We start from the raw sequence: 72,089 nt of genomic DNA, 5'->3' as shown, positions 1-72,089 counted from the left end.
GCTTGCATGCACTTTGTGTATAAATGCTCTAAAATTGAAGATTGGAAGTGTGGATTTCTAAGTTCTATAGAAGACTTCCGTAGAAATTCGTCGTGACCAAAAATCCACACAAACACCCTTCACAAGTTCACTCTAATTGGAGTTCCACCACTCAAATTCAAGGGTGAGAATAGTATAGAAGATTTCTTGGTGATTCACTGTTGAATTAAAGCTGGAATCACGTGAAGAGCAACTTGAAGTTGGGAGAATTCATCAAAGGTATGTTCATAAGAAACCCTCTTTTGATTTTTTATCAAAGCATGCTTTTGGAACTCAAATTTAATGTAATTAGAATACTTATTGATTCTGTTTGCTTCCGTTGCATGCTTGTATATCCTATCAATTGGTATCAGAGAGTGATTTAAGCACTAAGTTAGCGTTAATTTGAGTTCGGGGTATGTTTTTCATAAATTGTATGAAAATGATGAACTGATATAATTTTTCTGAGTTTTGGCATTGTTTTCTCTTCAATTATGTTGTAACTCTTGTAATTGGCTCTTTTTTATGGGCCTTAATGTGTTTTTAAGTGTCTGTAATTCATTTGGAGTCATTAGAGTTGCAACTAGGATGTAATTGAAGAAAGAAGTGAAGAAGGTCGAGCAGCAGGAAATGGAAATTCAAATCACTGCCACAAACTCAATGCTCAATGTAATACTCGATGACATTCTCGATGGAATTTCATGAAATACTCGATGCACGATGCCATACTCGATGGTATTCGATGCGTTTACTCGATGATATTTTATGAAATACTCGATGCACGATGCCATAATCGATTGTACTTGATGCAACTCGATGGTGTTTTGTGAAATACTCGATGCTTGATGCCATACTCAATGGTACTCGATGCAACACGATGGCATTTTGTGAAATACTCGATGCTAGATGCATACTCTATGCTTGATGGTACTCGATGGTTTTTGCCCGGGTCTGCCCATTTTGAGCATTAGAGGTCTAGTTCGAGATGTTCGAGTCTGTTTCAAGGTGGTTCGAGCGATCTAAAAGCGTTTTGGAGTCGGGTTTTGCTAATTTGTATAATAATTAGGTTTTTGTTTGCTTGATAATACCAAAACTAAAACCATATTTGTTTATGTTTAATTATTTATGCATGTGATGTATGTCATAATTAAATAAATCTTGTATGTGCATAAAGATTTAAAATCCCACCATAAGAAGCATGTTGCATGCATTGAAAGTATGTTATAAAATGTTATAATATATAGTATGCATGTATAGGGTTTCAAATGTTTTAATGTAAATATTATATTAAATATTGAATGCCTTTGATGTATGTTATGGATGCTTAGCATGTCTAAAATTTTTGTAAAGTGTTATAGAATTGGGTTAGACGTTTAAAATCCATAACAAATATAAGTTGCATGCTCACGTAGGTTAACCACCTATTATAATAAGTTAAAATAGGTCGATATCTTGTAAAATGTGGTTACAAACTCAACCTATATATAATCCTGTCTAAGGTTGGAGGTACTTAAGTTGACGATCTACGGAACACCTCCTACTTGGAGATTATGGCCAAATAATTGAGCGTTGTTAATCAATTTTATGAGCAATATGTGAACGGTGTGAGGTAATAAAATGGTTTATCACCTAAGACATTGTAGGTTAAATTCCTTTTATAAATGTTATACTTGGATAAATCACATAGACTTAGGGTTGTTTAATTAGTCGAAATACTGAGTATATATACTCAAACAAATAGTAGAACACTTCAGTGGAAGTTTAATAACTTATATGATAAAGTTATTTGAACACTTTAGTGGGAGATTAACAACATATACGATGTGTTATTTTAAGCCCTCACGTCCCTAAGAGTTCACAATCGAGATTTATGTGGTACTTCATGTCACCCTGGGAGTGACCTCCATTCGGAAAGTATTTGCATAAATCAAGATTCAGGTGAATAAGGGGAAGTCGTTCAAATAAAAAATTAAATATATGATATATTGATTTTTACTTTCACATCCCTAAAAAGTTCACACCATGAGATTCATATGACGTTTTGTATCACCCTGGGAATGACCTCCATTTGGAAAGTATTTGTATGAGTCGAGAGCAAGGTGAAAGGGGAAGCAGTTCATAGTAAGTGAGTGAAGGATATGTGTCAACGTGTCCTACAGTCTCTTCTGTTAGTTTGGACCGTGAGATTTCTATGTTGCGCTTGCTGGTTTGCTTTAGGCGGCCCTTGCTAGTCATTTAAACAACGGCTATCCCCTCGGAGGGTTGTAACATAAGATTCGGAACAACTCAAACTCCAAAAATGGATAAGATTTCTTAGGTCCATTCCCGACATTAACTCTCCATTTCAGTAGCATCATTGGGGCCAACCTCTGATGTCTAAAAACGGAGGGTTACACTTACAAAATTACTAAAGTGTTAAGTAATTTCTAACCAAAGCGGTAACTAAATGACTACAGGAATAATAGTTATTTTGGAGATAATGTTTCGTCAAAATTATTTTTTTTAGTGAAGGAATATTTGACTATTCCATGGTAGCACTTATTCTGACTCACTATAGTATCGTTGCAAATAAATAATGGTTACGGGTACATTATTTATTTATTTATTTTTGCTAAAACTTGATTTTGGATTTAGTTGCAATTTAACTAATTGGAATTTGTTTAAAATTTTCAGCATGTCAAATTCTTCTAAAATACTCGCTTCGGAATTAGTTAATGGTAAAATCAATTCAACATACAAATTACTAGCAAACGATGATTCAAAACAAGTTTTAACAAAGAATTGTCCTCTATCTCCCAACTCATCTAAAGGTTTGAACTATATAGATGAGAATGCTGAAATCGAACAACAAAGTAAATATGATTTACTTGTCATCGAAACATGTTTAGTGGAAAATGATAACACCTGTATAATAGATTCAGGTGCTGCTAATCATATCTGTACTTTCTCTCAGGAAACAAGTTCCTGGAGACAATTTATAGAAAGCGAAGCAAGCTTTAAGGTAGGGATTGGGGTGGTTGTTTCAGCTAAAGTAGTGGGAGATATGAAGTTATTTATAGGAGATAAATACATTTTACTGGAAAAAATGTATTTTATATTCCCTCTATGAAAATGAATCTAATATCTATCTTTTGTTTGCTGGAACAAACTTATAAAGTTTCTTTCGATAATGATAAAGTGTTTATTACTTCTAAGAATGTCAAAATTTGTTCTACAAAATTGGAAAATAACTTATACTTGTTAAAGCCGACTGAGTTAAAAGTCATTTTGAACATAGAGATGTTTAAAACAACTAAGACTCAAAATAAGAAAAGGAAAGTTTCTCCAAATGCCTATCTTTGGCACTTGAGACATGGTCACATAAATCTCATCGGGATTGAGAGATTAGTTTAGAACAGCCATCTAAATCAGTTAGAAGACAGTTCACTATCGCCATGTGAATCTTGTCTTGAGGGTAAAATGACTAAAAGATCTTTTTCTAGAAAATGTCTTAGAGCCAAAGAACCCTTACAGTTGGTACATTCAGACCTTTGCGGTCCTATGAACGTAAGAGCTAGACAGGGGTATGAATATTTCATCAGCTTCGTTGATGACTATTCAAGGTATGGGCATATTTACCTAATGCATCAAAAGTCCGAAACATTTGAAAAGTTCAAAGAATATAAGGTAGTGGTTGAGAACCAATTAGGTAAAAAGCTTAAAACACTTCGATCAAATCGAGGTGGTGAGTATATGGACCTGGAATTCCAAAACTATTTGATTGAACATGGAATCCAGTCTCAACTCACAGCCCCTAGTATACCTCAACAAAATGGTGTGGTAGAAAGGAGAAACATAACCTTGTTGGACATGGTTCATTCCATGATGAGTTATGTCTAGTTACCAAATTCTTTTTGGGGACATGTAGTTGAAACTGCACTGTATATTTTGAACATGGTTCCCTTAAAAAGTGTTTTTGAAACACCTTACGAGCTCTAGAGAGAACATAAAGGAAGTTTACATCACTTCAGAATCTGGGGTTGCCCAACACACGTGTTAATGCACAATTCTAAAAAATTGGAACACCGTTCAAAAGTATGCCTATTTATAGGCTACCCTAAAGAAATGAAAGATGGTTACTTTTACGATCCTCAAGAAGATAAAATATTTACGTCGACAAATCCAACTTTCTTAGAGGAGGACCACATAAAGAAACATCAACCTCGCAGTAGGCTAGTAATAGAAGAAATGTCCAGAGAAATAATAAATGCATCAACAAGGGTTGTTGATAGAGTAGGTCTATCAATAAGAGTTATTAATGAGACTAGTTTTTCACATCCTTCTCAAAAGTTGAGAGTGCCTCAACGTAGCGGGAGAGTTGTGCAATAGCCTGACTGGTATATGGATTTAACTGAAACTCAAGTCATCATTCCAGATGATGGCTTAGAGGATCCATTAACTTTTAAACAAGCAATCGATGATGTGGATAAAGACCAATAGATTAGAGCCATGGACCTTGAAATGGAGTCTATGTACTTCAACTCTGTTTGGGATCTTATAGATCAACCTGAGGAGGTAAAACCCATCGGTTGTAAATGGATCTACAAGAGAAAATAAAACCAAGCTGGTAAGGTACAGACCTACAAAGCAAGGCTTGTGGCAAAAGGGTTTACCCAAAGAGAGGGGGTAGACTATGAAGAAATTTTCTCTTTGGTTGCCATTATAAAGTCTATTAGAATACTCTTGTCCATAGCCACATTTTATGATTATGAAATCGGCAAATGGATGTCAAGATAGCCTTCCTAAATGGCTATCTTGAAGAAAGTATCTACACGTCTCAACTAGAAGGGTTCATAGAACAAGGTCAAGAGCAAAAAGTTTACAAGCTTAATTGGTCCATTTATGGGTTGAAACAAGCATCTAGATCATGGAATATGAGATTTTACACTGTGATCAAATCTTATGGCTTTGAACAAAATTTTGACAAACCTTGTGTTTACAAGAAAATCATTAGCAAAACTTTCACTTTTCTAGTGTTGTATGTTGATGATATTCTACGCATAGGAAATGAAGTAGAATTTCTAGCTGACGTCAAGAGATGGCCTACTACGCAATTCTAAATGAAAGATTTGGGTGAAATGCAGTATGTTCTTGGTGTTGGGGTTGATGCCCTAAATCTCGTAGGGTCCTGTAGTTTGTAAACACTTGTATGAACAAACACTTTGTGATATATAATATATGATATTTTATTCACTTCAATCTAATAAATATGAGATATTTTAGTTGCATTAACCACAAACCAATAAACTAAGATCCATGGTTATTGTTGTAACTTAAGCATGTTTGTGGAGACATATAAATGGATTGTGCTTTAAGTGATAACCTAAATGGTCTGTAATATATGGATAAAGGAGGGATACCTTATCCTAGTGACACTATAGTGTGGCCCACTTTATAGGTATTACAAATGTTGTAAAGTGCTACAAATGGTCTGATCCTGTTCATTCATGTATTAGACATGCGAGCGACGATACTCTATACAAATGAGTTTGTATAAGACCAAACCACAAAATGTTTAGTCTCGTTATATAATGTCGTTCATAGTTGAGACTTTTATTTAACTAGGATGACCATAGGTAAAATGACCTTAATCCTGAGTGAGTTGTGAACTCTTGCCTATGAGAGCGGTCCTTTGATTTGCATGGGATGAGAGTGACCAGATCGCCGACTCAACAAGCCTACCATTTTGGGGATTTTTCTGATTGGGGAGTTGGGAACACAGTTACACAAGATGGAATTCACTCATTCCCCGATGTAGGGGTAAATAGATAAATTTCTCCCTTAAGGCTGATTCCGAGGCTTGAACAATATGGCGTCACACCTTCTCTTGGCCCGAGAAGGGTTTAGTCATAGTAGGATTTTGATTTATTGTTCATTAGAGGAATTAGTGGTACTTAAGGAGTTAGATGTAACTACAGGGGCAAAACGATAAATTGGCCTAGCTGTACTTACGAGAGATTTGTGAAGGGTCATCATACTGTTGATTAGTTATATCCAATGGACACAGAAATATATCTGTAGTGCGAAGAGTGCAACTGTTGGTCTTTAGTGGAGTGCCCGACATTTAACGGATGGTAGATATCGTGATTAAAGAGTTTAGTCAGTTACTCACGTACCGTTGGAGCTTTAAGCTACAGGTCTATAAGGTTCCCTTGGTAGCTCAATGGATTCAAGTTGAGAATCAGTTTTTGGGTTAATTTGAAATATTCAAATTAACAAGAGGGAATTTGATTATATATGATATGATTAAATTAATTCAATTATATATGATACAATTGACATGATGTATTTGATACATTATTTTATTGAAGGAATTAATATAAATATGATTTATATTAAATGTCATAAAAAGAGAAAAAGAACTATAGTTTATATGTTGCATATGATGCAATATTAAAACTATAGGTTATAAATATAATATGATAAGTTAGTTATTGTATTTATTTATAAATTATTAATTATGAGATAATTAGTTTTTTTTATCCAATAACTACCTTAGTGGGTGGTTTTAGACGGTTTATGGCAATTGTGGAATAGGTAGTAGATTTCAGTCCAATCTGAGACATGATCATTGGACTGCTATTAAAAGCATTCTCAAGTATCTTCAGAGAACTAGGAACTATATGCTCGTGTATAGTACTAAGGATCTGATCCTTACTGGATACACTAATTCTGATTTCCAGACCGTATAGATTCAAGAAAATCAACTTTGGGGTCAGTATTCACTCTAAATGGAGGAGCAGTAGTGTGGAGAAATATCAAGCAAAGTTATATTGCTGACTCCACAATGGAAGCTGAGTATGTAGCTGCAAGTGAAGTAGCAAAAGAAGCAGTATGGCTCAAAAAGTTCCTAACTGATTTGGAAGTGGTTCCAAATATGCACCTGCCAGCCACCCTATATTGCGATAATAATGAAGCAGTTGCAAACTCAAAGGAACCTCAAAGCCATAAACATGGAACAACATATTGAACGGAAGTACCATCTCATCAAAGAGATTGTACACAGAGGAGACGTAATCGTCACGCAGATATCCTCAGAAGACAACTAAGCTCATCCATTTATAAAGGTCCTATCGATTAAAGTGTTTGAGGTTCACTTAGTAGAACTAGGTCTACGAGATACTTATCACTAGGACAAGTGGGAGAATTTATGGGTAATTTAAATTTATGGGTATCTGATGCCCTTGTTTATTGTATTTATATCTTTTATTCTCTCATTTACTCAACATTATTTTATCCACTAGAGTTTTAGTCCAAGTGGGAGTATTATTGGGTTGTATGTCCTAAAACTTGCATTATTGGCGGGTATTTATGTTACAAGTTAGTTTCCTAGGAATTAATATATTTCTAGTCTCATGTGAAGTGTCAGATTTGCCTTCGCTTTTTTCTAGTCAAGTGAGGTAGTCCTCTCCCAGTCCCTCAACTATCATCCTTCGTAGCAGCCCTTGTAGGTAGCAATCTTAATAGCAGTAGTGAATAATGCCATGTCCTGATATTCTCACTCCTGAAAGCAAGTCAAGCCTGCACCAAGCGGGTCAAGTTAAACATATTATGTTATCAATAAAGATGTTATTCAACATTTCTTCCATAAAGTTGTTATTGAATCTATAAGTTGCACTTATACAGTCTAAATCCAATAAACTAAAATCCATGGCTATTATATAAATACTTGAACTTTATGTAGAAACATAAAAGTGGATCAGGTTCGAGAAAACAGTCAAAATGTTCTATAGTATACAAATAAGGTTGGGTGCCTTATTATGGTAACACTATTGGATGCGGCACCACTCTGTAGTTGTACAATTTATTATAAAGGTGCTACAAACAAAGTGATCCTGATTCGTTCATGTATTGACATGAGGAGTGGGGGCATCCTATGCAATGAGTTTGTGTAAGATCAGACCAAGAAATAAGTCACTTTTACTTTATAACGCTGTTTACTATTTAAGATTGACTATTTCGCTTAGATGACCTAGGTAACTCAATCTTAATATTGAGCTAACTATGAACTCCTGTTTATTTAGAATTATCCTTAGATCTGCATAGGTGAGGGTTGGCTCAACAACATTGGCTCAATAAACCTCCCAGGGGTAAAACCGGGTAGATAGTTGGGGATATAAGGTGCAATAAGGAATTCACGCCTACCTAGTTAAGGGATAGAAGAAAGTTTTTTCTCTTAAATGCTGAATCTAGGTCTTGAACAAGGGGTTCCACCCTCTCATTGGCCTAGGAGGGATCTGGTTTAATGTTCGGACCACAAACCAATTATTCATTAGAGGATCGGTGGAACTTAAGGAATAAGACGTAATATTGGGGGTAAAACAGCGTATTGACTCAGCCGTTATTAAGAATAACCTGTGAAGGGTCAACTTACTGAATATGGTTAAATCAAGTGGACACAAATATATCTACAATGAGAAGAGTGCAACTATTGAGCTATAGTGGTGTGACTTGATAGTTAACGAATATTGATTAATTTGAACTGTTTTAGCCAATTAATCTTAAATCGTTGGAGCTCAGAATCTGTAGGTCCATAAGGTCCCTCTACTAGCTCATAAAACATGAACACCTTGAATTAATAAATTGAGTGAATTTCGAATGATATCAATTTGAATTGTTCAAATTGAAATTCAATTTGAAAATGTTCAAATTGAAATTAGGGTTTTTAATTTGAATAAGTTCAAATTTGAATTAGAGTTTGTATAATTATATTTGATATAATTAACATTTAATTCATTGACATTAAATGAAATTGGAGAGTTTATAATATTTAAATATTAATTACATGAATAAGATTCATGATTAAAATTGGATGTGTGATTAATTTAATATTTGATATTGAATTATTTAATTAATTAAAAATCAAATTAATTTTCAACTTCAATTCAATTTAAGAAATTGAATTTTGATATTTTAGATTTAATTAGTTATGAATTAGTTCAATCAAATTTTTGTTAATTTTAGAATTGATTAAATTTTGAAATTGGAAAAACAAAAACTTGGTTTTTAGTGGGTTCTTCCCACATTTATACCAAGAGGTGTTCCTCCCAAATTTACACACAATGCCAGTTCTTCATCAAATTGTTGTTGACATTGAGCTGAGTTTGAGTGCTTGCATGCACTTTGGTATAAAAGCTCTAAAATTAAAGATTGGAACTGTGGATTTCTGAGTTCTTTAGAAGATTGCTGCAAAAATTCATCTTGACCAAAAACCCATACAAACACCCTTCACAAGTTCACTTTAATTGGAGTTCCACCACTCAAATTCGAGGCTGTGAATAGTAGAGAAGATCTCTTGGTGGTTCACTACTGAATTAAAGTTGGAATCACGTGAAGAGCAACTTGAAGTTGGGAGAATTCATCAAAGATATGTTCATAAGAAACTGTCTTCTAATTTTCTGTCAAAGCATGCTTTTAGAACTCAAATTAAATGTAATTAGAGTGCTTATTGATTGTGTTTGCTTCCATTACATGTTTGTATAACCTATCATTAAATTCCTCTATTTTCATCTTTTTTATCATCTTCTTCTTGACAATCTCCATCTATGATCAAATGAATATTGTAATAATCTCTTGGATCAACTTTCAACCCAGAATACCAAATCGGATTTCTTCTATCTTCAAGGTAAAAAAAAAATTTGTTCAGATTGGCATGCTAGTACAAATGGCTCATTTGTAGCCAATGTATACATTATATTCACACTAGTAAGTCCATGATCATAGATTCTAATTCCTTTACCGAGACTGTTGATATTCCACCATTTGCAGTTAAACAAAATGATTTTGTTTCCACCCATATATTGAAATTCAATAATATCATGCAATACACCAAACTACTCTTGATCATCAGTTCCTCTCACTACTATCCCACTATTTTGTGTTTTTCTTAAATCATGATCATCCTTAATAAGAAATCTAAATCCATTAACATTGTACTCTTTGTAGCATGTTACTTCTTGTGATGGACCTCGAGATAAATCTAATAACTTTTTGTACTATCATATATTAAAATGAATAGAAATTGTATAGATGAATAAATATCGTATATATTGTCTTTTCTCACTTACATGATCTTCAAACCATTCTACAAACTCTTTATCATACTTTCTTTGTGCGTTTCTAGGGTCAAGTTGTTGTAATCCTTGTATATGCTCATTAAAAAAATTAAAAAGTTACTTTAGATTCTATTTAAAAATATGTTAAAAAATTATCTATAAGAGAAATTTTACATACCTAATATATGGGAGGACATCGTCACAGTTCTTTAAAATATAGAGATGAGCTTGTCTCCGCTCTTGTATCGTTAGCCTTTTTGTTTGTTTGACTAGTTTCATAAGACGACCAACTGGTTTAAAGATAGATATTCCTTCATAAGGATTATAATCATTATTTCATTTCTTCTCTTTTGGTTGAACTTAGTTTCTATGGTGTGAAAATATCTAATGCATAACATTACACATTCATTACTGATATAACCTTCTACAATAGAAAATTCAGGATGAGCTCGATTGCGTACATAAGCTTTTAACTTACTTAAATACCTTTCAAATGGGTACATCCACCTATACTGAACTGGTCCACCAACTCTAACCTCATTTGGTAAATGGATTCATAAATGCACTACTATATCAAAAAACGACAGAGAAAACATCATTTCCATTTTACAAATAAGTTTTGCTATTTCAACTTCAAATTTAAAATGTTTTCTCTTTTTTAACCACTTTTGATCACAAGATCATTTCCGCTTTAACCACTTTTGATCACAAGATCTTTAAAAAGTCCAATTTAATCAATACATCTCAAACTTCCTTTCTAATTAACCCTTGAAGTGCATATGGAAGCAAATATTCCATAATAATATGATAGTATTGACTTTTAAGACCAGATAATTTTCTCCCTTTTAGATTGACACATCTTCCAACAATAGAAGAGAATCCATCTGGAACTTTTAATTTCTTCAAATACTCACAAAATGCATTTCTCTCATCTAATGACAATGTACAACATGAAGCTAGTAAGTATAATTTGTTTTCTTCTTGTATTGGATGCAATTCCTTTCTTATATCCATTTCTTCAAGATCAAGACGAGACTTCAAATTATCTAGTCCTCCCTTTTATTCAACAATGTATTGATTACGTTTTCACAAACATTTTTTTTAATATGCATGACATCTAAATTGTGTCGCAATAATAAAGTGCTCCAATAAGGTAGCCCAAAAAATATTCTTTTCTTTAGCCAATCTTTAGAATGTTTTCTCTTTTTTACACTCTTACCAACTACATGTTCTCCATATTGGTTCACTTTACTTGTTCAAGTATATCACTTCCAGAAAAATTCTTAGGAGGTAGGTTTTCTTCAATAAACCCATAAAACAACTCTCGTGTAGTTTTCATTCATGTTCTACGGGTAAGAAACGACGATGACTCATGTAGCAATCTTTCCACTATTTTTTAAATAAAGTGATCGAGTATCAAAATTACATGAAGGACAAGCTAAAGTACCTCTTATATTCCAACAAGATAAGTTTCCATATATTGGAAAATCATTAACTGCCCATAATAATGCAACACGCATGTTAAAATTTTGTTTTAGTGAAGCATCATAAGTTTCCACCCCTACATCCCATAAGAACTTCAGTTCATCAATTAACGGTTGTAAAAAGATGTCAATATCATTACTAGGGCCTTTAGATCCATGAATGAGTAATGATAACATGAAATAAGGCTTTTTCATACACATCCATGGTGGCAAATTATATGGGATAAGAATGACAGGCCAGACGCTACAAGAGAGACTCATATTTCCAAATGGATTAAATTCATCACTAGCCAATCCAAGTCGAACATTTTGAGGCTCTGAATCAAATAAACTATATGATTCATCAAGTGTTTTCCAAGCAATAGTGTTAGCATGATGTCTAAGAACTCCATCGTCTACTTGTCCATTCAAATGCCAAGTCATACTTGATGCAGTCTTTCTTGATATGTAATCCTTTTAATCTTGGAGTTAGAGGAAAATATCACAAAACTTTTTATGAAATCTTCTTCTTATTTATTTCACTTGGTTTCCACTTATATTCTCCACAAACTGAACATTCATCAGCATTCAGATTTATCCTTCCAATATAGTTGGCAATTATTAGAGCATGCATATATCTTCGAATAATGAAGCCCTAAATCTTGAAGGATTTTCCTTGTTTCATAGTAATTATTATGTAGATCAATACTTTTTGGAAATGCATCTTTTAATAACTCAAGCAGTAAAGTAAATGATTTATTACTCCAACTTCCAAAAGACTTTAGATGAAACAACTTCATAATAAAAGACAACTTGGAATATTTTTGACACCCAGTATAAATCTTTTTTTTTCTGCATCATTCAACAATCTATAAAACTTAGAAGCATTCTCATTAAGCTCTTCATCATAACCATGTTTATATGATTCTCCTTTACCATTCCAGTTATCCATATTAAAAACCAAAATAACCTTCAATAAAACATATATTATTTTTCAAAGTTTTTTTTAAATACAATGATAAAAGTTTTGATTAAAAAATATAGAAGATAATATATTTTTTAAGAGATTTTGGTTTCCATTGATAAAATTTTCAAAGATTTTTTAAACATCTTTAATAAACGATAATATATTTTTTTAAAAGGTTTTTAATAAATGTATTATATTTTTCAAAAAAAAATTCATAACATTTGATAAAAATAGATATGTTTCAAATATTAATTAATTATATTTGATAAATGATAATAACAATAATTCCTTTGATTAATAAACGATAATATATTTTTTTGCAAGCTATATCTCTATCAGGATTATTGCATGACAAACCGAGTGAGATCCATTCCCCTCGGAAAGGAGAAGCTGCATGCGGAAACTTCCATAAAACCGAAAGGCCCGGACCTACACGGAGGCACATAAAGACGGGGAGTGGTGACCCCTATAAGCTTTCTGTTCCTACGCACGCTCAACTTGACGACGGTGGCTCCATACCCTGAACGTTTTGATCCATGCAATAGGGTGATACCTCTGTTACAAGGATCTTGACAATGGACGATATTTTCAAAGTTTTTTTAAACTCCTTCGATAAAGGATAATATATTTTTCAATAAATATAATATATTTTCCAAAGGTTTTCAGTAACCTTCGATAAAGAATAGATATTTTTCAAAGGTTTTTACTGTCCTTTGATAAACATAATATCTTTTTCAAAGGTTTACAATAACCTTCGATAAAAAGTATATATTTTTCAAATATTTTTTAAAGACCTTCGATGAAAGATAATATATTTTTCAAAGAATTTTAATGTCATTCGATAAATATAATAATTTTTTCAAAAATTTTCAATAACCTTTGATAAAGAGTATATAATTTTCAAAGGTTTTTTGTATTCTTTGATAAACATAATATCTTTTCAAAGCTTTTCAATAACCTTCGATAAAGATAAATAATTTTCAAAGGTTTTTTTTAATGTCCTTTGATAAGATTTTCAATAGGGGTGTTCATGGGTTGGGTTTGATTGAAAGACTTTTTAAACCCAACCCAATTGTTCGTGTTATAAATTTCTTCAATCCAAATAATCCTTATTAAAAAATGAACCCAACCCAACCCAACCATGAAATATTTGGGTTGGGTTGGTTCAGGTTAATCGAGTCATTTGTTTAAAATTTTGTTCTAAAAAGAAGCACAATATAAATATGTAAAAAAATTTATTTAATTATTTTCATATATTGAATTAAGATTAACAGTTCAATTTCAATTTAAATAGTGAAAATTTTCTTTCTAAAATGCAAAAAAAACTACTTTTAAGAGTTGTTGTAGAATAAATTATTAGAAAAATATTGAAATTAAATCAAATTAAAATCGATATATGTATAAATAATTGTGTTATAAGTAATAAAAAAACATATTTTAAAGGTAATAATAAATTTTGGTTGGTTCGGGTTGGTTTGGATTATATTAGGTGAACCCTTGAACCAACCCAACTCAACCCATAAAATTTTCATTTATTTGAATTCAACCCAACCCAAACCACGTGGGTTAGGTTAGGTTGATCGGTTTTTTCGGGTCATCGAGTTTTTGAACCCCCTGGTTCTCAATAACCTTCAATAGATAATAAATATTTTTCAAAGACTTTTAAATCTCTCTGATTAATATAACATTTTTCAAAGATTTTTTTGTAACTTTTGATAAAAGATGGTCGAAATAGACCAACTTTTTTGTAGTGCTCGAACCACCTTCCGTGTCGTTGGGTTGTTGTCGCCGATGGTGAGTTCCTCCATGCATTTTCTTTTCTTTTTTCTCTCTCACTGTGTAGGTTGATGGTGTTACCGTCGTGTCTCTGTCTACGTTAACAATTTTATGTTGCAAGTAAGGTATTTGAAAAAATGTCTAAGAGGAAATTACTCTCCCCTCTCCCCAATACTTGTTTTGATGGTTATGCATTGTCTGTTTCCTTAGTGGTTGATATCTTGAAATCAAGAAGGATTAAGTGGACTTAGTACACATGAAAGAGTGCCAATTTGAGGCTTACCATGCTTGTGCTATTATAGATCCTTCTTCAAGGTGAGAAACTTAGATTGCAATGGAAGAATATACTTCCTATGCAAATATAGCAATGAGCTTGTTGTTTTATTGATTTGTGCTCTTGTGTGAACTGATAATATTGACTTGTGTTTCTTTTGCTATATCCCTTTAACTTACCAGTAGATGTTCATCTAAAAAATATTTGAGCAAACTTGTCTATCGCATTACTAAACTTGATTTTCTCTTGATAGCTTGCTATATTTTGTTATCTTTCTAAAAGATCATCTACTCTCTTATTTGTTCACTACTTATAATTTTTATAGAATGTTCGAGTTCTCCTAAAGAAAATACTAGGTATGCTGGTTTTGATTCCTGATGAACATAGACAGATAGGTTGCTTAGAATTATTTGAGAGCATGTTTGGAGATACTGGAACTTTAAGTTTAAGCCTCCCGATTCAGAACTAAACTTAAAACCTTTGTTGCCTCTCAAAGCTAAGAAAGACTCAGGACTAAATTCATAAGTAAGTCCGTAGCTTTTGGGATTATATTAAGAAGCCTTTGGTTGACAGATTGTTTTTCTTTATAATATTTTGGATTTTCTTCCATCTGTGTTCAATGGCCATTCATTCAATAAAGAAAGGAAAGTTCATATCTTTTGAACTTCATTCTACTCTTGTAACCAACGAAATGCTACTGTATTATATACATAAACACACACACCTACTTCCAATTGCAGGCAAGCTGCGTAATTAGGTCACGGCCGGTTTACATCTTTAGCATAAATTCATTTATTCTCCTTTTATATCTGTATCGTATTTTCTATATTGTCCATATATATACATATATTTGTGATAGCTCGTAGAAATACAAGTTATTATATCTTTTTACTTGGAATGATTAGGAAAAATTAGAGGAAAATGCATTAGCTTGATATGAAATGTATGTACATAATTCTACTTTGCGTTCATGCGTTCACAAAACCTAGTATCCTAAAAGTATAGAATTTAACTGTTAGGGTTGATGCTCTAAATCTCGTGGTTTTGTAGTTTGTAAACTTTATTTGTATAAATAGAATATTTATTTAATAAAATAAGTTGTTATTTTTGACATTTAGTTGTATTAACCCAAAACCAATAAACTAAGATCCAAGTTTATTTGATGAAGCTTAAACATGTATGTGGTGACATACAGGTGGATTGTGTTTAAGTAATAACCTGAACGGTCTATAGTAGATGGATAAGACTGGGTACCTTATCTTGGTGACACTACGGATACTACCCACTTCGTAATTGTTACAATTGTTATAAAGTATTACAAATGCTCTAACTCTGACCATTCATGTGGAGAAATGTGAACGGAGTATCCTATATAAATGGTTAGTTTCTCTTTATAACAATGTTACTAGAAGAGACTTATGTTTCACCAAGATGACCATAGGTGACTTGATCTTAATCCTGGGTGAGTTATAAACTCATGCCTATGAGGGCAGTCTTTTGATCTACATGTATGAGAGTGGCTAGATTCGCCAACTCAATATGTCTACCATTTTGGGGATTCGTCTGAGTAGAGAGCTAGGAACACAGCTACAAACAAGAAGGAATTCAACTCCATTCCCATTCTTAGGATAGGTAGATAAACTGCTCCCTTAAGGGCTGATTCAGGGTCTTGAACAATGTGGCCTCACACCCTCTCACTGGCCATAGAAGGGTCTAGTTATAGTGAGACTATGACTAATTGTTCATTAGATAGATCAGTGTTACTTAAGAAGTTAGATGTAACTACAGGGGTAAAATGGTAATTTTGACCTAGTTGTACTTACAAGCATTTTTTGTAGGGTCAGTGTTATTGATTGGTTATATCTAATAGACACAAAAATATATCTATAGTGCAAAGAGTGCAATTGTCAGTCTTTAGTGCAGTGACCAACAGTTAATGAATGTTGATTAATTTAATTAAAGAGTTTAATTAATTAATCTCGTGTCACTGAAACTTCAATATGCAGGTCCATAAGGTTTCCTTATTAGCTCAATAAGGATTAATAAGAATCAATTAATTTTGGATTAATTTGAACTGTTCAAATTAATTAAATGGAATCAACTATATGAGATACAATTAATATAATGTATATTGATACATTATATTCTAAAGTTTAAATGAGAGAAATAAATATATGAATATGATTCATATAAAAACTATAAGTTAAAATTAATATGAATATGATTCATATTAATATTATAAGTTATATAAGAGAATATAAATTATAGCATATATTATATGTGATATAATAAACTATAGGTTATATATTATATGAGATATAATATATAGTTTAATTATATTAAATTGGTTAATATAATTTGATTTTTTGAAATTCAAATTTATTAACTCCTTGGGAGTTATTAATTAAATAGTGGAAGATAACTCCTTCACACACTATCTCTCATATATTGAAATGTGGCAGAGGAATAGCAATTTTTTTTTTACGGGATTTACAATTTAGAGAAATCCTCTCTACAATCTCCATCTCCTCTCTCTCTGCCAAACTGTCTCAAGAAGAATCCTTCCCTTTCATCAAAATTGAAAAGCAAGCCTACGAGACTCTGTTGTGATTTTTACCTTGAGAATAAACAAGGTAACATTGTGGTGATGTCCTCATTATCGTGTTCATGACCTTTCTATGAACCAATGTTCGTGAGAGGAAGATCTTGTTTGTGATCTTGCTATTGGAGAGGGAATTCGAGAAGAAACGGTTCTTCAAGGGCAAGTTCATTTCCATCCCCTTCCTCTATGTAAAGTTCAATTGAAAATCATGCTTAGATTTATGTATGTTTATCTTATTTTCGTCTCCTCTATTTTTGTAAGTTATGAAATGAAATTCTAAGACAAGAATGCAATCGTACACTTCTATTTTGGGAATTCAATTCCTTCACTAACGTCATTAAATGTAGGATTATAATGAAAAGAAGCAAAAATAACAGAAGAAACAAAAGCTATAGCCATGGACGCATAGAAAGAGATTTGATCAACACCTAATTTGTACACACAAAACCGCGTGTTGAGCAAAAAAACACAAAGAGAGAAAACGAAAAACGCATGGGCAGTGGATATCAAATCAAAATGCAAGTTGGTAGCTAATTTGAGATATTCGTGGCAAAACCAATGATACTTCATTTTATCCTTTTCACGTTTCTCCTTAAAATTCACACCGTGGGGTCTATACTTGGCCTTGAGGCACCATGGGTATCCCCCTGCGAGTGGCATTTGTATAGATCAATATCAAGGTGAATGGAGAGAGTGTTTATAGTAAGTGGGAGCAGGACGTGTGATAACACATCCCTCGATCTCTCTCATTAGGTTGAAGTAAAGTTTTGTGCATGGCCTCTGGCACCATAGGTGTCCCCCTAAAGGATGATATTTTTACATGACACTTTATTTGATCTCCAGAAATGGATAGGGTTGCTTTAGTTTCATGTCCCAGTCGGGTTTTCCCTACGGTTGGCTCATTGGGGTAGAACTCTAGAACCTAAAATGAGGGGTTACACTTACAAGAACTGTTAAGTAAGTTAACAAATTCTGGATCGAACAATGGTGAGTGTTATTTACAATGACAAGGTGTTATTTCTGTCTAATGGATAAGAATGTCTTATTTCAGTGAATGGGCACTTGATCACCCTACGGTGACTTTTGTCCTGCCTCACTGAAACATTATTGCAACATAGATGTCACTTAGAGTACAGTAGACTATTTTGCTAAAACTTATTGGTTGTTTTAGTAGTTTATGCAAACATACTAATAATAAATAATTTGTATGTTTCAACAAATTTTTAATTTGTTATGGCTACCGCTATGTTAAACTTGCTCGCCGCTGATAAACTAACGAGCAAAAATTACATTTCATGGAAAAAAAACGATCAACACAATTTTAATTATTGATGACCTTCGTTTCGTCCTGATGGAAGACTATCCTCTCATTCCAACTACAAATGCTACTCGAAAAGTTCGAGAAGTATACGAGTGTTGGACACAGGCAAACGAAAAGGTCCGAGCGTATATCTTGGCTATTGAAATCTTGGCCAAGAAGCATGAGTCCTACTCACAGCTCATGAGATCATGAAGTCCCTAAAGGGAATATTCGGACAACCGCCCGCACAGCTTAGGAATGACACTCTCAAACACATCTTCAATGTCCGTATGCAAGAAGGGGCATCTGTTCAAGGACATGTTCTCAACATGATGGTCCACTTTAACATGGCAGAGATGAATGGGTCTGTCATCAATGAAGCCAGCCAGGTTAGCTTCCTTTTGGAATCTTTACTTGAAGGTTTCCTTCATTTCCGTAGCTATGCTATTTTGAATAGGATTGACTACAAGCTAACCACCCTCCTTAACGAGCTACATACCTTCCAGTCCTTGATGAAAAGCAAGGGACAGAAGGGTGAAACAAATGTTGCTTCATCCTCTAAGAAGTTCCACTGAGATCCAATCTCTGGGACAAAGTCTGAACCTTCTTCCTCCGGCAATAAAAACTAGAGGAAGAAGAAAGATAAGTTAACCCACCGACCGTTGCTCAAAAGAAAGCCAAGGCTGCAAAGGGAATCTGTTTCCATTGCAACCAAGATGGGCATTGGAAGAGGAACTATCCCAAATACTTGGCAAAAAAGAAAAAGGCCAAGCAAGGTAAATTTGATTTACTTGTATTAGAAACATGTTTAGTAGAGAATGATGATTCTGCTTAGATTATAGATTCTAGCGCCACTAACTACGTTTGTTCTTCATTTCAAGAAATTAGCTCCTGGTGGCAACTTTATGCTGGTGAGATGACGATGGTTGGAACTGGGCATATCATCTCGGCTGTGGCAGTGGGAGGTCTCTAGTTATCTTTACAGAATAAATTCATTTTACTAGAAAATGTGTAAAGTGTTTGCTAGAACAATCATATTGTATTAATTTTCTTGTAAAGAAAGTGTTTATTTCTAAGAATGGTGTCAATATTTGTTCAGCTGAACTGGAAAATAATTTATATGTGCTAAGGTTGTTAGCTACTGAAGCCCTCCATAACACTGAGATGTTTAAAATTGTGGTAACTCAACACAAAAGACTTAAAATTTCTCCTAAAGAAAATTCCCAACTTTGGCACCTAAGACTAGGACACATTAATCTCAATAGGATTGAGAGATTGGTGAAGAATGGACTTCTAAGCGAATTAGAAAAAAATTCTTTATATGTGTGTGAGTCATGCCTTGAAGGTAAAATGACTAAAAGACTCTTTACTGGAAAAGGTTATAGGGCCAAAGAATCTCTAGAATTGGTACACTCAGACCTCTGTGGTTCAATGAATGTAAAAACTAGGGGAGGTTATGAATATTTCATTACTTTTACTGATGATTATTCAATATATGAGTACGCCTATTTAATGCAATATAAATTTGAATCTTTTGAAAAGTTCATAGAATTCAAGGCTGAAGTTGAAAATGCATTAAATAAAACAATAAAGACATTTTGCTTTGATCGAGGTGGAGAGTTTATGGATCTGACATTCCAAAACTATTTGATATTGAAGGAAATCTAAACAGAGATCTCCATGAGAGGAAGCAAGATCTTTCCAAGCCCATTGTGCAAGAATAAATGCATTCACGAACATACAAGAATAGTTATGCATTATAAAGAAAATTACAGCATGCTATCTTAACTAAATACAACAGGAATTGAGAGACATACCTTGAAGAACTCTTCTTCTGGAAATCTCTCGCTCCCGTGAGCAATCACACAGCAATATCTCGCTCTCGTGGGCAACGTCTAGCAACCTCTTGTTGTCCTCATAGTCACAAATAGTCTGACCTTCGAACAATAACCCTTCGACACTACCACTTAGCAACCTTGGTATTCTCGGGGTGAGAATCCAGGAGGTGTGGGCTCTGTGTGAATTTGGTAGAGGGAAGGAGGAAGAAAACGATCGAACTACACGATCAAGTAAGTGGGAGAAAGGTTTTTTCTATCGCATAGACTGGGAGTATTTGATCATTTAGTAAATCTCAGTCTCGTGAGAATCGTCTAACCAATTGTCTAGCAAATCTAGCTCGATCGTTTAGGCTCTTGCTCAATCATTTACACGATCATCTAGAAAATCTTGCTCAATCGTTTAGACGATCATTTAGTCTCTCGCTAAATCGTTTACATGATCGTTTAGTTCCCCATGAGGGTTATCGTGTAGTCTCTCGTGAGGGCTATCGTGTAGTCACTCGTGAGTAAACGGTTAGTCAAAAAATTAATCAAGCAATTGTTCATAAAATGAAAAATCTTTTCATTTTATCCTTCAATTATTCAAAACTGAAATTGACCTCCCACTTACACGGTTAATGGAGAAAATAACCAACTAAAAAATTTTCTCATAATTGTTTTTATTATAAATAAATATAATAACTAACTTATCATATTATATTTATAACCTATAGTTTTAATATCACATCATACATAATATGTAAACCATAGTTCTTTTCTTCTTCATTTAATATAAATCATATTTATATCAATTTCTCCAATTAATGTATCTAATACATCAAATCAATTATATCACATATAATTGAACCAATTTAATTATATCATATATAATCAAATTCCCTCTTGTTAATTTGAATACTTCAAACTAACCCAAAAATTGATTTTCAACTTCAATCCATTGAGCTACCAAAGGGACCTCATGAACCTGTAGTTTGTGAAAGAACTCTTATCCAAGAGAACCTATGAGCGGAAGCAAGATCTTTCAAAGCCCATTGTGAAAGAATTAAAGACATTCACAAACATATAGAACACGCATCTTAGAACAAATTACAACATGCTTTAGAAATTAAAAACAAAAGGAATGAGAGATATACCTTTGAATAACTCTTCTTCTATGAGTCTCTTGCTCTCGTCAACAAGTGGACAATAACCTCTCGTTTTCGTTCAAATCACCTACCCAATCCCTAGTGATCACGAATAGTTTTCTTCTCGAACAAACACCCTTCGACACCACCACTCAGCAACCTTGGTATTCTCGGAGTGAGAATCTAGGAGGTGTAGGCTCTGTTGTGAATTTGCTAGAGGGATGGAGGAAGGCAACGATCGAACTACACGCTCAAGCAAGTGGGTGAAGGTACTGTCTATCACATAGACTAAAATGCTTGATCATTTAGTAAATCTCGAAGGTACACGATCGTTTAACTCTGGATCGTTTACACGATCATTTAGTAAATCTTGCTTAGCACGTGATCGTTTAGTAAATCACTTTACACAATCGTTTAGTAAAAGGCGTTTTACACGACCATTTAGGCTCTCGTTTAGAAGGCTATCATGTAGTCTCTCGTCAGCTAAACAATTAGTAAAGCACTTAATGAAGCGATCTCTTCACAAAATGAAAACTCTTTTCATTTTATCCTTCAGTTATGAAAACTGAACATAACCTCGCACTTTTACGGTTAATGGAGAAAATAACCAACCACAATTATCTCATAATTGTTTTAATTATAAATAAATATAATAATTAACTTATATATCATAGCTTTAATATCACATCATATGTAATATTTAAATCATATTTCTTTTATCCTTTATTCAACATAAATCATATTTATATCAAATTCCTCCAATTAATGTATCTCATATATCATATCAATTATATCACATATAATTACCAGTTTAATTATATCATATATAATTAAAATCCCTTTTGTTAATTTGAACACTTCAAACTAACCAAAAATTGATTCTCAACTTGAATCCATTGAGCTACTAAGGGGACCTTATGGACTTGTAGCTTGAAACTCCAATAGTACATTAATAACTAACTAAAATTTAATTACGAGATCCACCATTCATTAACTGCTGGGCACTCCACTAAAGATCGACAGTTGCACTCTTCTCACTACAGATATATTTCTGTGTCCATTGGATATAACCAATCAATAATACGATAACCCTTCACAGATCGCTCGTAAGTCAACTGGGCCAATTTATCGTTTTGCTCCTGTAGTTACATCTAACTCCTTAAGTGCCACTAATTCCTCTAATGAATAATAAGACATAGTTAACTATGACCAAACCCCTATCGGGTCAAGAAAGGGTGTGGCATCACGTTGTTTAAGCCCCAGAATCAGCTCTTAAAGGAGCAATCTATCTACTTACCCTTACTTTGGGGAATGAGTGAATTCCATCTTATGTAGTTGAGTTCCCAGCTCCCCAATTAGATGAATCCCCAAAGTGGTAGGTTTGAGCCAGCAATTTGGCCATTCGCACGCATACAAATCAAAGGACCGCCCTCATAGGCAGGAGTTCCCAACTCACTCAAGATTAAGGTCATGTTACCTATGGTTATCCTAGTGAAATGAAAGTCTTTGTCATGAACGGTGTTATATAACGAAACTAAACACTTCATGATCCGATCTTATATAAACTTCTTTGTATAGGACACTCCCGCTCGCATGTCTTCACATGAATGATCAGGATCAAACTATCTGTAGCACTTTACAACCCTTGTAACATCTACAAAGCGGGTCGTATCCGTAGTGTCACAAGGATAAGGTTTCCCTCCTTTATCCATATACTACAAACCATTTAGGTTATCACTTAAGGTATGATCCACTTGTATGTCTCCACATGTATGTTTAAGTCCCAACGGTAACTAGGGATCTTAGTTTATTGATTTGTGGTAAATGCAACTAAAATATCTCATATTTCATAGACAATAGTGAAGAAAATATCTCATATTATTACATCACAAGCGTTTGTTCATACAAGTGTTTACAAATTATAGGACCCTACGAGATTTAGGGCATTAACCCCAACAGTTTGAAGCTCCAACGATACGTGAATAACTGACTAAACTCTTTAGTCACGAGATCCACCATTCGTTAACTGTTAGTCACTCCACTAAAGACTGGCAACTGCACTCTTCGCACTAAAGATATATTTCTGTGTCCATATGACCAATCAACAGTGCCATGACCCTTCACAAATCGTTCGTAAATACAGCTGGACTAATTTACCGTTTTGCCCCTATAGTTACATCTAACTCCTTAAGTACCACTGATTTCTCTAATGAACAATAAGTCATAGTCCTACTATGACTGAGTCCTCTATTCCAAAGAGTGGGTGTGGCCATTATGTTTAAGACCCGGAATCAGCCCTTAAGGGAGCAATTTATCTACTTACCCCTACTTCGGGGAAGGAGTAAATTTCGTCTTGTGTAGCTAAGTTCCCAGTTCCCTAATTAAACAAATCCCCAAAAAGGTAGGCTTGTTGAGTTAACAATCTAGTCACTCTCACCCATACTAATCAAAGGACCGCCCTCATAGGTAGGAGTTCCTAACTCACTCAGGATTAAGGTCATCTCACCTATGGTCTTTTAGTGAAATGTAAGTCTCAATTATCAACGGTGTTATATAAAGAGGCTAATCATTTTGTGGTCCGGTCTTATACAAACTCTTTGTATAGGATACTCTCATTCGTATGTCTCCACATGAATGGTCAGGATCAAATCATTTGTAGCACTTTATAACACTTGTAACATCTACAAAGCGGGTCGTAGTCGTAGTGTCACCAGGATAAAGTATCCCTCCTTTATCCATTTACTATAGACCATTTAGGTTATTACTTAAGACATGATCCACTAATATGTCTCACATACATGCTTAAGTTACATGAAATAACCAAGAATCTTAGTTTATTGGATTTGAGTAAATGCAAATAAAATAATATTTATTTTATTAATAACAATGTGTACAAAATGTTTACAAACTACGAGACCATCGGGAGAATTAGGACACCAATCCCAACAAATAGAACATGGAATAGTATCCCAACTCTCAGCATTTGGTACACCTCAACAGAATGATGTATCAAAAAGGAGAAATCGAACCCTATTGGACATGGTTCGGTCTATGATGAGTTACGCTTCCTTACCTAACTTGTTTTGGGGTTATATAGTAGAGACTGCAACGTATAGTTTGAACTGTGTTCCATCCAAGAGTGTTACCAGAACACCTCTGGAGTTATGGAATGGTCGTAAATCTAGTTTACATCATTTCAGAATCTGAGGTTGCCCAACATATGTGCTTGAGGCTAATCCTAAGAAACTGAAATCTCGTTCAAAATTGTGCCTATTTGTAAACTATCCTAAAGGAACTAGAGGTGGTTACTTTTTTTACCCAAAAGAAAACAAAGTGTTTGATTCGGTAAATGCTACTTTTCTTGAAGAATACCATATAAGGGAGCACAAGTCCCGCAGTATGATTGTGTTGAATGAACTTTCCAAAGAAACTACTGAAATTTCAATAAGAGTTATTAAAGAACCCAACATCTCAACAAAAGTTGTTGAAGTTAGGTTATCTAGTAGGTAAAATTCACATCAAGTGTTGAGGGACCTCGATGCAGTGGAAGGGTTGCGAACCTACCTATCCGTTACATGGGTTTAACTAAAATCCTAGCTACGGTAGCTGACGAAAATGTTGAGGATCCATTGTCTTACAAGAAGGCAATAGAAGATGTTGACAAAGATGAGTGGATCAAGGCTATGAATCTCGAGATGGAGTCAATGTACTTCAATTCAGTATAGGATCTTGATCAACCTGATGGGGTAAAACCTATAAGTTGCAAATGGATCTATAAGAGAAAACGGGGTGCTGATGGGAAGGTGCAAACCTTCAAGACTAGATTGGTGGTAAAGGGTTATACCTAGGTTGAAGGAGTCGCATATGAGGAGACTGTCTTGCCTGTTGCCATGCTGAAGTCTATCAGAATCCTCTTGTCCATTGCCCCACATTATGACTATGAGATTTGGTAAATGGATATCAATACTACCTTTCTGAATGAAAATTTTGAGGAAATCATTTATATAGAGCATCCCGAGGGATTCATAATCTAAGGTCAAGAGCAAAAGGTTTTCAGGCTTAATCGATCCATTTATGGACTGAAGCAAGCTTCTGATCTTGGAATATAAGATTTGATACTGCGATCAAATCTTATGGCTTTGATTAAAATGTTGATGAGCCTTGTGTATACAAAAGGATCATCAACGGTTCAGTAGTTTTTTTAATGTTATATATAGATGATATCTTACTCATTGGGAATGATGTACGTCTATTGACTTAAGTTAAGAATTGATTAGCGACTCAATTCTAAATGAAAGATTTGGGAGAGGCTCAATTTGTTCTAGGAATTCAGATCTTTAGAGATCGAAAGAACAAAACGCTAGCTCTATCTTAAGCATCGTATATTGACAAGATACTTGTCAAATATTCTATGCAGAACTCCAAGAGAGGCTTACTGCCTTTCAAGCATGAAGTGATATTGTCTAAGGAATAGTGTCCTAAGACACCTCAAAAGGTTGAGGAAATGAAATGGATCCCCTATGCATCGGTTGTTGGCAGCTTGATGTAGTGATGTTATGTACTAAACCAGACATCTACTATGCAGTGGGGATAATCAGTAGATATCAGTCTTATCCAGGATTTGATCACTGGACCACCGTTTAAAATATCCTCAAGTATCCATGGAGAACGAGGGACTACATACTCGTGTATGGTTCTAAGAATCTAATCCTTATTGGATACACGGACTCTGATTTTCAGACTGATAAGAATTCTAGGAAATCCACATCAGAATCAGTGTTTGTTCTTAATGGAGGAGCAGTAGTCTGAAGAAGCACCAAGCAAGGGTGCATTGCTGACTCCACTTTGGAGGCCGAGTATGTAGTGGCTTGTGAAGCTGCTAAGGAAGCTGTTTGGCTCAGGAAATTCTTGACGGATCTGGAAGTTGTTTCAGGCATGTCAAAACCCATCACACTTTATTGTGATAATAATGGTGTTGTGGCTAATTCCAAAGAGCCTAGGAGTCACAAGCACAACAAACACATCGAGCGGAAGTATCATCTCATCTGAGAGATTGTCCATCGAGGAGACGTGATCGTCACATAGATAGCTTTGGAGCACAATGTTGTCGATCCGTTTACAAAGACCCTCACGGCTAAGATGTTTGAGGGTCACCTATAGAGTATGGGTCTATGGGATAGGTCACGTCTAGACTAGGGCAAGTGAGAGATTTTGTACTAGGTGATTTGTGCCCTAGTTTATTGCTTTGTGTACTTTGTATTACAGTTTGACTTTTACACTGTACACCCCACTAACTTTAGGTCAAGTGGGAGATTGTTGGGGTTAATGCCCTAAATCTAGGATCCTATAGTTTGTATTTGTACTGTACAAACTTTTTATTTATGTAATAAAATATTTGATGTTTTATTTCAAAATTAGTTGCATTGACCACAAACCAATAAACTAACATCCAGGGTTATCTTGTAGCTTAAACATGTATGTAGAGATATATGGGTGGATCATGTTTAAGTGATAACCTAATGGTCTGTAGTAGATAGGTAAGGATGGATACCTTATCCTGGTGACACTACAAGTATGGTCCTCTTTGTAGGTATTACAATTGTTGTAAAGTGCTACAAATGATCTGATCTTGATTATTCATGTGGGGACATGTGAGCTGGGATATTCTATACAAAGGAGTTTGTATAAGACTAGACCACAAAATGTTTAGTCTCATTATACAACGTCCTTCATAATATAAACTTACATTTCACGAGGATGACCGTAGGTAAAATGACCTGAATCTGAAGTGAGTTGTGAACTCCTGCCTATGAGGGTGGTCCTTTGATTTGTATGGGTAAGAGTGGCCAGATCGCCGACTCAACAAGCCTACCATTTTTGCTCTCTTAAGGGCTGATTCCAAGGCTTGAACAATGTGGCACCACACCCTCTCCTAGTTCAATAGGTGTTTGATCATAGTTGAACTATGATTTATTGCTCATTAGAGGGATTAGTGGTACTTAAGGAGTTAGATGTAACTATAGGAGAAACGGTAATTTTTTCCCTGTTGTACTTATGAGCAATTTGTGAAGGGTTATTGTACTATTGATTGGTTATATCCAATGGACACAGAAATATATTTGTAGTACGAAGAGTGCAGCTATCGGTCTTTAGTGGAGTGTCCGATAGTTGACGAATGCTGAATAATTTAATTAAAAAATTTAATTAATTATTCACGTACCATTGGAGCTTCAAGCTACAGGTCCATGAGGTCCCCTCGGTAGCTCATTAAGACTAAATGAGAATCATTTTTTTGGATTAATTTGAATTGTTCAAATTAATTGGGGGAGTTAATTATATATGATATAATTGTTGTAATGTATTTGATACATTATAACATAAAAATTATTTGCGACGAAATAAATATTTGAATATGATTCAATATTAATTATGTGAATTGGATTCATATTATTAAATTTAATATAAATGTGATTTATATTAAATATAATTTGTGAGAGAAAAGAAACTATTAGGTTATATTGTATAATATATTATATTGAAACTATAGGTTATATATTATATTTGATATAACATATAGTTTAATGTTTATTATTTGATAAGTTATTATTATATAATAATTATTAAACGTTTTATTAAAAAAAACTATTTTGGGAGGGAGTTGCAACTCTTTCTCCACCTTTTCTCTGTCAGACGTGAGAGTGGGGAAGTGCTCTCAATCATCCAATCAGTTGTTTTTCTTGAGAAATATCAGAGAATAGTTCTCTGTGAGCTTCAAAGTGATCAAAAAGTTTCTTACTCCCTGCTCCTCATTTATTCTCAAAATTTTTCTCCATTCTATCACCAGAATCTACACCTCCTGGATTCTCATCAGAGAATATCAAGGTCTCCAATTGGTGGTGTCCTAATTGGCCATTTTGGTTGTCGTTCGTGATTTGCACACAGACGGGGTTTTAACGTGAAGTTTTGAGATATTCAAGGGTAAGTCCTTCTGGACCTTTTCTTCTCCTCTTCTTTAAGCATGTTATTGTATATTCTCTATAAATGCATAATTTTTTGCTTTTCTGTAAAATTGGAAAATTTGGGATGATCTCGCTTTCGCTCAAGAATCCTATCGTTAAGATTCCTTCAGAAAATGCCCATCTTTGGCACCTGTGATTAGGATACAAAAATCTCAATAAGATTGATAGACTGATCAAGAATGGACTTCTTAGCGAGTTAGAAGAAATTTTTTTTACTTGTGTGTGAGTCATGCCTTAAAGGTAAAATGACTAGAAGATCTTTTACTAGAAAAGGTCACAAGGTCAAAGAACCCTTAGAACTTATACATTTAGACATTTATGGTCCGATGAATATTAAGGCAGGAGGAAAGTTTAAATATTTCATCACTTTTACTGATGATTATTCTAGATATGGGTATTTTTATTTAATACAACATAAATCTGAAGCCCTTGAAAAGTTCAAGAGGTACAAGATTGACGTTGAAAATGCATTAAATAAAATTATTAAAACATTTCGATCTGATCGAGGTGGAGAGTATTTGGATATAAAATTCCAAGACTATTTGATAGAACATGGAATTGTATCCCAACTCTTAGCACCTGGTACACCTTAGCAAAATGGTGTATCAAAAAGAATAAATTGAACCTTGTTGGACATGGTTCGATCTATGATGAATTATGCTTCCCTACAGACTCATTTTGGGGTTATGCAATACTTTGAACTATGTTCGATCCAAAAGTATTACTGGAACACCTTTGGAATTATGGAATAGTCGTAAAAGTAGTTTACGCCATTTTAAGATCTGGGGTTGCCCAATACATGTGCTCGAGACAAATCCTAAGAAATTGAATCTCATTCAAAATTATGTCTATTTGTAGGTTACCCTAAAAGAAAGAGAAGTGGTTACTTCTATGATCCTAAGGATAATAAGGTGTTTATTTCGACAAACGCTACCTTTTTAGAAGAGGACCACATAAGGGAGCATAAACCCTATAGGAAGATTGTGTTTAGTGAATTTTCCAATGAAACTACTGAACCTTTAACAAGAGTTGTTGAAAAGCCCAATACCTCAACAAGAGTTGTTGAAGTTGGATCATCTATCATGTCAAATCCACCTCAAGTTTTGAGGGAGGCTCGACGTAGTGAGAGAGTTGCAAATCCACCTATTCGTTATATGAGTTCAACAAAAACCCTAGCTATCGTAGCTGATAGAGATGTTGAGGATCCATTGTCTTACAAGAAGGCAATGGATGATTTTGACATAGATGAGTGGATCAAAGTTGTGGATCTTGAAATGGAATCAATGTACTTTAATTCGATTTGGGATCTTGTAGATCGACTTGATGGGTTTAAACCTATAGGTTGTAAATGGATCTACAAGAGAAAACAGGGTGTTGATGGGAATGTGCAAACCTTCAAGGCTAGACTTGTGGCAAAGGGTTATACCCAAGTCGAGGGAGTCGACTATGAGGAGGCTTTCTCACCTGTTGTCATGTTGAAGTTATCCAGATCATCCTGTCCATTACTCATATTATGACAATGAGATTTGGCAAATGGACGTCAAGACTGCCTTTCTGAATGGAAATCTTGAGGAGATCATTTATATGGAATAGTCATAGGGATTCACAACCAAGGTCAAGAGCAAAAGGTTTGCAAGCTTAATCGGTCCATTTATGGATTGGAGCAAGCTTCTCGATCTTGAAATATAAGATTTAATGCTACAATCAAATCTTATGGCTTTGATCAAATTGTTGATGAATCTTGTGTATACAAGATAATCATCAATAGTTCAGTAGCTTTTCTAGTGTTGTATGTAGATGATATCCTACTCATTGGAAATGATGTAGGTCTATTGACTAAAATTAAGAATTGGCTAGTGACCCAATTCCAAATGAAAGATTTGGGAGAGGCGCAGTTTGTTCTGGGCATTTAGATCTTTAGAGATCAAAAGGATAGAACGCTAGCCATGTCTCAAGCATCGTAGATTGACAAGATGTTTGTTAAGTTTTCGATGCAGAACTCCAAGAGAGGTTTACTCATTTTCAGGCATGGAGTTATATTGTCTAAGGAACAGCCTCCTAAGACACCTCAAGAAGTTGAGGAAATAAGATGATCCCTTATGCTTCGGCTGTTGGTGGCTTGATGTATGTGATGTTATATACTAGACCTGACATTTGTTATGCAGTGGGGACAGTCAGTAGATATCAGTCTAATCTAGGATTTGATCACTGGACCATTGTTAATAACATCCTCAAGTATCTACAGAGAACGAAGGACTACATGCTCATGTATGGTTCTAAGGATCTAATCCTTATAGGATATACGGACTCTAATTTTCAAACTAATAAGGATTCTAGGAAATCCACATCAGGATCAATGTTCACTCTTAACGAAGGAGCAGTAGTCTGGAGGAGCACCAATGAGGGATGCATTGCTGACTCCACTATGGAGGCTGAGTATGTAGCAGTTTGTGGAGCTGCTAAGGAAGCTATGTGGCTCAGGAAATTCCTGACAGATCTGGAAGTCGTTCCAGACATGTCCAAGTCCATCACCCTTTATTGTGATAATAGTGGTGTTATGGCTAATTCTCGAGAGTCTAGGAGTCACAAGTGCGAGAAGAACATAAAGTGAAAGTATAATCTCATTCAAGAGATTGTGCATCGAGGGGATGTGATCGTCACACAGATAGCTTCGGGACGTGATCCATTTACAAAGGCCCTCACGACTAAGGTGTTTGAGGGCCACCTATAGAGTATGGGTTTACGAGACAGGCGACACTTAATCTTGGGCAAGTGGGAGATTTTGTACTGGGTGCATATTATACCCTAGTTTATTGTTTTACTTTTATATCAGTAAGACTTTTATGATGTACACACCACTAGCTTTAAGACAAGTGGGAGATTGTTGGGGTAGATGCCCTAAATCTCGTAGATTATGTAGTTTGTAATTATAATGTACAAACATTTTATTTATTTAATAAAATATAAGATGTTTTATTCAATATTTAGTAGCATTAACCCACAAACCAATAAACTAACATCTAAGGTTATCATTTGTAGCTTAAACATGTATGTAGAGACATACAGGTGGATCGTGTTTAAGTGATAACCTAAATGGTCTGTAGTATATGGATAAGGCTGGGTACTTTATTCTTGTGACAGTACGAATACGGCCCGCTTTGTAGATGTTAGAATTATTGTAAAGTACTACAAATGATCTGATCATGATCATTCATGTAGAGACATGTGAGCAAGGGTGTTTTATATAAAAAAAAAATTGTATAAGACCGGACCACGAAATTATATAACACCGTTCATAATAGAGACATATATTTCACCAGGATGACCATAAGTGACATGACTTGAATCCTGAGTGAGTTGTGAACTCCTGCCTATGAAGGCAGTCCTTTGATTTGTATGAGTGAGAATGGACAGTTTGCCAACTCAAAAAGATTATCATTTTGGGGATTCGTCTGATTGGGGAGCTAGGAACACAGCTATGCAAGATGAAATTCACTCATTCCCTAACGTCTGGGTAAGTAGATAAATTGCTCCCTTAAGGGCTGATTCTGGGGCTTAAACAATGTGATGCCACACCCTCTCTTGACCCGATAGGGTTTGGTCATAGTTGAACTATGACTTATTGTTCATTAGAAGGATCGGTGGTACTTAAGGAGTTAGATGTAACTATAATGGCAAAACGGTAATTTTGGCCTATTTGTACTTACGAGCAATTTATGAAGGGTCATCGCATTGTTGACTGGTCATATCCAATGGACACAGAAATATATCTACAGTGTGAAGAGTGCTAACTGTCGGTCTTTAGTGGAGTGCCTGACAGTTAATGGATGTTGAATAATTTAATTAAAGAAGTTTAATTAATTATTCAAATACCTTTGGAGCTTCAATCTACAGGTCCATGAGGTCCCCTTTGTAACTCAATAGGGATTAAATGAGAATCAATTTTGGATTAATTTGAGTTGTTCAAATCAATTAAGGGAATTAATTATATGTGATATAATTACTATAATTACTATAATGTATTTGATACATTATATTACAAAGTTTATTTAAGAGGAAATAAAATTTGAATATGACTCAAATATTAATTATATGAATTGGATTCATATAATTAAATTTAATATAAATGTGATTTATATTAAATATGATTGTTGAGAGAATGAAAAACTATAGGTTATATTGTATTTGATACAATATTAAACTATAGAGTATATATTATATTTGATATAATATACAGCTTAATATATATATTATATGATAAAGTTGTTATCATATAGATATATATTATTTGTTTTATTAACATAATTTTTTTTTTGAAAAGTTATTTTGGGAGGGAGTTGAAACTCCCTCCCCTTTTTTTCTCTCTACTATGTACGTGTTTGATGGGTGGTGTACAGTGGAGTTGGAACTTCTTCTTTTTTGAGTTTTTACATAAAAGGTCTGAGAGAAAAAAAGTATAGAAAACATAGAAAGATTTTGTTTGAGAAAAGTTCTCATGTTCTCACTCTCCTTCCTCTAAAAAATAAAACTCTATCCCTCTCTTCCAAAATACCAAGAGCCCATAACTCCTTAGATTCTCATCCTAGAGAATACAAAGGACTCTTTCGTGGTGGTGGCCCAATTAGGATTTTTGAATTCGTTGCACTTTTGGAGGGGAGGAATTAATACATGAAGATTAGATCTTTCAGGGTAAGTCTCCTATTTTCTTTTCTCTACTTTATTTTAGCATGCTGTAATTTTAAATTTAATGCGTGACGATTCTGTAAAATTGTATGATTCTGAAAAATTGGGATTTGGGTCCGATTCACTTAACCGGTTCCTTCAACAACCTAATGGAGGGAGACCGTAGGATACATTGACATGCACCCCTCTCCCACTTACTATGAGCACTTTCCCTAATCACCTTGTTATTAACCCATGCAAACACTTCCCGAAAGGAAGTTGCGCCTAGAGCGACATGAAGCCGAGCATGAATCTCACGGTGTAAACTCTTAAGGACGTGAGAGCTGAAATTTGATATATCACATATACCAATATCCTTCTACTAAAGTGTATTTTTAGGATTTTATTGTACTTAGTTAAAACCCGACTAATGAATTTATCTAAGTCCCTTTATATTTGCTCAATATAACATTTATATTGAATAATTGAACAATACTTGATTTCATGAATTAATTTTTTTTTAATAAAATCAATCCTTTATTGCATGCTTAAAAAATATTTTCTCAATTCATCTTTCAGGTCGATTCTCAGGTAGAGGTGTTCCGTTTCTGTCAGCTTAAATACCCCTTTCTAGACAGAACCTTCCTTAGACAAAAGTCCCTTATGGAAAATTATTTTATAAATTTAATATTTTAATTAAATTCATTTAATCATATTAAAACAAACTAAAAAGATTAACCTATTCCAAATTCCTAAAGGACAGGGTTAATTGCATGTTAAATAGTTTAAATTTACCTCACAATTTATGGAGGGAAGCTTTACTGACACCAAATTTTTTACAAAATATAGCTTCACGTAAGAAGACTAATAAGTCGCCTTATGAAGTGTGGAATAGAAGGTTACCCTCATATAAAATACTAAAAGTGTAGGGGTGTTTGGCAAATGTACGAGTTCCTTTACCAAAAAGAACCAAACTTAGACCTAATACAATTGATTGTCTTTACAGGTTATGCAATGCATAGTGCTACTTATAGATCTACGGTAATTAAATTAGAAATACATGATATTAATAATAATACCATAATGGAATTTATTGAAGCTTAATTCTTTGAGGATATATTTCCTTAAGGAGGAAAAACACAAAATTAATGGTTCCAAAAGAAATTATGAGACTAGCTCTTTGAAAGGTCAAGATGATTAAAATACTGAGTCTGGACCTAGAAGAAGCAAGATAGCTAAGCAAAATACTTCTTTTGGACCTAATTTCATAACTTATATGGTAGAAAGGGGAGCCTCAAACTTTTCAAGAAGTTGTATTGTCTTCTGATGCACCTAATTGGAAGGAAGATATCAATAGTGAGTTAGAATCCATTTTACAGAACAATAACTGGGTATTGGTTGATTTACCTCATGGAAGTAAACCAATTGGGAGTAAATGGATTTTAAGAGAAAGCTAAAGACTGGTGATACTATTGATATGTAAAAAGAAGGGCTGGATTTCTTTAATACCTATTCTCTAATAACGATGATATTTATAAGGATGTTAATTACAATAGAAGTTTTACAAAATTTGGCAATGCACCAAATGGATGAAAAAACTGTATTTTAAAATGAATATTTGGAATGAAGAAATCTAAATGGAATAACCTGAAGGTTTTATTGTTAAAAGACTTGTAGACAAAGTTTGTAAACTTGTTAAGTCTCTTTATAGGTTGAAACAAGTATCCAAACAAGGGTGTGAAAAGTTTGATCACACTATGTTTATCAAATGAGTGTGATAAATGTGTCTATGTTAAAACCATAGATCAAGAGAATGTTGCTTGTATGTGGATGATATGTTGATAACTAGCACAAATAGAAGTGTCATTGGTTCCACTAAAAGGATGTTGAAATCTAACTTTGATATGAAAGATCTTTGATCTTGCTGATGTTATCCTTGGAGTTCAAATAACAAGAAATCCAAGTGGATATATACTTTCTCAATCTCACTATATAAAGAAAGTGCTGAGAAAATTTGATCATTTTTAGAGTAAGTATGTTGTTACTCCATTTAATCCAAATTGTAAGTTGAAGAAAAACAATGACGAAGGTGTGTCTTCTCTAGAATGTTCTAGAGTAATTGGCATCTTAATATACATAATGAATTGTACAAAACCTGATATTGCTTGTTCAGTAGAAAGGTTAGCAAGAATGCAAGATACACAGTAATCCTAGACATGATCATTGGAATGATTTAGTTGGAGTTCTAAGGTATTTGAAGTATACTATTGACTATAGATTGCATTATACGAGGTACCCACATGTACTGGAAGGATTTGGTGATGTTAAATTGGATTCCTGATAGCATGGAGACTAAATCGACCAGTGGGTATATTTTTTTTACCTTAGATGGAGCAGTTGTATCATGGAAACCTTCAAACAGATATGTATAACACGTTTTACTATGAAATCAGAGTTTGTAACTCTTGATAAAATAGGAAAAGAAGCTTAATGGTTTCAAAATTTTCTTGAAGACACTACATTATGGCCAAAGCCTATAAGTGCAATATGTATTTGTTGTGACAATTTTGCGGTTTTTATAAAAGCCAAGAATAATGTCTATAATTGCAAGTTACAACATATTAGACGCAGGCATAATCGATAAGTTGCTCTCTACTGGAATAGTTTCCATTGATTATGTGAAATCAAAAGAGAATATTACAAATCATTTGACGAAAGGATTATTAAAAGAGCAAACGTCATATACATCGAGGGAAATGGGGAAAAAGCATATGAAATGAGTTATTTGGTGGTAACCTAATCTTGTTGATTGGAGATCCTCAGATCTAGGTTCAATAGGCAAACTAGTTGGATAGTTCATATTTTACACACTAAGAAACTTATAGTTTCTACCCATTTCCATGATATTGTAGAATGTGTGATCTGTAGATGTTAAATTCATGTTGATACTTTGTTTTACAAGAGGAGTAATGACATAATACTTTTAATAAATATTACCTATGTGATAATAGAAGTTGGATCGCTTCTGTAAGAACTTTTCAAATGGTGTATGTCCTCTAAAGCTCTCATGAATTCAAGATTTTATCTAGGACCAAAATGAACACAAACTTATAGAACTCAAAGATACAAGATGAGTGGTGTGTGATATCTATTGTCTCAATTCACCAATGAGAATGATAGTTCCAGAGCTTAGTCTCACTATTTCTTTGGTAAATTTGATGGATATTTACTAAGGAAGATTCAAGTCCATAAGACACATCTCTGGATGTATAGTTTGTCTGTTTACTCTTAACAGGTAGTGTTTGATTTTTCTCTTTCTTTCATATGGAGGATTTTTGGATATTGTAGTGAAAGAATGTCAAACATTTGAATATTGAAACATAAGCAAATGAATTTAATTATGTAGATTAAATTCAAAGTTATAAACTTTCAAATTAGATTGAAACATCAAATTAAGATGATGTTTCATGTATAAATTTAACATGTATGAAAGTTAAATTTGTAGTTTCTTCAATTTGAATGAGTTTGTGTTTTATTTTTGTCAAGTAGCAACTCATTTGAGTTAAATTTGACAAATGTTTCAATTTTGTATTTATTTTCTTTTGTATTTTAGAGAGTTAGTAAGTTGCTAGCCTATAAATAGTAAATTGGTTCCTTATTAGTAGCATCCTATTCCAAATTGAAGAGTTATCCCATTTCTTTTTTTCTTTCTTTTGATCTTGAGTTGAATTGAGAGCAAGTATCCAAGAGTTATACTAGATCCGAGTAGTTCGAGGTTGTAGTTCTAATGGAGTTAGTCATTGAATCCAACTGAGATGATTGTGATAGTCTGCTTGCAGCCCGTGTAAAGTAGATAATTGTCTTTAGGATAGCACTTACCAGAAGTGTGCTTCAACTACGTTTTGAGTGTATTGTTTCTAGTTGAGGTGTAATCCAATTGCTAGTGTATTCAATTTATATTATTGAAAAATTGCAATGGATAGCAAAAAACATAAGGGTATTTGCAAATATAACAATATTTCTAGTTGTGGTGTAATTCAGTTGCTAGTGTATTCAGTTTATACTATTGAAAAATTGCAATGGGTAGCAAAAAAACATAAGGGTATTTGCAAATATAAATGGTTTTCTAAAATTGCAAAAATAGAAAAAAATTTAATTCAAATTCCCGATTTTTTTTTTATTTTTATAATTTTTTCCTCATTTATATATCAACAAGTGTATCTAATATAATTTATATATTGGTATATAAATCAACTGATGTACATTATATTGTATAAATATGATTTATGAACATGCAATTATTGACAGATAAATATGATTTATGAATGATAAATTTAGTGTATCTATTGTATAACTTATATACTTTATCACTAATATATTAATTAAATTAAATTGATATACCAAATATAAAGTATATAAGATGACTAATATATCAGATATAAAGTATATCAAATCTATACTACCAATACATATGTTCATACACCCATAAAGGTTTATTTGGAATAATAAAAATGAAAATCTATTATTATCTTTTTGCTCTATTTGCGAATTTATAAAATTTAAGAATGTTAACCTTAATAAAACTTGTCAAATTTCGGTTGGAAATTGATAATTTTCAATTATTTCTATATCCGAAGATATTATTAGATGTCAGGGGAGAAAAATCTGAATTTAGAAATATTTGGTGGCAGAAAGTGTAATTTAGGGAAAGTAAAATGAGTCCCGAGGGTCAAAACCCTAGACTCCGACACAGAAGAAAGACCCGAGAATCAACGATCGTTTCCTAAAACTCTCGATTTCGCCCAGTCGGTCTTCGCTTCTCATTGCGCTACCTCTTCTCCTCCTTCTTCATTCTCATAATCTACAGGTTTCTTCATTCTCTTTACCCTCTAATTTTATTGATTTCTACGTCTTTCTTGTTTCTGTTTACGCTACCGATTGTTTTGTATGTTCTTCCCCAAATCTGCGATCCTTCTGCGATTTTCTTGAATTCATTATCTTCCTGTATTTGTGCGCGACTGATTCCGCTGACGACTCGAGATCTAATCTCGTTTTCTTAAAGCCTTGTTGCACTCGGTTACTTTTTCGTTTTCTTTCCTTGTTTTCCGCTATTTTGGCAAGAGCACTGCTCAGGAACAAAGTAGCTACCGACAATCTCGCGTAATTCTTCGAATATTTTGTTCTATATTCCGTTGAATTTTGTTAAAACCAGCCGTATTGTTGTGCAACATGGACATTTAATACCGGTTTCCGGTGTAACATTAATGTTGAAACTTCTTATATTAAGCTGGAGCGGTCTTTTCTTGCCATTGGCCTGAAGCTTGAGTTTCTTCAGATTATAACTGAGCAAACGTGTGATGTTGTAGTGTATATGTGCTAATTCTGATTTAGCTAGGATATGTTACGGCTGTTTGTATTCTCTGTTATCTTTTAATTTCTGGTTTGTTCATGACTTTGATACCTTTTTCCCCCTTGTGGAGACAGATATAACCAGTTTTAGTTCATGGCTGGTCAGAGGAATAGTTACGGAAAACGAAATCATTCCCAGTCTGATTATTCTGAAAACGGAGGGAACAAACGAAGAAGTCATGGTGAGGACCGGGACCAGTTTGTCATAGATTCAGAAGATACCGTTTACCGGTATTTGTGCCCTGTTAAAAAGATTGGAAGTGTTATTGGAAGGGGAGGGGAGATTGTGAAGCAGTTAAGGATAGATACTAAATCAAAGATTAGAATTGGAGAAACAGTGCCTGGATCAGACGAGCGTGTCATAACAATCTACAGTGTGAGCAACGAGATCAATTCTTTGGAAGAAAGTAGTGATTATGTTTCTCCAGCTCAGGAGGCTTTGTTCAAAATCCACGATAGAGTTGTGGCCGATGACTTGATGGATGAGGACTCCGAAGGAGGAGGTCACCAAGTCACAGCAAGACTTCTTGTACCATCTGATCAAATTGGTTGTATTATTGGGAAAGGTGGGCAGATTGTCCAGAATATTCGCACTGAGACTGGGGCACAGGTTCGCATTCTTAAGGATGATCATTTACCACGTTGTGCTTTGAGTTCTGATGAACTTGTGCAGGTAAGTGAATGGCTTTTACCAAAGGATTTTGTTTAGTCTTCCCTAATTTTCTTTTTAAGGTGCATGCTTTTGTTTCGGTGATAGCTTCTTAAATTAGTTATGTTTTTCAGATATCTGGTGAACCCTTGATTGTGAAGAAAGCCTTGTACCAGATTGCATCTCGGCTGCATGACAATCCATCACGATCTCAGCATCTACTCGCTTCTGCCATACCTGGTGTATATTCTTCTGGTGGTTCACTTATGGCTCCTACACATGGTGCCCCGATTATGGGATTAGCTCCATTGGTCAGTCCGTATGGAGGTTATAAAGGTGACAGTGGTAATTGGTCCAGGTCTTTATATTCAGCTCCAAGGGAAGATTTATCTTCAAAAGAATTTTCTCTTCGACTGATATGTCCAACTGAAAATATTGGAGGTGTCATTGGAAAGGGTGGAGCTATAATCAATCAGATTAGACAGGAGACTAAGGCTGCCATAAAAGTTGATAGTTCAGCTACTGAAGGAGATGATTGTTTGATAAATATTTCATCAAAGGAGGTTTAATCTAATCTTTTATATCTTTGTCTTTTGTTGGCTGTGGGTTATAGTTCTGACAGTTCTATTCATATACTGCTTCAGTTCTTTGAAGACTCATATTCTCCCACGCTGGAAGCTGCATTGCGCTTGCAACCAAGATGCAGTGAGAAAGTAGAAAGAGATTCTGGGATTATTTCATTCACAACCCGTCTGCTTGTGCCTACCTCACGAATTGGTTGCTTAATTGGTAAGGGTGGAGCTATCATTACCGAGTTGAGAAGGCTCACCAAGGCTAATATTCGAATACTGTCAAAGGAAAACCTCCCCAAGGTTGCCTTGGAAGATGATGAAATGGTGCAGGTGACTGTTAATTGATTTATTCTCATTTACATGGCATGATGAGATCTTTTTTGTATTTCATATTGCTTGTGTTGGTGTTGGGTTAATTTGGTGGTTTTTCTGATTAGATATCTGGGGATATTGATGTTGCCAAGGAGGCTCTTGTACATATAGTGACCAGGCTTAGAGCCAACCTTTTTGATAGAGAAGGTGCTCTCTCAGCTGTTCTGCCTGTTCTGCCGTATCTTCCTCTATCAGCTGATGGTTCAGATAGTCTAAGTTATGATGGTAGAGAAGGTAAAAGACATGGGCGTGGGCATTCATATTCAAGTGGTTATGGGGGTTTCAGTGATTTGGCTGGTGGTGATGGTTATGGAAGCTACAGTGGCTCACAGGTACATATATTATCCTTGACATGTCTAATTATAGCGATGGGGAAAATGCTTCCTTCTGCTTTAAGAGGCTAAAATGCCAGATAAGATTTTGATGACAATTTTATTTATTGCCTTGATAATTAGTTTGCAACTGAAGCCAACCTTTTCCTTTGTAGATTGGTGGTGGTGGTGGTGGTGGTAGTGCTTATGGGTCCTATGGAAGTTTTTCTGTGGGACGAAGTGGTAGTTCAGGGTAAATTCTTCTCTTCATCTCCATTAGCGGTCTTAATCTTGAAAGCAGGAGGAATGATTTAGATTGACTTTGTTTAGTCCCTGTATTTTTGTCAGTAATCTTGTAATTTGTAAATCTTTCTAAACAATATGAATTGGTTTGACGTAGTTAATGTGAAGTTGATAAAAGGGAAACAATCTTGTATCTGATGGTTTTCTGTTTCTCTAGGGTTTCTGGACATGGCAGTGTTTCTCGGAGGAGAAACTATTCCTAGATACGGTGGTCATTGTATACAGGTATGCTATTCCCTTCTCCCTTGGGGCAGGATTAAAGAGAGAAAATACGGAAGAAAAAATAACTTTACCTTTTTAGAACATTCGCCAACTCACCACTGACAATTGATAGTTTGATGAAATAAAGCTATCCGGACTCCCTATGCTGAAAATTCTGATACAGTTATTTTCCCCTTGCCTTTTTCCTTCCCATTAAAACAGCTGAGATTTTGAAGCCTGAGGGCCAGCCTACTGCCTAAACCTGAAGACCAGATGAACCAGGGTTTGACATATTCATGGCCCACCTCGATGCTACCTTTAGAAGAACCATGCCTGAAGATCCTGTTGACTCTTAATTTTAACTCGTCCACATACCAAGATGACCATGCATAAACTCTTGAGCTCCTTAAGAACCTATTAGCCGAAATGCCTTGGCTTTTTTTGTTGTTTTTCCTGCTCAAAGATTGAACTATGAAACCGTGTTGACTTCCGCATTGGACACTTGTGGAGTTTCGTTTTGTGTGGTTTACTGCTATAAGATTTGATTAGAGTTCATGATGTCCTCGAGATTCTGCTTTGTTTTTTAACCCCCTTGAGTGCACCCTATTTCTGCATGATCTCCTAAATTGTGCAGGGATTAAATGTCATGTTCTGCTCTCTTGCACCCAATGGTCATTCATTTTTATGGCGATATAACATCCCCCACTTTAGACCTCCTAATTTCTATAAAAGAAAAAGGTTCTCTCATCAAGTCTCGTGTTCTAACCTTTGAGTGAACTTAATAAGAAAATCCTTATCTTTCTGGGTCAAGACTTTGGGTGGGTGCAGGTGCCTTCGGATTAGTGGGGGGTGGGGCCTTCAAATTACTGGGTTATCGAAAAAGAATATCAAGTCCTAATAGTTTTGTTTAAGAATATGATATCACCAGCCAGAGAACAGAAGGAAAGGGGGCCAGTTTGTTTTCTAATTATTCAAGCTATATCTATTAAACACAGTGAAATTGGAAATATGTGGTTAAATTAAAGATGCTTGCTGTTTTATTTTATCCATTACGTGAAGATGCAATATTAGGGCAAGCCGGTGTCTAATCTATACTTGACAGGGCAAAAGGTAAGGATAGTTTTAGTTTGAAAATGCATTGGTTTGCTTATTGTTTATGTTTGGTCGGTCAAGTGAGTATTTTTCTAGGAATCATGTAGGATGCCTTGCAATATTTTTGTTTCATAACTTTGAATTTTATATAGGATTTACAGAATTTTATGCTTCAAAGGCCTTTTTTCTGTTAACATAGCTGTGAGGTCAAGCTGAAACATATGTGCCAGGTTACTGGTAACTCTAGGTATAGCAAAAAAAAAAAAAAAAAAAAAACCCCTTTATGCAAGAAAGTTACTTTTTCCGATCCTGGACGTGGTTTGTGCTTTAAGCCTCTGGTTCTTGCTTGGAAACTTGGTAGCTGGAACTATATTGATAATCATGGTGGATACATGTTATATAAGTATGCTGCAAGGGAGTTTTCTAGACTGGCTCATTTTGACCTTGGAAGGTTCTATTTTTATGACTTAGAAAATGAGGGTTAGATAAAATGTCCGTACAAATTGTTAATGTGTTTGGCACAATATGAAGAGTTGGCTTCAAATCAAATGGTTGCTTGCAATCAATTCGAAGATTAACTTGGAGATGATGGCTAGAATGAGCGCAGGATTGGACGAGAATGGTCGGATTGAATTGAAATGAGTCTCTTTGTATTGTTCTTTTTCAATTTTATAGAAACTCTATCGATATTTTATTATTAGAATCTATTTTTATGAATAAAAAAATTAGTGTTATAATTCCTAGTGTAAATGGCCATGAAACATTTGATGGTTCCGATTTTAACATTCCCAAATCCCCACTTGGACTTCTTGAAAAGGTGTTGCTGTTGACGTAGTTGGACGCCTTCGCTGCTTGTGTTGGCTGCTTTATGTGTTTTGACCAGCTTGGTAGAAGCTGGGTTATATTCTATGCATCAGTTTTAGGTGTTCAATTTATTTATGTAGTTTAGTCTGTTTTTTCAATTTAATATTGGAAATATTTCGTTTCAATTTTGATCTTTTGTGACATTTCATCGTTGAGGTGATCCTGTCTTTGAGATGATGCCTATAATTGATGTAGTGACAAAATTTAAATGATAATTAATTAATTTGTACCATTTTGCAGAAATTGTGTTTTTTGATTTAGTAAATAAAGATTGGGGAATATATAGTAATATGATCAACTTATTTAAAAATATAATGAAATAGCAAAAAGTTTCTCAGTCCGTTGAAACAATTTTATGTTTTTTTTTTCTATATTTAAAAATATTTTTGACAGTTTTGTTATATAAAACAATTTCTCATTGGGAAAATTGTGATAGCCAATTATAGTATGGGGGAGAAGTAGCTTTCAAATTCAAATTTCCTCTTGATTCTTTTTAAAATTTCAAAGTTTAATTAAGGTCTTTCTTGCTTAATGGGAGTTGCAAACAAAAAAGGAAATACAATCTATCAAAATAGGAAAAGCTTGAAATAAAAATTTTTGTGCTGTTGTGTTTGCTAAAATCATTTTGGGACCATAATTGTGTTCAAATATCTTCATCTACTTCACAAATTCAGAATGAGAATCAAACTAAGTAATATGATCTCGTTACAAGAAAAAAAAGAAAGCAAGAACAATCCCATTTCCTCTTTCATGTCCTTGTTTTGTTAAAAGACTGCAAAACATAAAACTAAAAAGAAAAAGACATGTCACCTTAGTGAACATAAATTGATATATAAATGTATTAACGATCAAGAAGTTTGTGGTTCAAAATACCTACCTTTTACTCTAAGAAAACAAAATACACTTCAAAACATCAAGTTTGTTTTTAATGATTAAGAAATTTGTGGTTCAAAATACCTACCCTTTATTGTAATTAGAAAAAGAAAACAAAAAGCACTTCAAGTTTGTTTTTATTATTATAATATAATAATAATTTAAAGAATAAATAATATTCAATATTTATCAATGAAAAATAATTAAAAAAATTAATTAATTATGAATAATAATAATTTTAATTATAAATATTTTGAAGATATATAATTATAATTTAATATTTAATATTTTAATTATAATTATAAATATTTTAATAATTTATAATTAAAATTAATCAGTAATGCAAACGTCATACTAATTATAATCTAACACTTAATCATTTTTATTATTAATTAAACTCAACATTAGTGATTTTACTTTTAATTAAAAATATATAAGAAAATATATTTAAATGAGCAATATATTGTATAAAAGGTGAATAAAATGAGATAAAAATATGATATATTAATAACGAATACTAAAAAGTATTTTTGTAAATATGATATGTTAATAATGAACAAAGTAATAAAAAATAATCACAATAAATAATTAACTTCTTATAAATAATCAGTGATGATTATATGTTCATAATGAATTATCAAATTGGAATTAAACTCCATAAATTACTTGATTATTAAAAAAAAACAATAGAGTAATAAATTATTATTATTGAAAATGAAGTTTAATACTAACTAAATTTAACTAATTCTAGTTTATTGATTAAATATATTTAAGATATTTTTAGTTAATAAATTAATAATTTATGTAAAAATAATTCCATTCATTTATATAAATCTTTTTTATAAAAATAAGTCAAGTAAATATTTTAATTATCAAATCGTTAATTTATTATAATAAATATCTATATCATTTTTGTTAAATTAATATTAATTAATTATAATTAGTTAACTATATTCAAAGTGAAATTATATGTAAAATGAAAAACAGATAAAGAGGGGTAAAAGAGAAAACTCATAGTTTTGGAAAGGAATAGAAAACTCTTATCTGTGAGAAATGAGACTATTCCCAGACAAAGAGATGAAAACTGTGAAACAAACATGAGAATTGGATACCGATAGTTAATTTCCATGCAGAAAAAGGATGGGCAAAAGGGGGAGAGAAGGCAATTTAAAATGAAACTTGGAAAGGAGAGCGTGTCAAGCACACAGCATATAATAAAGATTTGGATATAATATATATATATATGTGAAAGTGGAATGGTTTTTGATAGTGCAGCCAATTCTAATACTGAACCCAACTCAACTTCTCTCAATTTTTTGTTCATATCTTTTTGAGTTTTGCATACCAACTTCCAACTGCCCTCTTAACTGAACTCCAAATTATTTTCCCTTTTGGGTCTTCCTTAGGTTGAGCCACATGAGTTGGTACCCTCTAACCCTACCCTAAAATAGGATATATGATGATAAAATGCAAACCTTTTATACTCCTTACCCATTTCCTACCCAAAAAAGGAAATAAAAATACCTACACTCCAAACATAGGGACAAAAGGGAAACAATAAAAGAAAAGTAAAAAAAGAAGAAGAAGAAGATAATCATGAGATTAAAATACAATTTACGTAAATTCCAAAATTAGATTAGACCTGTAATGACATATTTATTGCAAAGAAGAAGTCCTACTCGGTTGTTCGGCGAAGATCATATAATAATTTATAATTTAGAGTCATGATTATTGACAAAAAAATCACATTTAGGGTTTAGGGTTGAGGATGCAATGTAATGTAAATTATATATTAAGGATGTAATTTGATTAATTGAACAATATATAATATTTATTGGTATCATACGAGCCTACATAAACATGAATATTAAAATAATTGACTAGACAAGCCAACCTAATTTCAAAAAGTTCCATACTTCTAGTTTTTTTTTTTTTTTTTTTTTCCCTTACAGAAAACTTAAAGTACAATATCTTAAAAATTATTTTAAAACTACTCAATTTATTTTTAAAAACTTAAAGTATATAATCTATGAAGATCCCCCTGTTTTTGGAGTGGAGTTGTTTGCTCTCCTGTGGGCATGGCCACTAAACTTCACCAAAACAACAATGCATAGCTTAATGCATTGCGTATTAATAGCTCCTTTGTGCACACTGCCTAGCCATGCACATTGAGCTTCCCAAACAAAACCACTTCTCAAACCTTCATAATCTAAACAATAACCCTTCAAAGAAAGATGAAGGCAGTTATGGGCGAGTCGAGTGAGTTGAAGAGTTCCAAACTCAAACCAGGGGTGAACCGTGGTTTGTCGATATTCGATTTCATCCTAAGGTTGGCTGCCATCGTTGGAACATTAGGAAGTGCAATAGCTATGGGAACGACTAACCAGACTCTTCCATTTGCCACACAGTTTGTTCAGTTCAGAGCTGAGTTTAATGATCTGCCTATGTTTACGTATGCCATAATCTAGCATTTGATTTATAATTCAAACTAACTCCTCCTGAATTTACTAACCTGGTTCGAGTGTTTGAGCAGCTTTTTTGTAGTAGCCAGCGCCATTGTAAGTGGCTACTTGGTTCTGTCTCTGCCTCTTTCCATATTCCACATCCTGAAGAGCAAAGCACGTCGGACAAGGGTCGTGCTGGTATTCTTAGACGCGGTATTTCCTTTACCTGTATGAAGTTCAATCATTTTCCATCATGTCAGCAGCTTGCAAAAACCATCGATCTGAGTAAAAATATGCGAGTAAACTTTGGCAGTGATTAAAAAAAGAAAGAAAAGTAGACCAAGTTCGCTTACTTGTGCGTTTTGTGCAATTGTAAACAGGGAATGATGGCTCTTTTGACATCTGGGGCTTCTGCAGCAGCAGCCATTGTGTACTTAGCTCACAAAGGAAATGGCAAGACAAATTGGCAAGCCATTTGCCAGCAATTTAGCTCGTTCTGTGAGCGAATCTCAGGCTCTTTGATCGGATCTTTTGTAGCAATTGTTCTACTTATGATTATGATCTTCCTGTCTGGTGCAGCACTGTCTCGTCGCCGTTGAAAGTAATTTATCATATCACCAAAACCTTGCAAGTTTATGAGAACTACATCTGGGTCTTTTTATCTGCAAATCATAGTGCATATATGAATTTGAGTGTGTTGAAAAATGACTAGAGGTCCAACTTGTCTTTGAGTGTGTGTGATGTATTGTTATTTCTACCAAGTCGATTTAGGAATGAGCTTCAGTTTGTAATGAAAACCGTATGAATACTATTATATCTCTAAGCCAGCCAAACAACACAGAGAGACTTCAACACAAAAACAAGATCAAAAAAAACATTCCCAGTCGTGTAAAAATTTTTGTTGCAAGGAGGAAAAACATGCAGAAAAACGTGGGAACCTTGTTTATTTTATTTTATTTTTTTGAAGAATAACAGAAGAGGCTAGGACAACTTCTTACAGGGCAATGAAACATAAATTTTAACTAATCTATAGTTGTTTGAGTAAGAACAACCATTCTAACCCTCAATTTGGGGATTCCATCTGGAAACATAGCAATACAAAAAACACAAAAATCCTTCAAAATGAGTAATGGTGACCAGATTCGGACATACGTTTCGAAATGTTGGTCTCCAGTCATGCCTTCGACCAGAGCTGGATCTGCACGCTTGTTTCTGTGGCCATAGCTAAAGAGGAAAAGATCCTAAATCATTGTAAAGCTTTGTAGTGATGAAGCATTAGAACATATAACAGAGATCAATTGCCTTCTACAAATTTGGGCTTTGAGTCCAACAAGAAAGCATTAAAGGTGTTATCTGTGTCAATCAGGCTACGACCTGCCTCCTTTTTCACCCCACCATCATCCATCAACTTCCGCACTTTCTGGACTCCATCCCACTCACCTTGTGATGCATATATGTTAGAGAGGAGTACATAATCCCCACTCTCATCCTTCCTCATTTTGAGTAATTGCTCATTTGCGCGCCTTCCCAATTCAACATCTCCATGAACTCTACAGGCCCCAAGTAGTGTTCTCCAAATGATGGCATTAGGTTCAATCTCCATCGTGTCTATAAAATCAAATGCTTCCATCAATAGCCCGGCACGTCCCAATATGTCTACCATACATCCATAATGCTTGATATTGGCCTCAATTTTGTACGTCTTTTTCATAAGATTGAAGTACATTCGCCCTTCTTGTACTTTCCCAGCATGGCTACAAGCAACCAACACACCAACAAACGTGATTTCATTTGGCCTCATTTTCAACCTGAGCATTTCTTGAAATAGATTTATCGACTCCTCAGCATGTCCATGGAAAGCCAAACCTCCTATTATTGAATTCCACGAGGTGGTATCTTTGTTTCTCATCCCTTGAAAAACTTCCAAAGCATTCTCAATGCTTCCACACTTGGCATACATGTCTATCAGTGCATTGCCAAGAAGCACACTTAAATCTCCGCAGCACATGTTGAAAATGGTACGATGTATCTTCTTTCCAATTTCCAAATCTCCCAGATCAGCAGAAGCAGATAAGATACTCAACATTGTTACATCGTCTGGCCTCTGTCCCATATCTCTCATTGCATCAAACATCTCCAAGGCCTGCTTGTTCAATTTAGAAAGCACGTATCCTGCAATCATCGCATTCCAAGTCACGACATCTTTCTTTGGAGCTTCATCAAACAGTTCCTTTGCCTTCTCCACCTCCCCAAGCTTTGCATATGCTGTTATCATCACATTCCACGAGACCAAGTCTTTCATGGGCATTTCATCAAACAACTGTCGTGCAGCATCCAGTTCCCCCCTTCTTGCATAGCCTGTTGTCAAAGCTGACCAAGGCACGACATCCCTTTTAGCAGAAGCGTCAAAAAGTAATCTTGCAGTGGCCAAATCGCCACAATTAGCATGGAAACAAATAAGAGTATTCCTTACAAATTTATTGGATTGAAACCCAAACTTCAGAACCTTCCCATGAATCCCGAATCCCAACTTAACCCATGAAAGCTTAGTGCAGGCCTTGAGTACAAACGAGAAGGTAAATTTATCAGGCCTAACTCCACGATTTTCCATCTGGGTATAAAGAGAAACAGCAGTTGCAGGCTTCAAGCTCTGAGCCGAACCCCTGATCATGGTGTTCCACAAGAAGATATCCGGTTCAGTAATTTGGGCGAACAGTTGGTGGGCATAATTTATTGTTCCAGAAACAGCTATTGCACTGACGAAAATGAGTTCTCTGAGTGCAGATGTGCTTGAATTAAGGCCATTGACGATCAGAAAGGCATGAAATTGCTTCAAAGTACGAAAGCTGGTGCATTTCTGCCATAAACTAGACCTTTGAAAGCGGTTGAAGCTACTGTCATTTGTCATTTGACGATCAGAAAGGCATGAAGACTTAGATTTTGGCTTTCATACGGATCTCCCAGTTTATTTTAGAAATTTGAATTCGCCTTGTATTGCAATTGTTGCCTTAAATTTGGTTAAATTAGAAAGAATTTAGAATTTGATCTCTATGCTTGGATAAAATTCTTTGAAACTAAATTTTAACTCTCCTAACCATAGAAATCAAAATTTTAAGTCATATGAAGGTTCAAATTTGTATTCTACGTTAATACCTTAATTTTGTATGGAACCCCACAAGTTTTACTTTCTATAAACTTTCATTTCAAGATTTATCAAAAAAAAAATGTTCTCACTGCTATAAATTTAATGTTTAATCAATAGATACCCATCAACTAAGTAGGTTACCCAAATTCATATCCACTCATCGAAACGAAAATTTAACTGGCATATATATGTATTAGACTTAGTTTGAATCCTCTTACTTCCTATTGTACTAAAAAAAAACATATGCTCATCCCATTAATTCAAATTATTCTTACAAGTTACAATATTTGAATTCGATCTTGTAGCCTACACTTTTAGGGGATGTTTGACTTAGTAACATGAGTTGAGTTGAGTTGAATTGGTATAATATACCAACTAAGTGTTTGGCCCACAAATTTTAAAGGTTGGTGGAGTTGAGTTAGTAGATTTTACCAACTCACCCCAACTCATCTCAACTCTCCCTTCTTTCCATATTTTCAATGGCTTCACCTATCGGCCATCGCCACACTCCGAGAACTAACTCCGGGCTCCGACAACCACCTCCAATGACAACTCCAGCGACCAACTTTGGACTTCGACAACCACCTCTGTTGACAACTCCGGTGACCAACTCCAAGCTCTAACAACCACCTCCGATGAAAATTCCGACGACGAAATCCGGACTCTAACAACCACCTCCGATGACAACTCCGGTGACCAACTCTGACAACCAATTCTAGGCTCCGAAAACCACCTCTGATGACCCAACTCCGACGACCACCTTTGTGCTACCAACTCTGACGACCAATTGGCTCTGGTAATAAACTCTGATGACCAACTCCGACAATTACCTTCGACTACAAACTTCGATGAAAACCACCTTCGATTATCACCTTTGAGCAAGCAACTTCGATGACCAACTTGAGGCTTCGACAATCACCTTCAACGACAAACTCCGACAACCAACTCTAATACCACCTTCATGCAACTGACTTTTGGCTCCGACAGTCACCTCCGACTACAATCTCTAGCGAAAATCATCTTCGATGATCAACTTCGATGACCACTTTCACCCGACCAACTCCGAGATTCGAAAACCACCTCCAATGACAAACTTTGACAACCAACTCCAATACACCTTTATGTGACCAACTTTAGGCTCCGACAACCAACTCTGACTACAAACTCCAGCAAAAATCATCTTCGATAATCAACTTTGACAATCACTTCCGACTACTATAAGACTGACGATTGTAGGGTTATTGATTATATAAAAAATATTATTTTGTCTATATTAAATGCAATATTTATACATAATGCATTCACGTATCAAATTAGTGTTAAGACTATTTAGACAAAAAATATGTAACATATAACAAAAAAGACTATAAAATGAAAAAAAAAAATTCTTGGAACATTTTCCAGCATGAATTAGTGAAAAATAAAGATTTGTTCTCTAATGATCCTCCAAATTTAGAGGAAATAAAAGTGAAACTGTTGAAGAAATGGGGTGACATTCTATTGGTTGTTAAGATGATTTGATTTCGCTTTAGTTTCTCATTTTATTTAACCATATTTCTAATGAGTTAATTGTCGTTCATTGCCCAAAAAACGAAAGAAAGAAAGAAAGAAAAGTTTTAAAATTTATAAGAAAAAATTGCAATCCATTTTTTATTCAAACAAAAATGGGTAGAATTATTGAATAAAAAAGTTTCAAAACAAAAATAGTAATTATAAAACCAACACATAAACTCAACTCTACACCCAAAACATATGAACTCAAATCGAATAACTCTACACCCCAAATACAGACAAACTCCACAAACATATGAACTCCAGACATTCTATCTCAATTCAGCGTCCCAAACATCCCTTTAAAGTTTATATAAATTTTACATAAATAGTTGTTTGGAGTCTTTAAAAAAACACCACAATAGAGAAATATTACATTTGCTCCCTACTTTCTATACTTACAAAGTTTGGTTTTTTTTTTTTTTTAAAGAAAAAATTATAAATTTTACTAGATTTATTTAATAGTGAATTTTGTGTATTAGTGGAGTTAAATTTGGAGGTGGATTTTGAAGGAATGAGTTGAAAAAGATTTAATTTGGTTTTAGTTAAAATAAGTGAATAAAGATGGGGAAGATAGGGTGAAATTGGGTGTGAAGAGGAGTTTGGAGGAGACCCAAAATTTGATGAAAATTTGCAGCATCTTCTCTAATTCTTCTTGGAAGTAATTGAAAAAGGAGTTATCAACTCTGCCATATGCCCTTTCTTGCAACTCTAAGCCTCAATCATCTGAAAGACCCATTCTTTGATAGAAATAGAAATTATGACGTGTGAAAAAATAGAATGAAAATATTTATATTTGTTATGAATTTCAATATTGTGTATGTCTGTGAGCATGATTTATCTAATTTGAAATTGAATAATGAGTTGCACACTTTTCACTTTTAATGCTAAAGCCATTAATATCATATATTGTGCATTAGATAGACAAATATGTGATAAAGTCTTACATTTTGATTATGCATATGATGTTTGGAATTTTCTTGATAATATGTATAGTGTAGAAAATTCTTTTTGTACTACTAATGATTTACTTGATGCGACGGAGAATTATAATTCTCAAAATCAAGGAAAAATTCATAAAGTAGAAAAAGAAAAATGTGATGGATCCTTATTGTGATTAACGGCTCATTCGGATAACGACTCTCGAGATGAAAGTGACAAAAATGAGGTAAATCATAAAACCCCTCCTTACGATGAACTATGATTCATTTGAAAGCATACAATGTGATCTTAAAAAAGTTAACTTAAGATATATGAAGTTATTGAAGAAGTTTAAGCATTATCTATTGAAAATAAATCTTTGCACCTAATGCATGTTTGAAAAATAGAGCAATTGGTGTTTTGCATGATGATAAATTTTGTGATGATGAAAAATGTGCTTTTAAATGATAGAATGAGTTTCTTGAAAAAGAGAATGATGAACTAAAATCTTTAACATGTGAAATGAAAATTGAATTAAACGATTTGAGAGATAAAAATGAGAAAATGGAATCTTTCTCTTTCGAATTGAAAGATGGAATTGCTAGTTTGAAATATAAAATTCTTATTTTAGTAAATAATAATACATTTTTAGAAAAAGATAAATTTTCTCTCGTTGATAAAATCAAGATTCTTGAATGTGACAATCACGAAAAAAATGATTTTTTCCATGTGCTTAAAGAAAAAGAATTGCTTTGCAAAAGCATGAAAAAGTTAGAAATATTTGTGGGAAATCAAATCTTGCGCATAATCAATTTCATGCTAGACCAAAATATTCTCATAACGTGAACTTTGCGAATAAGCATGAAAAATCAAAATTTGTGCATAAGGATGTTAGTGAAAAATCTAAATGTAATATGCATAGAGCTAAATTTGTGTCTAATCATAAAAATGCTAGAGATCAAGAAAAACTAAAATTTGTGCCTATATGTTATTTTTATGGAGTTAAAGGTCATATTAAACTAAATTGTTTCAAATTGAAAAATGCTCCTAGAAAGAATTTTTTTGAGAAAAAGATTGTGAAAAATCAATTAGTTAAAAAGAAATTTTTACCTAAAGTTACTTGTTATTCATGTGGCAAAGTTGGATAAATTTTATACTTGTTATTTGCCAAAAATAAATCCTAGTAATGTTGGAACTAATCTTAAATAAGTTCCAAAATCGTTGCTTACTAACAATGAAGGACCCAAAAAATGGGTATCAAAATCTTTTGGTTGAGCTTTCTATATAGACGTAGTTCAGGAAGCAAATAGTTGTTTAGATTTTAAATTGGGGAATTATTTCAAATTGAAGTAACTAAAAAGCTTGCTTGAATTCAACAAAGAAAATTAGTTATTTGGTAACATATATTTTTTTTTATTCTTGAGATAATTATGCTTTTGGTATCTTTATTGAAATTATATCTCTGGAATGGTTTTAGAAAATTTAAATTTGCTTTCTTGAATTATATTGTATATAGATTTCAATGTCCGTAGGAAATGATTGAATATCTATTTATTTAGCATTTATTTATATTGCTCATTATTTGACTTTTTGGTCAATTAGATATTTGCTCTATTCTTGTGTTTTTGTTGGAAAATATTGAGGAAAAGGATGTTGAGTTTTTCAAAAAAAATTCTTTGTTTTGATGATAATATATATGTTGCTTATACTATTGGATGAAATTGATAATTGAGCATGTTATTTGGAAAATTTGTTAATTTCTTTTCCATAAGGGCGGTATTTATAGAATCGATATATTCTTGAATCCTTGATTTTTTTTTTAATCAAAATTGGTGTAATGTTTTATTGTGTTGCTACCATGTTTATATTTGATTGATAATGTATTCTCTCTTTTGGTAGCATTGAATTTTCTAAAATAGATCTGTTATTATTTGGTGTCATTATTTGTTTTTCAAACAATTGGAGTTTATATTATAACATTTGATATTTTGGTATCTCAATTGCTTGATTTTTACTTGAATAATTCTATCTCATTGATTTTTATTGACATATTTCTTATTGGAAGGAGATGTTGATATTAGGAGGGTTATACACTTTTATATATGAATTTCATGTTTGATGATATTGGTTTCTCGTATCCCTTTATTGTAGTGTGATCATCTTATGCATATTGTTTATCTTTTTGGGGGGAGTAATTTTCTTTGGAATAATAATTTTTTCTTTGAAAATTTATTTGATATTTCTACCCTCAAGTTGATATGTGCTAAAAAGTCTTTTTGTCCCTTATTAAGGAGAAGTATTCAATTGATTTCCAAAAGGAGAGAAATTTGATGGTCAAACAGAATTAGCCTCTTGAATCTACAATGTTGTTGCTTGTTATATTTTTTTTTGGAAGACATGTTGATAGGAGAAGAAATATAAAGTATGTGTTCATGAATTTGGGGGAAGTTTTCATGTTTTTATGTTATGTTTTCCTTAATTGACTTTTTTTTATTGATTCCTAAAGGGTGAGAGGCATTAAGAAAAATGAAAGCATGTTGTTATTGGATATATTCTTTGTGTTCAAGTGCACTGAAATTGTATTTGTGTTGATTGTGACTCTTGTTCATATTTCATATCATAATCTACTTTGGATTTCATTTTTCTTAAGTTGTTTGTCATCATAAAAAAGGGAGATTGTTGGTTTTTTTGCCCTTAATCTCAAATTAATTAATTTTAGTTAATTAATGAATAAATATTTTGATGATAACAAACTTGCTTTTATTTATTAACAATTTGAATGTTTTGAAGTGTCCGTTGCGTAGAGCTCAGAACAACGGATCTAGCGCAATTTGAATAACTCAAATCAGAGTTTAAAAGAAGAAGATACGATCAAAACAAGCTTAACAGAAAAATTTCGAGTACCACTTGGAGCAATGGAAGAGTGATAGATGGTGGACTTTTAATTTTTTGGATTGGTTTTAAAAAGAAAGTGAATTTAATATTATTTTATGTTTATGTCTAACTCATAGTTTTGGACACATGGTGAACATTGTATTTTGTTAGGTTTTAAATGAATGTAGATATATATTATTATATTATTTTCTTTGTTTGTGTGTAACTGCTAGTTGAGTTTAAAATCTACACCATTGATTTTTCTTTTCCAAGATTCAATGGCCAAAATTAAACGTGATTTTCAACAATTTTTCTTCACTATTTAAGCTCATATTCTTTTCCAAATCGTGGCAATAATTTTTATTTTTTTTCAATCCTCCATAACTCATTAAGCAACAATTGTTGCTCTCTCTCGAAGCTTCAATTTTCTTCTTTTCATCTTCTTCTTGAAAGAGATATTTTATGTTGTGAGGATTGATTCATTGATTGCTAAACTTGTAAATTCACTCTTTTAGAGAGTTTGTCGAGTGTGCTATTTATTTATTTAAACAATTGCAAGGGTTGCTCGGAAAAAGAACATTGTACGGTTCGACTCTAAGTTATGGAAAGAGTCAAGTTCGTAGTGACATATCCAAGAAGAGCTTGGGAAGTGGATTTTGGCCGGTTATGCCGATTCACTATAAAATTCTCGGTGTTAATTTTTCTATCCTTCCCCTACTTAATTTTGCAATGAATTTGTTATTATATTTTATTGTTTGAAATTAATTACAATTTTTGTTCTTGAAATTGATTGGTCATATTGGATTATTTTGATTGGTTGTTCTTAAATTTTTATATCCACAATCAATCTTGTTATTAGAATCAAATTGAGTGCTTTAAAGTAGTATTATTACCTCCTTGATTATTTTGGGTTGAATTTATTTGCATGAATTTATCGTTTAAATTAATATTAGCAAAACGTTTGTTAAATTGTTTATTTTGGTCTACATAGTAAAAAGTTTTCATTAAGTTAAATAAACTCTATTCACCCTCTAGAGTTGTCATGGTAACGTCATTCCTCCTCAGCTGGATTCCTCTTACATTGAGGATTTCCAAAGATTTCAATCTTCCACAAGCATGATCAAGAACAATAAAATAATTTCACAAGCATCTTGCTAGGTTTAGAGTAAATAGTTGATTTCCCCCTCCTTTTTCTGTGACGTGGTCGTATTTTATGTATTTATGTTTAGTCGATTCAATAAACATAAATATTTTACTAATATATTTGCTTAAGACATATATTCTTCTTCCCCAAATGTTCTTTTTTTTGAAGTAACTGTCAGAAAACTACAAGGCTCTCTGGCCAACAAGGAAAGAGAAATCTCTTGAATACACAAAGACATGAACCAAGAAAGATAACAACCAAGCCACAAACCACTCGATCCTACGAATATGCCGTTTAATTGAAAGTACAAAACACACATTAAAAAGAAACCGAACGGAAGGAAGCTACCATCTTTTTTATTTTAGCCAAATAATTTGTCATTTTCACCTAAACTTCCATAAGGCCCCTCATGTAATAGTTTCTCTGTTTCAAACTCTTCTTCTTCGGCCAAGAAGAAAAGCCCAACCCCTAATACAAATGCTTGTGGAGTGGACTTGGACAGGCCCATGAGCTGCCACAATCCCAACCCTAATGAAGCCCAAAGCCCTCCAAGGCCCAATAAGAGAACGACTTGATCAATAAAGGCATATGATAGCCTATCAAGAAAAAAAAAAAAAAAAAAAAAAAACTTTCACCTTTTCTATTATATTATTCTCTAATAAAGTTTATATCGATAAAATTATTGTATTTAAACCATCATCAAATGATCTTAACTCAACAAACTAACTGCAATTTAAATCATATGACTTTTAAATAATTATCTTCTAATAAAATAGAAAATAGTTTTTAAAAAATTAAATACCAATATAAAATTAATATGCATACTTCAATTATTATAGCTAGATCGCAAAAAATGTAATATTATTTTACCATGCAATATAATACGATTCTAAGTTTAAAATTGAAATTTACACAACCTAGTTTATTTCGAGTTATGGATTATTTTTTTGTTTAAAAAAACAATTGTCGCTAATTATTTTAAAAGTAATAACAACTTTAAACTATGGTTTCACGAAGGAGTAGCTTTGTCTGGCTCGAGTTAACAATTTCCGGCACTTGCCTTTGAATTATTTGTTTTGAGATTTTGTAGATATTAGATAAGTTTTGGAGATATTATTTTTAGATATATCATATGTCATTTTAAAAATAAAAAAATATTTAAAAATAGGTCTTTTGATTTTTTTTTTTTTTATTTGTTTTGTAATTATCATATGTAATTATCTTTTGTAATTATCTTTTGATCTTATTAGATAAGTTTTGAATTATTTGTTTTAAAATTATTATTTGGATTTTCTATTTATAAGAATTTATTTTTTTCCAACTCAAATTTTTTCTTATTTGTTTCTTTGTTACTCCGTGATTTAGGGGCTTGATTATAAATAAATAAATAAATAAATAAATACTCCCAATTTATTGGTTGACAATTAATTAAATAATATAAAAAATAATTAAGCCAAATTTAGCCTATCAAAACGTCTATTAAATTTTGTTATCTCTACACTATTACCCAAGTTATTTAATATCCATTTATTATGAAATGTTTTCTTCCATGTCCCCATAAACGTTTTTTTTTTAAATACTAATTTTATTATTTAATTAAAAATGTACACTAACTTGTCAAACTAACATTCTATTGTCGAAATACCGTGTCGGAAAAAAAAATGCAGAGATAATTCAAAAGGATTTAATATAATTGGTTGTGAAGTGTCTCAAGCAATCAAATCAAAAGGTGTTTATTGTAAAAAGAGAGAGAAATAATTTTTAAAAAAAAAAAAAGAAAAAAGAAAAGGAAATTTCATCCATCCGAACATAATCCAATATAAATAAATGTACTGTTTATCATTTCAATGGTCAATAATTCTATTCTCCACCTCATGCAATAATTAAACTAAGTTTAGAATTCTCTATAGAATTGTAAGATGAATTAGGACGTAAAAATATGCTCGAAAAATAAATTTGTTGATGAGAATGTTGAATCGATATATTGTTATAAATATTTACATAAATTGATTGAATTGTTTGACTCATTCAAAGATCAAATAAAGTCGTCATACGACACTTTAGATATTCTTATTTAAACCGTGAGCATCAAGAATCAAGCATTAAAACAATAGATATATGACTTTTTCTCGCAAGTATTGATCTACACATACATATTCTTATGTCAACTAAATAATTATGTACGTCCATATTAATTTCATTTTTTTAAAAAAAAAACATTAGCATGTATTTACATTTTTTTAGTTAAAAGAAGTATAAAATAACCAAATACAGAAAGAATATCGCCATATATTGTTTTCTTTTCATACTAGGTTTTTTACATTGTTAGTAGTTTTTTTTTTTTAAAGAGATTATTAGTAGATTCAAACTCCTATGGCGTTGTTATTATTATTATTATTGTAAAATAAATTGAAAATGAAAAACGTGAACCATAAATAATAACTGGCTAGATTTTTTGTTTGAATTTTTTTTTATATGACGAAACTGTTGAAAATATTTTCAAATGTAGTAAAATGTCATACTATTATCATTTATCATTAGACCAGTGTCTATTACTGAAGTGATATTTTGTTATATTTAAAAATATATTGGTTCATTTTGTTATATATTTAAAAAAAAAACTTTTTTTTAAGTAGAATATTAACCGACAATTTCTCATTCTATTTACCAGCCACATTGGTGAAAAAATACCATATTTTTCTAATATTGTTCCAAGTAGCTTATTTTAGAAAAATCTTTTTAAAACATGTCATACTTTACTTAAAAAGACAAACTTAGCTAGGTAAAGATTCATACATATATTATTAATATGACAAAGTTTAATTGATAAGATATTATACAATTATTAAACCATAGAAGAAAATTAAGATGTATCACAGTCACATTATCGAACATATATATCAGAAATAAATTTATAAAAAAAAATATTTGTCAAATCAAAAGAAGATTTCATGAAAAATCCAACTAATCTTTTGGATAGAGACATTTATGATTTTTTTTGTAAAAAAAAAACGATTGAAAAGAAAACTATTTTTTTAATGCTTTCTAATACTTGCCCCTTAATTCATTTCCAAATCATAATTTGAGTACAATTCATGTTGTTGAAATATTTACTTTCTACCCAAAATATTACAAGTTCAAAATTTCCTACTCTCGATAGGTTGAATTCAAATGATAATAATGATGATAATTTAAATTTAAATTACAAATTTGATCCATATCCTTTGAAAAAAAGGTAGAATTTAGTCCCTATAATTTTAAAAATTAGTTCTTATAGTTTGATTAAAACTTGATAAATGGTTCGTATGATTTTGATAAAATCATCCTAAATAATTCGAAGGAAAAAAAGAGCTATTTTTTTTTTTTTAAAAAAAATAAAACTAAGTTCATATCAAAACCAATCTTTTAAGTATATGAGCAATTTGAAACTTATAATATCAAACATAAGGATTGAGATTGCAATTTAACCAAAAAAATTGAAGAATTAAATGTTAATTAAGCCAATTCAAATATAAAATAATGGTAATTATAATGGAAAGTACTTTTAGAATAAATAATTAAGTGTATAACAATATTTTTAAAAAATTATAAATATAGAATAATTTATCAACGATGACTCCTATTAGAGATATGGTCTAGCACTCATAGACTCTAGGAGTTAGATTTAAATTTTTCATATTTACAAATTTTCTTACGTTATGCTATATTTGCTAATATTTTGGATCTGATTGCTATATTTTCAACACCTAACAAATAAAGTACATATTACAAACTTATTTTTGTAGGTGATCAAGTTAAATATATAGGTTTTCATAATTGTAAAAAAATAATATTAAAAGCTAAAAATAAAAATATTATTCAACATTAAAATAATGATATGTTACCATGCAAATGAAACCTTGAACATAATACAATACATTCAACATTTACCATGAATAAGTAATAATATTAATAGCTAAACATTTGCAATGAAATGCCTTCACTCAAGGTCATTGCGGGGATTAACAATCCATGTAGGGGTGAGTATTGGTTGATTTAGTAAATATTCAAATTTATTTAGATTGTTAAGGAGTAAAAGTCGATCGGTTTGATCGTTTTATTCTTTAATTTTATTTTTTTTTTACAATTGTCGCTTTGAAATTTTCTATTCGATCAGCTCGGTTTTTCGATCTATTATGTTCAATCCCAAATTCCGTCAATAATAATAATATGGAATATGACGATTCCTAAGCCGTAAATTTGGATTGAAGAACACTTCTATTAAGAAAAAGCAGCTGTCAACCATGATCGTCTTACATTAATTTGTGTAAGTTTTTTCCTTCTTATATTCTTCTTTATACTAAAAAAAATTAATTATATCTTGGTCAAGTGTTAATTAAAGTAATGAATAAATAGTAACAAAAAACTGCCATTCTAATGCGAATATTCTACATGATGTTGTTTAATAACTATAAGGTATATTTCTTCTCGATGACGTAATATTTATGCCTACAGCTACAAGGTGCAGTTGAAAATTGTAATTATATTAAATTCAAGGGTTTGTTTTTTAAATAAAAAAACAAAAACTTGGGGAAAAAACGAAAATAGGTAAAGTCACCGAACACCACGTCAGAAATAGTAACAAAAATCATTTAAAATATAAAATTGAAATGACGGCCATTTTTTTTATTTTTTATAATCATTTAAAGTTTTAGTCGATATTACTTGCTGTGCTATATATATAACAATTGTTATAGTAATTAATAATACTATACAGGATGCAGATGATCTATGATGCTCTCTTTTTAGTCCAACTCTTAAACTAAGGTTATTTGTGGTTCTGTAAATTAAATTTAAGATTAATTGCTCTAGTGAGATTAATTCAATGGCAGTAGACAATGTTTCTACACTCGAGATAGGAAATTCAATCCCTATTCTTATCGTTATTTTACCCCAATAAAAAATATATTAAAATTAATCTGAGACTCATCGTAATTTAATAATTTTAAAAAAGGTTTGATAGGATAACAAATTTTTTTCATCTCAATTTGAGTACATTTTAACCAGTTAAAATACATTATCCCAAGCTAGAGATAAAAAAGGTTGAACACTTTTTACTCCATATCTAATTTACTATAACGACTAAGAATAAAAGAACAAATTAAAAAAAAAAAATCTCGTGTGTAATTTTTTTTCAAACCACTTCAAAATTCCATTGGACATATATTAATAAGATTTGATTTACATTAATATCTAACATCTACTCAAATTTTCCCATTTAATACAATAATCTATGTGTTGGATTATTATGTTGATACACATATGAACCCCATGTAAAATTAATGATATATCTTCCAAAAAATAGAGGATTTAAACTAAGTATAATATTGAAGAATTTCAGGATAAACCAAATGCTTAACAAAAAATTAAACAAAGAAGCAATTAAACTCAATAATGAAGAGAAAACCTTCTTTTCTTCAAGCTTGTTTGTGCCCAAAATACGTTACAAATTAAACCATATTGAGTTAGAAACTAACCATATTGCAAAAGAAATCATTTGGACAAATAATGCATAAACATTAAAAAAAAAAAAAAATTTAAAAAAAAAACCTTATAAACAACTATCCAGAAATTAGGAAATCTCTAACAATTATGGATCCTAAAGAAGGAAATAAAAGGAAAGACAACAATGATACTAAAAATAAAATGGTAGAGTATCCATTCATAAATGATAAACCATTCAATGTATAGGTAATAGAGGCACACAGGTAATAATAAAATAATCTTTGTACCCTTTGTATCCTTCCAATTTTATTTGATATCCCCGAAGAAGTACAGATAAATCTAAAATCCAAGAGTACTCAGTTTTACCTTGTCTGTGCAAATGGTCTATCCTTCTCAAGTTCTAATTCCATAAGTTCAGCTTTTGCTTCTCGTTTTTTAGCTAAACCCTTGCCCCATTCCAACTTTATCTCCTGCGAAGGAAGACGATCATCACAAGCAATGACAATGAGGTTTGACAAAAGCATAGGTTACGATAAGAACTTTATCTCTTGAGAAATAAATCATCAAATGCGCCTAAGCGAAATTTTAATTTATGATAATAACTCTTAAAGTACGTTGTGCTTTTCTTCTTTCTTTCCTTGTGCTTTTATGAATTCTTCTTTTGAAATGTGATCTCCTGTAATGTTTTGAGTTAAACGATGAATGAACCTACACAAGACAAGCTGACCGACACTGAACGAAGCTGCACGAGCAAACGACGAACGAATAGAGATTTGAACGGCGAACGTCAAGCGAACGAAGATATGCACGACTTGCACCTCCATGAGCTGATGAACGATGAAGACGAATGGTGATGATGGAAGGCAAGAGGGTTTGGAGGAGAGAAGTGAGAAAGGAGATAGAAGAAAGATAGAGAAATGAAAGAAGGATATTTTTTACTAAAGGAAAAAAATAAATGAGTATCTACAACGTCGGTGTTAAACCGACATTGTAGCCTAATTAAAATATACCTTTAATGTCGGTTTAAAACTGACACTAAAGATCTAGATTTTTTTAAACTGACATTATATATCCGTTTTTTGTTTTTCAACCAACATCAAAATCCAAATTTCTTGCGGTGGATTAACAAATCAATTTCATTTTAGCATTAACCATCTCCCTAAAAGTATTACAACTAACCCATAAAGATAAATATTTAATATCAAATTTATGAAGATAAATTATATAATAAAATATTTTATCAACTTAATTAAGCAATGCATGGGTATGAACATAGGACCTCCCTAGACCACCAGATTTGATAACAACTTAAATCACCGATTGATACAAAAGTTTAAGCTAATGGATGAAAGTAAATTTAACATTATATCATCTAACATAACTTAATTGATTTAGATATATTTATCTTCGAACTAAGAGATTTGAGATTTGAATTTTTTCATCAAACAATATAAAAAAATGATTTAAGTTATCAACATGTAAGAGTTAGAGATTTCAAACGTTGATTTTTATCTCTAGATCAAGTTCGTTATCTATTTTAATCAATTGAACAAGGTAGTACAAATAGGCAAATTTCAAAATAATTATTAGGTTGGTATTACTATTTTTCAATAACATAAAATAATGCAATATCATAATCTCGGCCTACGATGTTAATTTCCACCAAATCAAAACCACATTCCCCTCATAATATTAAATAATAGGCTACCAACTTGGCAGTGACTAAGCGTTACACATGGACCAAAATCAAACCCTTTTATTTACATTATCCTATATGCAACTGTTTGTTCATTGACTTTAATATCATAGGAAATTATATTATTTAATTTCCACGCACTATACTTTTTCTTTCTTATGTTTTATAATATAAAGTTTTACCGGATTATTAATTTAATTTTCTTGTCTTATCATTGGATATATTAAGGTAATGTTTTATGTTTCATCATTTCTGTCTACTATTTAGACCATGACAATATTGAGTGGTGGGTTTGAATTTTGGACTGAAGCTTCTTTATTCAACTGTTTTTTTTTTTTTTAATAATTAAGATTTGTGCTCTCTAAAAGAGAGTTTGATTGAAACTTTTAGTTATTATGGTTTCCAAAAGTCCAACACAATCTAATTAAAGTGATAAATAACTTATCAAACCGGCCAATACGTTCTCCAACAACGATATGTTTTTGGTTATAAGTTTGATTGGGTAATATATATTATCGAATATTCTAATGAAAATCATTAGATTTAGCAGAGTGGCTTATGGTTTTTCCTTTTTAAAAAATCAACGGTGAAATGTCAATATATGTGTTAGCAATCAAAAGATTTGTAGTTCGAATCTCTTATCCATATTCTACATAAAAACTTGCACGGTAAAATTGATAGATTGGGCTTAAATAGAATAATAATATTTAGACTTAAAAAAACACTTTTAGACTCTCTAAACGCATCGTTAGTGACAAATTTTTCTCTATTTCATATTGTACTAATAATTGTTGTTGATGGCATATTTTGGATGGAGAAAAATATACCTGACCTTCATGTGATAATAACTATAAATTTGTAATCTAAGGAAAAAAAGGTCCTACAAAACAAAGAAAAAGGACTCTGATGCCAAAGTCAGAGACTAAAATTGTAGAATGGGGAAAAAAGTTAAAAGTTTACATTTTAGATTAAGATCTATATCCTAGATTAAGTTACTTCATATGGAATTATAACGATGATGTATTTATAGGGAGAAGGAGATAAAGTTTATTTTTTCCTCTTATGATAAGGATGATATGGAACTTTTCTAATATTAATAAGTTAGGATTAGATATGATAAGATAATTAATCAGCGGGTACTTGGATTTATGTGAATTAAGTTCACTTTATTTTGTTATTTATCTTTCCCTTATTTTTTTTCTTTTGATTTTTGGTCTATTTCTTCGTGTTCAAATTCACCCACGACAGTTGTCAAACAGGAAACAAACAATGAAATCAATGAGTATATTATATATGATATAACCCAAGTTGGAATGAAATGTTGTTAGTACACCTACCAATTCTTTATAACCAACAACTTTATTATATTACTTATAGAAAAAAATTTATGGGACCTTCAATGGATAGTGTGTGTCTAGGTTTTACCTTGGTTAGAAATTAACTAAGATTTTGTACATACTCGTGATATGTTTGTTTCATATAAAAATTCAAAAATTTTATTTAAAATTTAATTGGGGGAAATTGCTTAATTATTTCTATTCTCTTAAAAATAATTTACTAAAATATTAATTTAATCTTTTTTAATTATGAAACGCATATACTCAATATTAAAAAGAATTATAATATATATTAGATTAGATTTTTTTTTAGTGAATACTTTAATAGAAGAGCCCCATGAAATTTTGTCCATTGGAATAATCAATGCATATGCACTCAGCACTCTTCTCACATAGAAAATTTTCTCTTAGAAGGTTTTTATCATATAAAAGGTAGAATAGTATTAATGAAGATATATAAAAGAAGTTGATCCGTAATAAATGAGATTTAGATAGTCCTAATTATAATACTAATATAGCCTTTTGTTTTTCTTGACCATGAGAGTACTTTTGAAATTGGACGGTTACCTACTTTAAAAAGTATGAATATAAGAAAAATAAGACGTTCTTATTTCACTATTGACCATATATATTAAAAGAGATTTTAATTTTTTTTTTTTTTTTAAAAAAAAAACTCTACGTTTTTCTTAAAAAAATATAGTAAATAGAGAAAAAATTTAATAAGAGTGGTTAACGTTTTTTACTTAATTCATTTAAAAGGCTTAAATATTCATACCCAATGCGATGTATTGTTTTTGAAAAAAAAAATATTTTTAAACTAGGAATGTTGCAAATGTAGCTAGGAACTTAGGACTAGGAGGCAATAATATATTAATAATGTCATGAAGTTTTGTGAAGCTTTGATTCCATAACGATGCGCATAAAAACTAAAGTTTATTTGTTAAATAGGAAACTTTATGGTACTCTATCAAATTATATTCTTTCTTTGAACAAATTAATTTACGTAATCGAATTGAATTCGGATTTATCTTTTCTTTCTTTATAAGTATTTAAAATTTGGACGTTGTGACCAATAATGTGAATACAAGCTGGTTGGCTAAAATTTGACACGAGGGTTTAATAAATTTTTAATTTAATATCTTCAATATTTTAGTAATAAAAATTAAGCTTTGTGCTTATCTTCAACGCCGTTTTGATTTACCTAATTTCCAAAGTCCACAGCTAACCTTTTATATAATTCCAATAATTAATCTAATCTAATTGCGTAACCTAACTTTTGAATTTTTTCCAAATTAAAACAAAAAACAAAAAAACAAAAGCCTAACTTTTGGTCAAATCCTCTACAAGTTTTGGACTATAATACATTTACGCCAATCAAGTGGTGCCACGTCAGTGTCTTCTCATGGAGGGTCTTGTCGGGAACAATGAAGCAGGGTCCCACATAGAATTATAAATGGGGTTATTTGGTAACTGGTCAACGATGTTTGGTTTATTATTTTGCCAAGTGACCAATGAGAATTCGCCAAGTGGATGCTGACTCAGTTTTTTATCTGACTATGGCGGCTGAGAATTTTTATAAAATAAATAAATAATAAATTAAAATTATTTAATAACGTGTCAAATAATGAATCGGTAGTTTTCTTTTTTCAGATCTAAGGACGACCTAGAGGTTTATTTCCATCGGTTTGATCATGATGTTCTAAAAAATGGTTCCAAATAAATATTAACAAAAAGAGAAAAGGTAAGATACTATATTTATAAATCATGAAACTAGTTATAGATTACTCATTATTTTTAGGTTGAATGTAAATTACTATTAATTTATTTATGAATATGTTTATATTAATTTTTTTTTGTAGGATTATTAATTTGTGAATATTATAATTTATAAAAGAATTACATAATCCATACTTTAATTTAAAAAATAAATAAAATGAGTTTATCACAAAAATACTATAGTTCTAAACATTTTTATATTTTTTTAAAATATAATCCTATAATTCTAAATTTAAAATTCAAAATCTAGATATAATAAAAACATAAAAATTTACATTGTTTAGATCATATCATTCAAAAACAATTTTTAGAAATAAGATCTATATTTTCGGTTAAATAAATATATATTGAACTAGTGAATTTGAAAACATGAAACATAATCAAACTAAATAAGTAATTACATTTTAGTTTTTGAGTTTTTTTTAAATATACTTATTTAATATAAAATGTCATTTCATTATTAAAGTAATAAAAATTATTTTAAAGACTTTTAAATCTATTTTTAAAACTTTACTTTAACACTAGTTAATATAAATCTTCACACTCCTCAAAATTGAAGTTAAAAGACAATTTTTTTAAAAAAATTGTCCAAATAAAAAGGACAAATTTATCTTAAAAAATTAGTGATGGGAAAGCTGTCTTACCTAGGTTTTTTGGCATAGCTTGAGATTATTGAACTAAGCACGCTACTAAGCACCAACTCCCTGCCCTCAAGTCCAAACAAAGAAAGCTTATTTTACATATATAAATAAAATATCAATTTTTTATATCAAAATAAATGGTCCTAAACTGAATTTTTTTTAAGAATAATTTTTGGATAAAAGTTTTTAGGAGATTTGAACCATAGACCTCTTAATTATTAAGATATTTATATGACAATTGAGTTATGCTCGATTTGACCTTAAAATTCGAGTTTGGTCTATACCAATTTGATCTCTATTTCAATTAAATTCCATATTTTTGTAAGTTTTATTATGTTTATTACATGTTTATTACCATTTAATCAAAGCTTATGAAACATTCCTATTTTTTTTAAGAATATGTGATATTATTATACAACAACAAAGGAAATCCCACAGTCCGAGATCAAGGCATCAAAGCGACAAAGCACAAGCAAAGACAAGGCAACAAAACCAAAACAAAGCCAACAGGATAAGACGATAACAAAACCAACACATAAACGCAAACTCGCAAACCACCAAGGTGAAAGACAAAGAAAAGATCCCAAAACCTCACAAACTAGGGGCTATAAAATAGAGAATAACGTGAAGTTCAAAAAGAAAAAACATCCGTACACATAGTAGATAAGACCAAGAAGGTCAACCCGCCGGAAGTAGTACGAGTACGAATCATAGAGACCATAAGGTGAACCAGAGCAGACATCGACCTTGGTCGACCTTCATGTAGTCGCCGATTACGCTCTTGCCAGATGTAGTATATGGAAGTACACCAAAAAACACGGAACAACTTACTACGCATCTCCTTATCCGATCCCACTCGACACAATTTCTATTTTAGTAGGAAGTAAATAGTTATAATAATGAGTAAATAAATATAGATAAGCTATTTGTAATTGTATGTAAATAAGTTATGTTTAAGCTAAAGTGGGTATAAAATTCAAATAATCTAGTATTTATATTATTAATTTAATTTCGACGTTAGATGGTCAATTTTTTCACCACGTAATATCGAAAAAAAAACGTTGTGTTTAATGGATAAAGGATTACTCACAACCTCCACCATGCTTTCCTCAATCAAAACAATGTTTTTAAGCATTGTATTAATATAATAATATTTTTTTCCAACTAATAAAAGTCATCAAATTTACACATTAATAAAACAAAAATGGCATGCGCACTAAAAAATGTGTCATGCCATGGAGTCTTTTTTTTTATTAGATTTATAAATAACTTGTCACATTTCTCTAATATGTTTCAATTATAAGGATAATTTTCTTTTTTAAAAAAGTATAAGGATAATTATGAATCTAATTTAAGCCTGGTTATTTATAGGGGTGAGTACAGAAATCCAAAAAATCGATCCAAACGATCGAAATCGACCGAACCGATAATAGACAGACGATTTAATAACTAGTTCAGTTAGCGGTCGGTTTTTTAATAGAAAACCGATGAGGTGGTCGGATGGTTAAAAAAAATACTATTTCTTGACCGAACCCAACCGACCCATAATGCAATTAATAAAACATATATATATATATTAAATATTAAACATTATTTTAAATATTAAAAAACATATTGTCTTAAGTACTCAGGATTCGGGAAGTTGAGAAATTATTGTAAATAAAATATACAAATATTATTTTAAATATTTAAAAATATATTTTATTAGAAAAATTATTTCAAATAGTAAAACTGTTGAAAATATTTACGATATATAGCAAAATTTTATAACTATCAATGATAGACGTTGATAGACACTGATAGAAGTCTATCGGTATCTATTAATGTCATTGATAGTCTATCAGTGTCTATCAGCATCTATCATTCATAGTTCTAAAATTTTGCTATATTTTATAAATATTTTGGTTCATTTTTCTATATTTAAAAACAACCCATTTTATTCTTAAGTAAATACTAAATATAATTAGTTGTTAGCCCAACCTACTATTTATATCCAATTCCAAATCCAAATAATTAATTGTTAGTCCAACCCATTGAATTAAACACACATTCAGTTTTTTTTTTCTTAAAAAAAACAGTACGGTAGACTTAAACAGAACCCGACCGACCTGATATACCGGTCGGCCGATCGGTTTTCTTACCCTATTTGGCGAGCTCGATTTTTTTCCAATAAACCGACATGGTCGATTTCGGTGTCGATTTTTATAAAAAACTGACCCCACCCATCCTTACCTCTAGCTATTATTTACTTTAAAAACTTATATCCAGTCAGATATATTATTCCTTTATGCTATATATATATATATATGAATGAATGGAGAAATGAGAGAAAAATATCTACATCTCTATTTTATCCTTTTATTTTATTTAATTTTTATTTTGATCTTTATTAATGAGACATAACTATTTGTAAAGTATCTTTTTAGTCAATTGACATTGGACTATTTAGGTGAAGATGGTTACATATTAAATTAATACATCAGTTTACCTATGGACGGTGATGCGATTCATATATAAAAAAAAAATACAAAACATTATTTTTCTTTAGTTATCAAAATGTCTTGTAAAGAAACTAAAAGCTTTTTAAAGGGAATAAAAATTAATTTTCATTCTTTTAAAGAACTATGTCGATGAAGTTTTAAGAATTCAAAATTTTATTTTTTAGACGATGAAGAAGAGTCATTATTTGTCATTATAATTAATTATGTATAGTATACTATTATGTTACAAATGAATTAGTTTTTTAAAAGTTCTAATTATTCACATTTATTACAAGATTATATTTAAAAGGAAACTAATTTAAATTCCCATTTCTATTTTATAACTAAAGTTATGGAAGAAAATGTGTATGAATAAGAATGTTGATATAATATTAAATTTGTAGTAGTCCATGAACTTAAGTTTTTTAGTTGATTAGTGATTTAATAGTATATCCATATCCTCCTCCTTAATTTTAAATGGGTAAATAAATTTGGAGTGTATTTTAGGAATTTCGTTTAGATTTGTTTCATAATTATTTTATATAAATTATATGAATTCTTTCCTTTCGGATCTAGATCTCTCAAAAAATGAGACAAATAAAATATTTGAAATACAATTTATTAAAAAATAAAAATTAAAAATACGAAAAATGATGAGGACTATCTTATTTATATTTTTTTATCCATGTTACCACTTTCTAATAAAGAATATGTATTTTTTTTTTACCATATGGAAGAAGATCAAATCTCTAATTTTAAAATTGACCTACATTTTGTGCTGGTTGAACTTTTCTCATTTTTTACCATGGCGAAAATTAAGTTTATGAAATAAATATTATATAACCAAAATCAATCTTTCAAAACATGCATAATAAGAATAACAGATAAAAAGTTATAGGACAGTTATATTTAATTTAATTCCTATATATATGTGAATTAATAAGTTGCTTGTACTCATTTCTTTAATTTAATTCAGTACATTTACGAATATAATGTCATATTTTTAACGTACTATCCGTACACTTATTAAAATTATTCAATCTTTTCCAAGAGGGCATAAAAAAGTGCTTTTCATTTGGAATAAGTCCATTAAATTTTTTGCGACATGTCGATATTTTGATCAATGTAGTTCGTGTTGGGAATACAATTAAAACTTCATAATCGTTATATAAGAGAAAGATCGTAGATTAAGTGAAGAAAACTATCTTGAATGATATACTTTTAGGGTGAAACAAAATGAAACAAAAATTATGAGTATTTATTTCTAATTAAATTAGTGTGGAGATATTTGGAAGATGATTGTCAATAAAAAATTGTATCATAATCATGCCCTTACTTAACAATGATGGTAGAACTTTGGACATCGAACAAAGGAGGACAAGCCTTATTATTATTATTATTATTTTGAACTTTTATTTAAATTCTATATATAATGTTATAGTAAAAAGGAGATTATCTGGTTATATATTAAATTTTACTTAAATTAGATTTTTAGTACTTAAACTATTAAGTTTGTGTCTATTTGGTCTTTAAAATACATGAAATCAAATTTAATAAGGCAACAAACTTTAATCTTGTTTTATTAGGTCCTCAAACTTTAAAAAATATTTAAAAGATATTTAATACAATCGATTAGTTTTTTTCTAATAATTCCTAGAACTTTTTATTTTAAGTCTAATATAGATATCTAATCTATTTATCTTTAAAAGAAAAAATTTAAGTTCACGGACTAAAAATCAATTTTATAAAACTAAAAAAAATTGGATTCTCCCACTCTAAATACTACCGAAGTAAAAAATAAAATAAAATAAAATGACATAAGCTTTTGATGAAATTTAAAAAGAAAAAAAGAATTAAATGCAAAAGACTAAATAAATATTTACAAAAGTTAAGGAAATTGGTATAACTTTGAAATAGAATTGGTGTAAAAGCTTCAAAGTTGTATGATAATGAAAACTATTGGAAAGAAAAGTAAACAATCAATTCATCAAATCAAATCAATCTATTTAACTGATTAATTGGTTTTTTTTTTTTTTGATAAGCTGATATTAAGTGATATAAGTTCTGACTCAATCATTGATTATCATCATTTTGCATGTGACCAACAATTGACACCCAAATGTTGTCACATGCAAGATATAAAGTTTCAAATATATATATATATATATAATACTGATTTTCATTTTTTTAATTAAAGTTCATGAACAAAATATCTTTGAAAATATGTTTACTTAATTGTTTTCCAAAAAATATTTGTATAGGTATTTTCAGGAGTGACGTAGTTTTAATAAAGTTATATATTTATGGAAAATAATAATATTGATGTATAATAATAACATTATGTCTTGGAAAATTATGTTAATTTATCATAATTTTGGAGAATACACTTATTTGTGTTTTTGTCCGTTATTTTTAAGAGTAAAATAATAAAGTGTTTATTTTCCAATAATAATAAATAGGAGGAAAAAAGGAAGTCAGCCTCTACACAAAGTCATTGAATATGAATTTAAACCGCGTATGACTTTATTTTAATAAATTAAATAACAACTAACACCACGACTTTGATTGCCTTGAACTCACCTACTAATTAATCAATATAATCACTATTTTATGTAATTTTTACAAAATAAAATTTATAATTCTTAAAATTATCTACATTATTTTGACTGTTATGCTTTTCCTTTTGATTATAGCCTAACTAATTCATCCTTTTTTAATTTATGGTTATTTGGTTGTTTGCTTAATTCTTTAATTGGGAGAGTTATAGTATATTCCTCTAACACTAACACTTACAAATTTAAAAGAGAATCTAC

General features: G+C 31.9%; 3 protein-coding genes across 3 annotated transcripts; 2 read left to right on the top strand and 1 right to left on the bottom strand.

Annotated features, from left to right (window-relative positions):
• The first annotated feature begins 37,846 nt into the window (after positions 1-37,846).
• Positions 37,847-42,789, top strand: LOC120079610 (KH domain-containing protein HEN4). The gene is made up of 8 exons (XM_039033847.1): positions 37,847-38,004; positions 38,622-39,219; positions 39,330-39,758; positions 39,840-40,097; positions 40,205-40,471; positions 40,627-40,703; positions 40,911-40,978; positions 41,177-42,789. Exons 2-7 carry the CDS (start codon positions 38,641-38,643, stop codon positions 40,954-40,956), a joined length of 1,656 nt encoding a protein of 551 aa, XP_038889775.1. The 5' UTR covers positions 37,847-38,004; positions 38,622-38,640; the 3' UTR covers positions 40,957-40,978; positions 41,177-42,789.
• A 2,006-nt stretch (positions 42,790-44,795) lies between these two features.
• Positions 44,796-46,887, top strand: LOC120079509 (casparian strip membrane protein 1). The gene is made up of 3 exons (XM_039033717.1): positions 44,796-46,235; positions 46,317-46,440; positions 46,608-46,887. Exons 1-3 carry the CDS (start codon positions 46,018-46,020, stop codon positions 46,824-46,826), a joined length of 561 nt encoding a protein of 186 aa, XP_038889645.1. The 5' UTR covers positions 44,796-46,017; the 3' UTR covers positions 46,827-46,887.
• On the bottom strand, positions 46,751-49,174 carry LOC120079085 (pentatricopeptide repeat-containing protein At5g15300; the record flags this gene model as incomplete). The annotated part of the gene is made up of 2 exons (XM_039033273.1): positions 46,751-46,889; positions 47,380-49,174. A coding segment is annotated over one exon (1,653 nt), but the record flags the coding sequence as incomplete, so codon positions are not given.
• Positions 49,175-72,089: the final 22,915 nt, after the last annotated feature.

This window comes from Benincasa hispida, chromosome 6 (genome assembly GCF_009727055.1).
Source record: "Benincasa hispida cultivar B227 chromosome 6, ASM972705v1, whole genome shotgun sequence".
Classification (NCBI taxonomy): Eukaryota; Viridiplantae; Streptophyta; class Magnoliopsida; order Cucurbitales; family Cucurbitaceae; genus Benincasa; species Benincasa hispida.
Note: the sequence above shows the minus strand (reverse complement) of the source record. Positions and strands in the feature narration are given on the sequence as shown.

Coding starts and splice junctions, on each gene's coding strand:
- LOC120079610 (XM_039033847.1), top strand. CDS start 38,641: ATGGCTGGTCAGAGGAATAGTTACGGAAAACGAAATCATTCCCAGTCT. Junction 40,098..40,204: donor AAGATGATGAAATGGTGCAG/GTGACTGTTAAT, acceptor TTTTCTGATTAG/ATATCTGGGGATATTGATGT. Junction 40,704..40,910: donor GGACGAAGTGGTAGTTCAGG/GTAAATTCTTCT, acceptor CTGTTTCTCTAG/GGTTTCTGGACATGGCAGTG.
- LOC120079509 (XM_039033717.1), top strand. CDS start 46,018: ATGAAGGCAGTTATGGGCGAGTCGAGTGAGTTGAAGAGTTCCAAACTC. Junction 46,236..46,316: donor AATGATCTGCCTATGTTTAC/GTATGCCATAAT, acceptor GTGTTTGAGCAG/CTTTTTTGTAGTAGCCAGCG. Junction 46,441..46,607: donor TGCTGGTATTCTTAGACGCG/GTATTTCCTTTA, acceptor AATTGTAAACAG/GGAATGATGGCTCTTTTGAC.